This window comes from Oryctolagus cuniculus, chromosome 1, assembly GCF_051225735.1.
Source record: "Oryctolagus cuniculus isolate XC-2025 breed Fujian yellow rabbit chromosome 1, ASM5122573v1, whole genome shotgun sequence".
Lineage (NCBI taxonomy): Eukaryota > Metazoa > Chordata > Mammalia > Lagomorpha > Leporidae > Oryctolagus > Oryctolagus cuniculus.
In genome coordinates this window covers 58670160-58734409 of record NC_142867.1, presented here as the reverse complement: position 1 = coordinate 58734409, position 64250 = coordinate 58670160, and the positions used below count along the sequence as shown (strand labels likewise).

The 64250-nt window shown below is 40.9% G+C and overlaps 2 protein-coding genes and 1 non-coding gene across 3 annotated transcripts; 2 read left to right on the top strand and 1 right to left on the bottom strand.

Annotated features, from left to right (window-relative positions):
• Positions 1-3637: 3637 nt before the first annotated feature.
• Positions 3638-23106, bottom strand: OVCH2 (ovochymase 2). The gene is made up of 15 exons (XM_002708599.3): positions 23019-23106; positions 20903-21012; positions 18893-18984; positions 15201-15373; positions 14757-14852; positions 14120-14271; positions 13243-13450; positions 12110-12133; positions 10338-10428; positions 10097-10221; positions 9213-9353; positions 8713-8843; positions 5891-5984; positions 5165-5296; positions 3638-3741 (listed from the first exon to the last, which is right to left on the bottom strand). The coding sequence occupies exons 1-15, from the start codon at positions 23104-23106 to the stop codon at positions 3638-3640; spliced, it is 1761 nt and encodes a 586-aa protein (XP_002708645.2).
• Positions 23107-32673: 9567 nt separating this feature from the next.
• Positions 32674-32780, top strand: LOC127484963 (U6 spliceosomal RNA). Its single transcript, XR_007912168.1, has one exon. It is a non-coding gene; the product is annotated as a U6 spliceosomal RNA (small nuclear RNA).
• Positions 32781-45947: 13167 nt separating this feature from the next.
• On the top strand, positions 45948-46886 carry LOC100345139 (olfactory receptor 5P4-like). Its single transcript, XM_008265630.4, has one exon. It carries the CDS (start codon positions 45948-45950, stop codon positions 46884-46886), a length of 939 nt encoding a protein of 312 aa, XP_008263852.3.
• The last annotated feature ends 17364 nt before the right edge of the window (positions 46887-64250 follow it).

Genomic DNA, 64250 nt, shown 5'->3' with positions numbered 1-64250 from the left:
GTATAGCATATATCTAGGAAAGCTTTAGAGTAATAATTCTGTAGCCCAATGTATTGTCATAAAGTATACCCAGAACCTGGATCTAAAAAAAAAATAACAGAATAACACATGACCCATTATGAATACCTCCAATCACTGTCCACCCAAAGGATAACTGCTACCTGACTTTTAGTTTTAGCTTTTTTAGTTTTGAATGACTTTAATAATTTAATTATTTAATGAATGAAATATAATACTTTATCCATTTTAGTATATTTTTTTGTTCTAGTACCATTGGTTGAACTCTGTAATTAACACACAATTATTCTTAGGTGTTTAAATTTTAACTGAAAAGTGATCCCTGTTAGGAATTTGGAAAACATTATGCTGAGTGAAATAAGCCAATCCCGAAGGGACAAATACCACATGTTCTCCCTGATAGGTGACAACTAACTGAGCACCAAAAAGGAAACCTGTTAAAGTGAAATGAACACTATGAGAAATGGTGACTTGATCAGCCCTCGCCCTGACTGTTGATGAACAACTTAGTATGTTATCCCTCTTAGTATTTTTTTTGTTTTTTTCTATTTAATACTTTTGGTTGAATACTGTAATCAATACACAATTCTTCTTAAGTGCTGAAACTTAACTGAAAAGTGATCACTGTTAAATATAAGAGTGGGAATAAGAGAGGGAAGAAATGTGCAATTCGGGACATGCTCAAGCTGACTTACCTCAAATGGTAGAGTTAGAAACATACCAGGGGATTCTAATTCAATCCCATCAAGGTGGCATGTACCAATGCCATCTCACTAGTCCCAGTGATCAATTTCTGTTCACAATTGATCATAATGATAGGACTAAGAACCAAAGGGATCACATAAACAGGAATAGTGTCTGCAAATACTAGCTGATAGAATCAAAAAGGGAGAGAATGATCCAACATGGGAAGTGAGATACACAGCAGACCCATAGAATGGCAGATGTCCTAACAGCACTCTGGCCTCAGAAGCAGCCCTTAAGGCCTGCAGATCTGGCTGAAAAACTCATGAGAGTCTTTCAGGCATGGAAAGCCAAGACACTCTGGCCAAAAAAAAAAAAAAAAAAAAAAAAAAAAAACCACCTAAATGAAAGATCTCTGTGAGTGAGATCCCAGTGGAACGAATGGGTCATCAAAGAAGGAGGTACCTTTCTCTGAAGGGAGGAGAGAACTTTCACTTTGACCATGGCCTTGTCTAAATATGATCAGAGTCGGTGAACTCAGGGGGCTTCCATAGCCTTGGCAGCTCATGACAAGAGCCTAGGGTGATTACTGAGGCCATAAACAAGAGTGTCAATTTGTTAAGTCAACAACAGGAGTCACTGTGCACTTGCTCCTCATGTAGGATCTCTGTCCTTAGTGTGCTGTACATTGAGATTTAATGCTATAACTAGTACTCAAACAGTATTTTTCACTTTATGTTTCTGTGTGGGAGCAAACTGTTGAAATCTTTACTTAATGTATGCTAAACTGATCTTTTGTATATAAAGAGAATCAAAAATGAATCTTGATGTGAATGGAAGGGGAGAGGGAGTGGGAAAGGGGAGGGTTGCGAGTGGGAGGGACGTTATGGGGGGGAAGCCATTGTGATCCATAAGTTGTACTTTGGAAATTTATATTCATTAAATAATAGTTTAAAAAAATAATAGAATACTACTTATTTGTACAATTATGATTTCTGTTATAGAATAAAAGTTATTTGTTCATCTTTGTACCTCCTCCCCCATGCCCTAGGCTTTGATATAGAGATGCACACAGAAAAAATATCACCTATTTATTAAACCAATATGGCAGAATGTCAACAGTTCCATTTCAGGAGAGATATATAGGTGCTTGTGCACTATTCTTTGACCTTTTATAAGGAATTTCAAAATAAAAAGTGAGGGACAAAATTGCTTATTGAATGAGTTAAGTAATATGGCATATATAAACACTTTCCCTTGTCCTTAAGTTTTTAGGATATTTTTATAAGGGAAGAAGATCCCCAAATAGGTATGAAATCAGTGACAGAAGATCAGAAAAGACTCTCATTAAAACTTTTACCTTGGAAGTTATTTGTAGATTCTTTAGTTTTATCTGTCACATTGTTATTTGGCACTGACTTTGTTTTGAGCATTGCAGTAGGTACTGGGGATAAAAAGATGAATGTCTTGCTGGGTGTTACAATGAGACTTCTTGGAAAATATTGTTCCTGGTTTAGGCTGATAAAAATGTCTTTTCTGAACGTACCCCATGGTGGCCATGAGAAGGTACCACTGCAGTCAACTTCAGAAAAAATTTTCTATCTGGGGTTTCTTTGCATCTTGAAGTTGCTGTCAAAGCCAGAACAAAAAGACTCAGAACACTTCCACATATTCTCGTTAAATATTCTCGTTAAAAGGAATATTCACCTTCCATATTCTGTGTCCTACATGTCAGATAACTTGTAAAAATAAAAATAAAAAGGTTTTTGATTGATGACAAACTATCAAAATAGCACCTCTATCCTCTGCTTGCTGCCCTCACCGCTGTATTTTCCCTGTGGAAGAGGATTTTACCATAGATGTGTTATGTATGCCAATGGATATCTTGGAGAAGAATGAAAAGGGAGAGCCCAGCCTTCCTCATGTCGTTGGCATTAAAACCTGGTGGTATGCTTACTGATTTATGGTGAGGAGATCTTGTGAGCCAGACCACAATTAGGCATACAATTTAGATATTCCCACCAAATGAGTCACGTGATATGGGAATTTTGATTCTTGTGACTGGAAATATTTTAGTGTTCCTTTGAGCGAGATGGACAATGACCACATCCCATTCAGCTCTGTGCAGTGGCCTTTTGGCCATTTTGGCTAAAATACTGCATGCAGTTATTCAGCCAACCACTTTGCAGATATAATTAAAGCCCCTAACCAGTGGACTTTAGGTAAGGAAGACCATCCTGGGTAGTATGAGTGGCCTGGCATTATTAGTTGGAAGGCCTTGAAAGCTGGGCTGCCACTTCCCCAAAAGAGAGAAGAAATTCTGCCACTAGAGACAACTTCAGCCCATGCCTGTGGGATTCTGGTGCTTCTGTGATTCTCCTATTTGATTTTCTGCCCAGTGGGGTTACTTAGCTTAGTCAACCCCCTACAATTGTACAAGCCAATTCCAGTGTATTCATTGGCTTGTGCTACTGTCCCAAAGTACCACAAACTGAGGGTCTTAGACCAACAGGTATTTATTTCCTCGTAGTTCCAGAGCTGGAAGTCCAAGATCAAGATGTCAGCAGGGTTAGCTCTTTCTGAGGGCTGCAATGGAGAACTGTCCCATGCCTCTCCTCTGGCTGATGGATTACTTCTGTGCTTCTGTCTCTGCGCTGTTCATCTTAATGTGCTGTTCTTCCTGTGTCTTGCTGTCTCTCTGCATCCAGATTTGCCCTTTTTATAAAAAAAAAAAAATTGGTCATAATAGATTAGGCCCACCCTAATGACCTCATTTTAACTTGATTATTCAGTAAAGATTTGCATCCAAATAAGGTCATATTCTGGGGCACTAGAGATTAGGATTCCAACTTGTTTTGGGAGGAAGACATAGTTCAACCCATCATGCTTGTTTCTCTGGGCCAACCCTGGGATGTACCCTAGGAGTATCACTTCGTCACATTCCCCAGAACAGTTTACCAGGAGCATTGATTTCTCCAGGTGGCACTTTCTGTGTCTCCAGAGACTGTGACTCATCCTCTGATGTGGAGATGTTTAAACCTGGGTGTAAGAATAATAAAATTGTTCAGCTTGAGATTTTATCACAAATTGACTTGTGAAGATACTGGTAGAATTTGGAGGCATTTCCGCCGACTGGAATGTATGGCTTATTTAACTAGAACCCAGCTTTACCATCTGTAGCCACAAAATACCTAACAAGAATGAAGAGCTTGACAAGACGATAACTGGCCTTTTGGGACTGGGAAGAAGGGTCATAAGAGTGGAGACTTGGAAGGAAACTGGGTGGTTTCAGTGTTCAGACTTTGGGGACTGGTGAAGATATTTCATGTCCTGTGTGTCTATTACGTGTTGCATGTTTGCTTGTGGCCAAGTTCATTTTACCTGATTTAATCCTCACTGCATTCTTAGTAGGTATTCATTAGTCTTCCATTGTAAAGTCAATAAAAATGAGTTTTAGATGGGTCATTCTTAAGATCACCTACCTAATAGGGATAGGCAAAAATTCAGCATGCAATCAATCTTCATTCTTTATGTATTCAGTACATGCCTATATACTGATATTTATTTTTTAACTCCAGAATCAACACTGATGGTGCTTTTGTGGTAGTTCACATATGTTACAGAGTGATAAATCTAAGTTGCCAGACAAGCATGTTCCCAGCAGAGATGGAACAATAACATTCTGCCCTCTCATTCCACCCTATATAAACAAGAGCCCTTTTTATGGTCTATTTAGTACCACGTGTTTTGCATTTTTGTGCATTTTGTTGGTGAGTTATCTGTTTAAAATGACCCCCAAGCAAAGCAGTAAAGTACCATCCCGTGTTCTTGAGTACAGGAAGCCTGGGTTTACCTTACAGAGAAAATGCATTTATTATAGTAGCGTCATTATGGTTAGCAACAACAGGCTATATATTTCAAACTAGCTAATAGGGAGGATTTTGAATATTCCCAACACAAAGAATTGATATTTGTTTGAGATGTAGATATATCAGTCATCCCACTCTGAGCACAACACATTATATACATGCATTTCAACGTACCCCATAAATATGTATAATTATTGTCAATTAAAAATAAAAATATATTTTAAATGATTTTTAAATAAAGTAAAATATATATGTTAGATAAGCTTCATTCAGACATGAGTTACATTGTTATTTGCTATGATTTTATGTTATTGAATCAATTCTACATATTAAATAAGGTGTCTTTAAACAGAATCACATATAAAATTAGATTATGTTTTGACCCATTGATGAAACTGTCCCAGAGGTTTGGGAGAACCTAGGAGCAGTGGTTCAGTAGTCATTTATTCAGTGGTAACCTTGTAAGATAGAGTCAGTGCAAATAATGAGACTCAACTGTATCCATATTGGGTCCTAAGTGCCGTCCTTTATTACCTACCACGTTATGAGGGTTGGAATTGGGAACCGAAGAGTCAGTGCCTGTGTCTTCTTACCTGCTCCAGGAGTGAAGGAGACAGTAGCCTGAAAGCCTTTGGAGTTGCCGTTTTCATCTGATTGGAAGCTGATGAGCATGACCCCGGAGAAGCTCTGCACAGGGCTGGGCACAGCGTAGCCACACATCCGTGCTGGTCCAAGCCCAGCCCAGGTAAGATGTTGGCAAGGACCCAGTGGCATTGCATAGAGGAAGAAAAATGTGTCTTTTGAGTAATTGTTGAGAAATAAGCTTTTCTGATGGCTGTCACAATTCATTTTCAAAATAGAAAGCAGTTTGCTTCTTTTAAATATGTGTTCAACATTTCAGCTGTTTTGTTTCCCAAATGGAAAAGCCTGTAACAGAACTGATTCCAGCCACAGGGCTTATTTCAATGGAACTTTCCCCTTCAACTCCTAGTTCATTGTGAACTTTTCATTCAAATGGTTCTTGATATTTATTTATTCTCTCTCTCTCTCTCTCTCTGTGTATCTCTCTCTGTCTCTGTCTCTCTCAGCCTAAACCATGAGGGGGGCTTCAAACAATTCATAGAAAATGCACATTATCTTTTAATCAGTTATTCCACAAGCTTTTTGAAGCCCTCATTGAAGGAGTGGTGGCAAGACCACAGTGAGGGATGGAGCTGGTACACAGCTAGGTAGAAAAATTGAGCCATCTCCTTTTTATTCTCATCTCAAGATTGGGTTCAGGAAACCAGTGCAAGTGGAGGCTCCGAAAGAATACAAACCTATTTCCTTCTTCCCTTCTACATCTTTGTGTACTGTCACATAGTCAGAAGTGCAGTCTCCATTTTCTTCTATTTCAAAACTCTGAAATGAAAGCTGAGAAGACGCCAAGTTAACATTCAGAGCAAACAGTACGAATGTGTGACCTGGCTTTGAGTGGAGAGATCTGGCCTGGTAAACCTGCTCTGGAGTAACACCCTGACAGTGGCATATTCATTCAAGGGTTAACCTACTTAGGAAGAGACGCTATGTCACAGGCTCTCAAAGCTTCTAAAACATCTAAACTACCAAATAGGGGCTGAATGTATAAATATCTGAGTTCTCTTGCAGCCCTAACAGACCAGAGGAGTCACCCCCATGGAAACTTTTCTAATTAAAAGCAGCTAGGCTTTGGGTTATGCTAGCCTGGATATACTGCTAGTTGCATGGGCACACAACTGCTTCTCTGGACATCTTAGTGTTGTACACCTGGTTCCTGATATTTCATCTTGAACCCCAGTTCTCTTGAATCAAAACTGAAAGTGGTTTTGCCATTTGTACCTGGCAGGATATATCTGGCTCCTCCTTCCTGCTCTGTCCTGCTGCCAATAAATTTCCATGCCTCACCGATAAATTTTGATATGGCACAGATAAGAGCAAGTCCAAGTGCTGATGTAGAACAGTGTCATCTGAGCTGCTGAGAACACTTGCAAAAGTGTGCTCAGAGTCCAAGCAGTGAACTTCGAGAATTCATAGATGTGCATGAAAACGGAAATCCTGGAATGGTTTAGAGGAAGCTGCTTTGGGATACTTAGCTTAAATGTAAATCTCAGCTACATTCTCTAGTCGATTATTAGATATATGAGGAATAAAGCCTTAGAAAATAAAGGTAATAATTTTACATCAAACTGGGTTCAAAAAAGAATAAATCATGAAAAACCCATTTTCATAAGTTCTATCATCATGATGTTCAGTGACAGCATAATATCCTATATATCCTTGAGAGTTCCACTTTTTCCCCATCTTAAGAATGGGCTATAAATGTATTTATTTTTTCCTTCTGTTATATTATTTTCTGTATAGGGTACTTGTTTTGTGTCAGGCAAAGGGATGAGAAGTATATACAGGACGAGCAGTGTGAAGGAGAAGCAAACAAAGAGTGATATCCAAGCACACTGCAGCACTGGTCAAGTGAATTTGAAGTGAGGGGTGGTAGGAGACAGGACCAATGAAGTTGGAATTGGGACAAGATGGAGCCAGGACTCTCAGCAAGGGACAGACAACTGCGTGGATAGGATAACATGGGAGGCAAATGATCGTTAATGGTGCATGTAGCATTGGAAAGAGGAGGCAGGTGTCGGAGACAGCATTTGTTCAATTATCTATTAAGCCATTACTGAGCTACTTTCTGGAAATGGCTCCTTTTCTCCCCAAGTCAAATGGTATGCATATTGTTATGACTTTTAACACCAGCTTCCAAATTACTCTCTTGGGTAGATCCTGCAAGATGATGCTGTGCCATTTTCAGATTTCAACTAAATGTCTTTTTTTTTTTTCCTCCCCCTGGAAATATATTCTTACCTAAATTCTTATCCTCCAGCACTAATATTTGTTCTGTTGACATTTTTGCTTTGTCTCTAGGTTTTAGAAATCTTTAAAAGGAGATCTATACTTAACCTTCACTGTGTTGACTTCTCCCACTTATTCATAAAATCTGTGTAATACTGTTTCTGCGTCTAAATTCCAATCTAAGGTGGTATTTCAGATAGCAACAATCCCAACTACTTTGAGTTGTCCAATCCAAATTTTCTGCTTTTTTGGGAAGGCTGGAGTTGGGGACTGGACAGTTTATCCTTGGTGCTCATTCTCTTTAACTTTGTGTGACAAATCCAAACTATCAGCCATATGTTTTTATTTTGTTGTATATTTTAAATTAAAGGCGCCATTCTTTGGGCTGTTGTAAGAGCACACCAGTTTGCTTCTCCTTCTACACCCCAGATCTCTTTCTACTTCAAATGTAGGAGAGCTTTGAGGTTTTGTCTGCCCTGAATCCTCCCTCTCCCACCCCTGCTTTATTTTCTGTGCTCCTTTCTTTTCTTCCTAAACCCTCTTTCAATGATTAATTTAGGAGAAAGACTTGTAAATAAATGCCTAGTTCCAATCTCAGTTTGACTGCAGTCTTACCTTCATCTACCCAGTTGACGATACTCAAGTATTCTATGTTTGGTCCACTGATGTTTAATGGACAAATAAATGGCCACTAGCACTTCTTACCAAATGTGGAATAAACCCCATGTGCTGACTTCAAAGGCCTCCAAACTTTGACTTCAGCCTCACTTTCCACTACCCCCTCCCTCACATACGCCTTATGGCTCTCGTAATCTAGCAATTCCATGTACCTGCTCTACAATGCTTCCTCTTTACTTACTGGCTCTTTACTGCATGGCATGCTTAATGATTTTGGCCTGGTTGTCATTGACTTTTGCTAGCCATTGCTTACATCATGGTATATTGTTAGTAGTTTAAAAAGGAAGAAATGCTTGTTTATAGAAAGGACCAGAGCCTGGTCAAAGTCATCAGGTACAAAGATTAAGGCAACGCTGTTTTTTTTTTTTTTTTTTTTTTTTTTTTTTTTTTTTACAAAAAGTATAGAGTGCAAGTGCCATCTAGTGGTAATAATGGATAATTTCAAGGGAAATAATGATTGAGCACTTTTGTGTGTCAGGTACTGTGTACTAAAAATATAGCAGTGAATAAACTTGATAAAAAAAACTCTGCCTGTATGGTGCTTATGTTAGATGTTTTGTGGATATTCCATAACTAAGTAAGAATAACCAATCAATACCTTAATTAGGTGATGTTTGGGGGCTTGGAAAATCCAATTACAGTTAGCCATGTCACTGTAGTTCTCAGGATAGCGAAGACTCTGTATGACGCCTTCTTCAAAAAGGACTGTTAAAGAATGGCAACCTGAATCTGAAACATAAGAGTAAAGTCCAGACATCTGGCACCACCCCAGTGAAGAATTCTCACTTTTCTCCCCTCTCTCCTGCAAATAATTCATGAACTGAGTGTTTAGACACAACCAAGAAAAAGGCAGAAATTTGAACACTTGTTTTCCAGAACTCTTTAGGCCCTCTTAACCCTTTTGGGTGAGAGATAAATAAGAGTATCAGGACTGTGGAAGGAGAGAGAGCACCTGCTCCTAGCTGGAATTGTGGCTCCTATCCACTGTGGAGCCTGCCAGACTTGGGAGAAGGCTCCCTTGCTCCTCATCTGATTCCTGCAGGGCCTACACCTCTATCTAAGGCCTGGAAACTGTGTGATAAAAGTCAATGATATTACCAGGAAGGTAGTTTGGTTTAAGTGCTTTGTAGGTGAGATTAAACCCAGCAGCATAATCTGTGACATCAGACATGAACTCCAGCCTCATGGTATTAGAACCCACAAGAATGGCTGAGGTGAGGCTTTCTCCACAGAGCTTTCCTGCAACAGAGAAAGTCTTCATTCAGAATCTTGAAAGTAGCATCCAATAGCTGTAGTTTCTCAACCTTGGCCCTATGGACAGTTTGGACTGGAACATTCTTTGTGTTCATGCTGTCCTATGCCTTTTGTTCCGTGTCTGCTAGCATCCCTGACTCTACCAGTAACAATGCTTCTACTACTGACAGCTAACCTGGGTTCCAGCTGCAGTCCCTCCAGTCTTGAGGACCCAGGGTGCTTCTAAGACGCTGCCAAATGTCCCTTGGGGAGCAAAATGGCCTCCAGTGGAGACTCAGAGAAACACTACTCCCTTTCTGCTTCGTATTTAAGTAGTCCTTGTTGCCTCCTCATGAGTATCTACTGGCACTTCTCTTTTTAGCTTGATGAAGCAGGTAAAAGTCATTTCCATTTCTAGGAGCAGCATCCGGGATGTTGGGGCAGGGAGTGGTAAGGGGGTAGTGGCTCTGAAATGCATGCAGATTTTATTTCGTATGAGCTTGTGTGGCCAGTGGGTTTGGAAACCTGGTTCATTCATGGGAAGCTGATGCAGCTACTGAAGTGTTTTGTGGTCTTGCAGCCACCCACAGGCTCAGATTCAGTTCCTTCCCCCTTGCAATTCTGGGTCTCAAAGTTGGAGATGGCAAGTGTGCTGTTTACAGATGACTCAGTGCCAGACATAAGATAGCCAGGTCTCATTAAGCCCACATAGCACTGATTTCCACTGGAGGATGTGAAAACCCACTCACCAAAGAGTCTGCCTTCTAAAGAATACATTGACAGGTAATTGTGCTGACAGGACTCCACATCCAAGCGGGAAAAATTGAGCAGCACATGCATTTCCTGTGCTACCAGCAGGGTCCAGACACACAGTCTGCAGGAAGATACATTGGGAGGATGTTATTTCTAGGTAGAAAGTGATTCGACATCCCAGTAAATAAGTACAGCCAGACTGGAGGTGGGCGTGAGGGTGCTAGAGGGGCTACTCACTGCTTGCTTTCATAATACAGGTGGAGGCTTTCTGGGAAGTGCAGTTCCCCCTCAGACCCGCTGACTACGCCATCCTGCTCACTGCATGAGGCTGGAGGGAAAGCCAGGAGAATTAGGGATAACAGTGATGGCTCCCAACCATGGCCGCTCCTTCTAGAAACTGTGCAGACTCGTCCACCTTCTAGTTCTTTCTAAGTTCTGATCTTCTGCTCTCCATATTTTCCTGTCTTGGCTTCTATAATGCCTTATTCTTTTTTGTTCCTTTTAAAGCCTGCTTAAGCTTGAAATTCTATGACATTTTTTTCTTCTTAACTCTTTCTCTGACCCTGTGATTTCATTCTGTAAATACTGGCATTTCCTGCATTCTATGCTTAGTCCTCATCTTCCCTCTAACATGAGCCCTCAGATTAATCTCATTCATAACCCTCAGTTTCTCTACTGTTCTGATCTTCAGAAAGGTTTTACAATGGTTTCCTAGATATCTCCCCTGAAACTCAACATGTTTAAATTTGATTTCTCTGGGTCAGCAAAACTGTATCCATTTCTGATTTTGCTACTTCTAAGTTCTTTTATATTAGTGTCTCATGCTCAGAAGTTTTGTACTATCTTTGATTCCCCCACCTCCCTTACCATTCGTCTAACTGGCTACAAAGTCCTTAATTTCTCTTCTTTCTAGCTCTTCTTTTTTATTCTGGCCAGTGTGTTGGTTCAGGCCTTCATTTCTTATTTCTTGAATTAGTGTATATTATTTACACATATATACTTATATGTTTAATATATATTAGTGTATAATGTTATGTCATTATAGCTCTAATCTAATTAATCAGCTTCCTATTCCTCAATGTCTAAACTTTTTTGAGTGACTCTTGAAGTTCTCATAATTTTATCTCAAGTTATCTTTTGCTTCTTTTCCCACAATAAACTGCATCATACATCCTATGCTTCAACTGGTTTGGCCAATTTGCTGGTCTCTGGTACACCCTGCATTTGTCTATCTCCTTCCTCTAATATCCATTCTCTAATGAGGATGATTGTTTGAACAGAAATATTTTTCTTTAGCCACAAACCATTTCCATCTGACAAAATCTCACTCATCCTTCAAAGTTCAGCTTAAAAGCTGTTTACGCTCCACAATTGCCTTTGTTGACTGATTGATATGTTTATTTTTAGGTAGAAGCAGCTGCTCCCTCCTTGGAGCTCTCAGAGTACTATTTTTCTATATTGTTCTTTTTGGATGGTTCTGTAGGTTCAAAGAATAACTGAAGATTTGAACTAAAGATGTCCAAGAAGCCATCTAGTACGAACTTTTTTCTTTATGGATGAGGAAACTGAGGTTCAGAGATAAGATGCCACAGGGTAAATGTATTGTAGTGTTGCAGTCTAACACTGAGGGTGAGACCTTTGGATAAGGGACACTTCAGGGACACTTTCAGGATAAGGTGTAAAGCTTATCAACCATATCTGTACCTCCTTCCCGCTTCCTTCAAGTCCCTAATTTAAAGCTAGGGTTTAACAGATGTTTGCTGACTTGAGATGGGTCTGTGGATTGACAAGAAGTGAAATAAAAGGGGTTCCATGGCTCCTTCTGGGAGCTGAGCTGCCTAGATGGCCAGGGAATGGCTGTGGGTGCTTCAAGTGACAATTTTTGCACATAGTAAGCATGGAGAACACTTGCAGAGGAGAAAGACTTTTGATTATAAAGGGACCTGATATTCAGAAATGCTGCATGTTAATTCATGCTCCTGATGGGACAGGTTGCAAAGAATACCCACCTCTGGAGCTCTTTCTCCGATTCCCTGGGAAAGGAAAAAAGATGTGATTGAAAATCTGTGGTCCTCTGAGCAATATTTCAAGAATTTACCAACTTTTTGGTCAAAACTATAGAGATTTTAACTTAATGTGCAACAAATGAAAAATCTAAACTGTGCAAAAAAGAGAACAGATAAAGTGACAAAGTAAGAATAGGGCCCTGGTGTTTTAAGGAGATGATATTCTCTTTATTGAGTGACCTAATTAATAAACAGACAATGATTAACTTCGAAATTACACAGAGCAGGAAAAGGTCAGCTTATATGGAATAGAGTGTAGAGATGGAAATAAATTGCCCACGACCACAAGACAGTTTGGGGGATAGCTACTACTTGAACTGAGGGCTCAGATACCTGCCATGATACCATATCTTTGAAAACACAATCACGTTTTTATTGAATTAACTTGAATTAACTTTTTATTTGGGGAAGGATAGAAACCTTGTTGAATCTGAAAGCCACCAGTTATGAAAATTGAACAGGGTTTGGAGGTGGAAATGAAGTTGCAATTACTGGCTGGGCAGCCTAGTAGGAGGATGTATTTAGATCATGGCCCTCTCAGATTTCCTGTGCTCAGATCTATGCAAGGGCATTTCAACCATGGCACAATTAATATTGTGGGTGGACTCGTTCTTTGTTGTGCTGGATTGCCCTGTGCATTGTAAGATGTTCCGAAGCATCAGCGGCCCCTCCCCATTAGATGCCAGTGGACCCTCACCCCTGGATGTGAGAACCAAAAATCTCCTGACACTCTTCCCTGAGTGGCAGAACTGCATGGTTGATAATGACCTATCTATGCTATAGCTTGATTATTCTTGCCAAAATAGAGTATTAAGAGGTAAAAACATCATCAAGGGTATCTTCAGTTAAAGACAGATTTGACAAAATAAGATGGATAGATTAATTCTTTCTATTGCATAGTCACTGCATGCTGTAGCACATACCACATTTCCCTCTTGTTTTCACAGTCCCTGTGTGCTACGCTGAGGACAGAACTGTAGAGCTTGTGTGCTCTCTGCCTGACTTGCCTAGACGGCCAGTGCTCTCTCTGGCCCTAGCAGAATGGCAGCTTCTTTGCTTTGTGCAGTGTTCATTACCAGTTTGGATATGTTCGTGGATCCAGGGAAGCACTTTACTAAGATCTGTGAAGATCCCAGGGGATCCTTGCTCATTTTCCTGCTCATTGTTTCTCCAGCCTCCATTGTTTCTCCAGCCTCGACCACAACCAAAACCCCAGGAAGTCACACCAGCCAGAATCCAGGCACCTTTCTTATTCTGGCACATGAGCGAACCTCCTGAATCTCCCTGCAGGGGAGGAAATCTCTGTTACCACCCTTGTCGGTGTCTGTGCCCCACAGTGCACACTCCTTCCCCACAAGGATGCTGGTGAGGATGCCATTGTCTCACTCGTAGCAATTTAGACTCAGGTCACTGGGAGGACAGCCAAGCACAGTTTACACATGGTCCTCAAACATCAATGGAGCCCATCAGTTCCACCCCATTCTTTCCCATCTTAGCCTCTGATCCAGGCTGTAGACTTTCTTCCTTCTGCTGTCTGTCTCATGCTATAGCCATAGACTCAGAGAAATTGTGCCTGGCAGTAAAATTGACCCCAGGTCTTTGTCAGCAGGAAAAATGGAGGGAAAATAAAGTTCCCAACACCTGCAACATGGAAACCTCTAAATAGGAAATAACCATCTACCTGTCAGGAATGGGAGAACCCTGAGCTCATTCTTGGCATTATCTTTATTTGTTCTGTTGGAAAAGGCAGAGCCCCACTTTGTATTTGTACTCATTGCTAAACATAGATGATTTCAAACTGTCCTTTCATTTTGACTTGACCTCCCGTTATTCTTGACCCTTCTTTCTAGATTCTAGTCATATCTGGAAACCACCTTCTTTGAACCCCACAGGTGATGACAAAGTCAAGGGACGCTCTACCTGGGGCCTGTCAGCTCAGCTGTCCCCACCTACCTGGCATGCATCTCTCCCCCCATCAGGGAAGCCTGTGCAGAGAAAGGTCTTTCCACTGATGGGCCTCTTTAAGGTTAGCAAAGCTGCCACACACTCCTCCTGGCTCAGAATAGGCAGGTTCACTTCCTGCAAGACTTGCGAGAAGACACCATCTGGAACACAGACAGGAGCCTAGCAAGGTGGACCTTTCTGAGTCAAAGCTATGCCATTCAAGGAACTGTATTTCTTTATAATATTTACTTGCTTATTTGAGAGACAGAGAAAGAGGGCTCTCATCCATTAGTTCACTCTCCAAATGCCCAGGGCCCAGGGCTGGGCCAGGCTGAAACTGGGAGCTGGAAACTCAATCCAGGTCTCCAAGGCGAGTAGTAAGGACTTGAGCCATCACTTGCTGCCTCCCAGGGTCTACATTAGCAAGGTGTTAAAGTCAGGAGCCAGAACCAGGCATTGAACCCTGGCACTTCCATGTGGGAAGTAAGCATCCTAACCAGCATCTTAACTGCTAGCCTAAACACCTGCCCCAAGACTGAATTTCTAAGTGGAACATGGCATTCTCCATCTTTAGAAATGCTTTGCACAATTTTTTAAAAATAGATTAAAAATTTTCTTTTCTGATTACCCACCAGAAAGTTCTTACCTTCAGTCAAGCGGCCCCAGCCTGCAGTTGTACAAATAAATCCAGCTGCAAATTGCTCCCCTGGCTTTGGAAGACACAGGGGCCCCACAAACCGGCCTGAAGAAAAGATCAAGGCAGGACGTGTCTCCTTTTGGAGAAGAGGATACCATAAGCCACTCACCAGTTGGAATTCCACTAAGACCTTGTGAGAATTGTCATATCTCTTCATGGCGTCTCCAGTGGTCACTTATCAAACAAGGAAAGACCCTTTTCCAACTCTGCGTAATACCCAAACCAGAACTACAAGTGAAGAAAGCTTCAGGTAGTAGGCCTTCCAACTAAATCCATCTCTCAAAGCACATGACCCAGCAGTTGAACCTATGTGATACACATAACACTGCAAGAAGAATGTCATGAGATGGAGAATATGGGGCAGACAATTCAGGGTGAGCCTCAATTGTTTACCAAACTGGAAGGTTCCAGCCATCTTCAAAAGAGCAATATCGTAGTCCATTGGTTTCTTGGCGGAGAAATGTGGGTGTATAATGACAGTCTTGATGGCGAACGTTTGCTCTTCTGGCTCTGTCTGGCTCAAGTCATGTTCTCCAGCAGTAACATTCAAGTTTGACACACTGTTTCTGTGAAGAAAAAGCAGTAAAATGAATGGGTTTCATTAAACCCTTGAGCACCATAGTCATGAGCGACAAATTGCCCTCTACAAATGCTGTTTGAATAATGCGGGATGTAAAGCTGCTGAGCAGAGAAAGTGAGGAAGATTCCAAAACTATTAGAAAAGATGCAGAGATTCCAAGTTCCCGTGGAGGACTAGTATGGAGGGGCCTTATACGGAGCCAATGATATGACAAATTTAACACTTGGCAGCATTATTTATAAATATGTAGAGATGCACGTTCATTGTGATTCAGGAATATAAAGCTATAGGGAACTTTATTCAGCTACCCTAGGAACTTTACTTGGCCTCAATACCAGATATCTTATATGTAGTGTAGACTATGAAGGATAGTACCATAACTATGATGTCCCAGAGAGCACATGCACTCAGGGCATTAGGATGATTACAACAGTGGAAAGTTAGGGTCTTTTCCTTTCCATCTTTATGTTTGTCATTTAGAGATCTGACATGACATGAGAAAGACCTCATCTTCCTGGGCCAACGTTATCTGAATGGATCTTGGTAGAATATATTGAGAGAGACTAAGAACTTTCAGTTTATCATTGTTTGGGACCTTTCCTTCCCAGAAGTAATGATTTTATACAGAACTGGAAAGAGCATCATTTTCTCCTGGTATACTTTCATGACTTTTGGCTCTATTAGGTACCTCGCCCAGTACATACTGTCTCTCTAGTCTATCATCTGCCACACTGTGGTGAAATTATCATTTGATTATTTTTAGACTGTCAACTCTCTGGGGATAGGAATTGTGTCTTAGTCATTTTTATATCTTTGCTGTCCACTAGTGCCTAGCACTAAGTAAGCATCTGGGGAATGTTTACAGACTTGAAATCAAAGAGGATAAACATAGGGACATAATCTTGATTACAGCCTAGTGTATATCAAGAGCACTGACAATAATGGAATGTTTGGATCACCCAAAAGTAGATAAAGAATAGAAGTTGTTAGGTTGAAGTCAGAGAGGAAGGACCAATAGAAAGGAAGCCATGGGAACCTAATTTATACTTTACTGGCTTCCCTTTATTTTCTTTTACTTATTTATTTAAAAAAAATTTATTTGACAGGTAGAGTTACAGACAGTGAGAGAGAGAAAGACAGAGAAAGGTTTTCCTTCCATTGATTCACTCCCCAAATGGCTGTTACAGCTGGTGCTGTGCTGATCCAAAGCCAGGAGCCAGGTACCTCCTCCTGGTCTCCCATGCGGGTGCAGGGCCCAAGCACTTGGGCCATCCTCCACTGCCCTCTCGGACACAGCAGAGAGCTGGACTGGAAGAGGAGCAGCCGGGACTAGAACCCAGTGCCCCAACTGGGACTAGAACCTGGGGTGCTGGTGCCGCAGGTGGAGGAATACACAAGTGAACCACAGCGCCAGCCCCTTATCTATTTCTTAAGATATATGATTTGCTGGCGCTGTGGCTCACTAGGCTAATCCTTCACCTTGCGGCACTGGTACACCGGGTTCTAGTCCCGGTCAGGGCGCCGGATTCTGTCCCGGTTGCCCCTCTTCCAGGCCAGCTCTCTGCTATGGGCCGGGAGTGCAGTGGAGGATGGCCCAAGTGCTTGGGCCCTGCACCCACATGGGAGACCAGGAGAAGCACCTGCCTCCTGGCTTTGGATCAGCGCAATGCGCCGGCCACAGTGCGCCGGCCGCAGCAGCCATTGGAGGGTGAACCAACGGCAAAAGGAAGACCTTTCTCTCTGTCTCTCTCTCTCACTGTCCACTCTGCCTGTCAAAAAAAAAAAAAAGATATATGAATAACTGGATTTTTTTTAACTTTTATTTAATGAATATAAATTTCCAAAGTACGGCTTATGGATTACAATGGCTTCCCCCCCATAACGTCCCTCCCACCCGCAACCCTCCCCTCTCCCACTCCCTCTCCCCTTCCATTCACATCAGGATTCATTTTCGATTCTCTTTATATACAGAAGATCAGTTTAGCATACATTAAGTAAAGATTTCAACAGTTTGCTCCCACACAGAAACATAAAGTGAAAAATAATAGATGATTTTTTAAATGACGATGAAATCAGATCAGACCTATTGTCATTTTTAATCCCAGTGAGAGTCAAGTTGGGAATTGATAATTTTTTTTTTTTACAGAAGATCAGTTTAGTATACATTAAGTAAAGCTTTCAACAGTTTGCACCCCCATAGAAACACAAAGTGAGATATACTGTTTGAGTACTCGTTATAGCATTAAGTCTCAATGTACAGCACATTAAGGACAGAGATCCTACATGAGGAGTAAGTGCACAGTGACTCCTGTTGTTCACTTTACAAATTGACACTCTTGTTTATGGCCTCAGTAATCTCCCCATGCTCCAGTCATGAGTTTCCAAGGCTATGGAAGCCCCTTGAGTTCTCTGACTCTTATCTTGTTTAGACAAGGTCATAGTCAAAGTGGAGGTTCTCTCCTCCCTTCAGAGAAAGGTACCTCCTTCTTTGATGACCTGTTCTTTCCACTGGGATCTCACTCACAGAGATCTTTCATTTAGGTGTTTGTTTGTTTGTTTGTTTGTTTTCCAGAGTGTCTTGGCTTTCCATGCCTGAAATACTCTCATGGGCTTTTCAGCCAGATCGGAATGCCTTTAGGGATGATTCTGAGGCCAGAGTGCTGTTTAGGACATCTGCCATTCTATGAGTCTGCTGAGTATCTCGCTTCCCATGTTGGATCACTCTCCCCTTTATTTATTCTATCGGTTAGTATTAGCAGGTACTAGACTTGTTTATGTGCTCCCTTTGACTCTTAGTCCTTTCATTATGATCAATTTTGAACTGAAATTGATCACTTGGACTAGTGAGATGGCATTGGTACATGCCACCTTGATGGGATTGAATTAGAGTCCCCTGGTATGTTTCTAACTCTACCATTTGGGGCAAGTCAGCCTGAGCATGTCCCAAATTGTACATCTCTTCCCTCTCTTATTCCCACTTTTATGTTTAACAGGGATCACCCACATGGGAGACCAGGAGAAGCACCTGGCTCCTGGCTTTGGATCAGCGCAATGCGCCGGCCGCAGCGGCCATTGGAGGGTGAACCAACGGCAAAAGGAAGACCTTTCTCTCTGTCTCTCTATCTCACTGTCCACTCTGCCTGTCAAAAAAAAAAAAAAAAAAGATATATGATTAACTGGATAATTTTTTTTTACCAAATTAAGAAAAAAGAAACCAGGAGAAAACTCACAAATCCATCTTTGTAATTCTTTTTCCTCCTCACCTGAATTTTTTTTTTAACTTCCAGTCATCTTAAATGTTTTATTTCTGCATCGAAGGCATGTTTTCTGCCATGTTGAGTACCTTCTCACAGTGTCACTGAATTCCATTTGTATTGCATGAACAGGGTACCACCAGCTCTAGCAATACTCCTTACAGGTCTTGTCTTCATAGCGTTATTACTGCTGGTTCCAAGGGAAAACAGAGGGTGCTCAGATCTTTATCCCGGGGCTAGGCCTTCCCTACCTCTTTGTGACACAGTGAGCTGCCGTGATCACCCACTGAGGGGAGATGATGGTTCCTCCACAGATATGCTTCTGCCTTCGTTTCAGAGACACCTGAATCACAAAGACGTTAAGTGGGAGCAAGTTAATACCGTGGGAGTCCCCAAAACCTGATGCCTGGGCATGCTGGAAAAACAGATATCTTATTCATAGATATCAGGAATCATGGACTATGCAGGGGTAAAACCCATGTAGTGCAACACATATGGAAGAGAAGGGCTAGAACCAGATCATTCCCAACCCTGGTCTGCATGAGAGGTAGTTAATTGGAGATAATTTGATGTAAGTGTTGGTATGCATTTTTATTTAATTATTTTATAACACTGTTGATCTGCATTCTAACAATATGAAAAATATCTGTGAATAAAGATAGAGGAGTATAAGATACAGTATAATCCATTGGAAGAAGTTTGAAAGAAGGCAAGGTGAGGGGTAGGGAGTCTTTCAACATATGCTCCACTTCCTTCAAGCTACTTAGGGAAGTGTCTTGTACCTTCCAACCTCATATTCTTAATTATTTGACCCCTGCAACTTTAGGCCTGTTTATTCTGCCTTTCTACCATACTCTCCATATTTGGTTTATGCTGTTCATGATATTTAATTGTAGAATGATTTATAGTGTAAAAGTAAATACTTTTAATGAATAAATTCACATTTTTAGAATTAAAAAAATCAGTTCACTTGAATTACTTAACTAGCAATCAGAAAAAAGTAGTACAGAGAAAAAGCTAAGAATAGAACAAAGAGCAAGTAAGTGAAAGTCGAAGAGTCACCTTTACTGTGATTGGAATATTGACTTCTGAATTGACCAGACAACCAACCTTTCAAGTAACCAACTGATCAACCAACTATCCAGTCAAGTAATCAGTTGGTCAAATGACAGTGACTCAGCTACTTGGTCAATTCATGAATACAAACTCAGTCTTCCAACTATTACCAAATATTCATTTTCCTAGAAGTTAATGTGACTGACTCAAGAGAAGTAAAAATTAAGAGGGATTGCACTATTGGCAAAATTAAGAGGCAAGAATACAACACGCTTTGAGGGTAAAGAAAATTGGGAGAATTTCATATGTTAAAAGCAAACACTATAGGCTAGGGACAGAGACACAAAGGCATGTTGATGGCATGGGAGGACCAGGAGATTAAGTTGAGGCAGAATTCTTAAGACATTAGTGCCTAAGGAAGCAGTGTGTTCCTAACTGTACCCTGAAGGATCCTATACCCTAAACCCAAAAGCGATCTGTGAATTCAAATTGTTTAGTAATCTTATTATTTTTTTTAAGGTTGGTTTATCTGTCTTTTGAAAAGCAGAGAAGGGGAGAGAGAGAGAGAGAGAGAGAGAGAGAGAGAAAGAGAGAGAGAGAGAGAGAGATCTTCTGTATGCTGGTTCACTCCCCAGACAGCCTCAACAGCCAAATCTAGGACGGGTCAAAGCCTAAGCCAGGAATTCCAGTCAGTATCCCACACAAGTGGCAGGGCTACAAGTACTTGGGCTATCTTCTTCTGCCTTTTGAAGTGTGTTAACAGGAAGCTGAATTGGAAGGAGAGCGGCCAATTAGGTGTAGTTGTCACAAGAGTTGATAATCCCCTGTGCTACAATGCCAGTCCTCTGTAGTCTTCTTCAGCTATAGCAATATATCTCTTTAATAAACTTATTGAATAAAAAATTATATTTAAAATTGTAAATTCACAGTTTTTTTTAGGTTCCTGAAGTGCCATGCATGTGTTAGGGGCTCAGAGTTTGGGATGGCATTTCCAGTTTGTGAAGTAAGCCAGTAGTCATGTAACTATTAGGAACACACATTTTCTGAACTCAGCTGATGCACATGGAACAGGGCTTGGATATTTGCACACGCTCCTGAGATCTCTTCTCTGGTGAAGAGGTTGGCAGAAGGGAGCACTGACCAGTAGCATGTGATTCTATAGATCTGATCCTGAGACATCTCACAACCACCCACCAGAGACTCACCTGCCAGGGATAGGAGCCCTTTTCCACATGGCTTCCCCCAACTATGCGACTGAAAATGTTAAAGTTACTCCAAGGTCGTGTCTTAATTAGACGCTGCCCACAGTTGGGAGCTGGGTAAAAAAATAAGATAAAAATTGTGTGATTAGATGGCTTCTAAGACAGAGGGATGCAGGAAACTCTTCTGAACAAGAAAAAAAAAACTGTAGGGCATAGAGCATGTTGAAGATCAGGAAATAGATTTAAGTTAATTGTCAGGATTTGCTATGATCTGTAGTGCAAGGAATTGCTCAGTTCTTGTTATGAGGAAGAAATATAGATAGATACTTTTCTGATGTGAAGACTAATGGCTTCAGGAGTAGATTTCCACTGAATTGTGGGGAATGCAGCTGTCTTTTGATTCTGAGCTCTGTGGCACCTGAGAAGCTCCTCACAGTACTTTAGTCACCCATGACATTGATCACTTGCCATTATGGCTGTTTCTATGTCTTTCAACCCAGCTAGACTGTGAACTTCTCAAAGATAGGAACTTAATCTTAGAAATATGTAAAATCACAATATATAGCACAGTTGCCTGATTTGTAGAAGTTATTTGTTGTTGATGCTATAGTCTGTGTTTTATTGCAATTTGCTGAATATCTTCTCTGTTCTATCTGTGAAAACAAGTCTTAACATAGTCTGTGGTGCCCAAAACACAGATAGCAATAAATCTCTTAGGATTTAATTATCTATGCAAGTGTATCAGTCAGATTGTTCAAGAAGAATGCAGTAGACAGAAAGCTGCATCTTGATTCATACACCAGTGTTAGGTTAGGGGTTACCAGATAATGGAAGAAAGAACTTCTTCATGGAAAATACTTTATCCCTGAAAAAGCTTGCATTTACTCACTTTCCCTCAATTTTCCTGACTCTCCACCTAAGAGAAAGGCTAGGATAAAGATATTGACTAAGATAGGTAGTTCAAGGATGGCAATTGGCCCCTCCTGCAAGTCATTCTTTTCCGCATGTTTTTTAGGAAGATCTAGAAAAGCCCTGCCCCATAATCGCACCATTTTTTGCCTAGCTGAATCCTCTAGTCCTTATTCCTCAACTAGGAGATGACCCTAAGAAGTCTTCCTTGATTTACTGAAACTGGGTTAAGTGTCTTTCTCCTGTGTTGTATAGCAGTGCTATGATAGTGAGTTGTTGGCCTCCATCATTGGATTATGACATACTTGAAAAAGAAACCTATGTTGTATACATGGCTGTGTTTATAAGGCTTAGCACAAATTCCTAGGAATACAGAAGGCAAATAGAAAAGTTAGGCTGATGAACTAATGGTTTCTTTTGAGAATATATCCTTAAGAGTAGAACTATTTAGAGTAGTATATTAAAATATGCAAGAATCTTTAAAATGACATATTATTTAATCCCTATTCTATACCTGTGAATCAAATACATTATCCTCCACTTTACAGCTGAAAAAACTAAGAGATGCACAGCTAATTACTGGCAGTGAATGAATGTAACACTAAGTTTTGTTTTTTGTTTTAATTCTGAGCCCAATGCAGGAATGACATTGGATTCAGTTTATTTTCTGTTTCACTTGAATAAGTCATAAATCCTTCAGACACAAAATTTACTATTTCCTGAACTCAATGAAGCAGACAGAAAACATGTTGATGCTTAGGTCTGGCACAAGTCTGACTGTGGAAAAGCCTGCCAAGAACTGTTTCCAGCTTATGATAATCAAGGGGGAAGAGACCATTTATAATATACTACAGTGACCATGCTTTCTATTTCCCAGCATGATAATTTTACAAAGGACTCCAAGTGCTTCCAAATCCAAGCTGATTTCCAGAATTAGATCCATGAAAGAAGATGGGATTTTTATGTAAATAATTTCAATTCACTTTGTGAAATAAAAAACTTAATTCCATTCCATTAATGTTTTACCCTACTTCAAATATTGAGTATAGGAGAGAAATCCCAAATAATTACTTGACAAACAACTAGATTTCCAAAGTATATTTTCCCCTCCAATTTTCCCAAAGGACTATGGAGTGGAATTCTGATGCCCATTTCCAGCAAAGGTGGTTCTTTCAGACAAAGAAATTAATGGAATTCATTTGGAACTTACCTTGGGGGAGAGAAGGAGTTACAAATTCACTTTGTTCCCAACATAACATTCCCAGTACTAAAATCAGCTTGTTCATACTTACAGGCATTTTAAGACTCAGTTATTAGACTAAAGAGAACAAAGATAGAAAGCCTTGGGAGACCAGTAACAAGCCAATTTAAAATAAGTTTATCCATTAACCAAGACTTGAGGTATTCAACCATGTCGTTATGATGTTTTTTTGTGGTCTCTTGCAAAGATCTTTTGCAAGATGTGGAGAGTTAACCACAGAAGCAGCATTGGTCAAGCAGTATTACATGTCCCATTGCACCTCCATGAGTTAGTTACTTCCCTTCGAATATAAATGGATACCCAAGACGGTAATGTTTAAGGTTTGCATTTGCAAATGTGCTTCTTTGTACAGATTACCACTTTTACAAAAGGATTGAATATCAAAGCTGCCCTTGTTTTTATGGGTAGACTTTCTTACATATTTACAAATAACCCATCGGAATAGTATAAAATATTTTTCTTTCTTTTATTTTTTCAAATGTAACTAGATAGTGATCTTCCCCATTTGTTAAAGAAGGAGAAGAAAGGAAAGATAATTCTGTAGCACACTCAGAAAGTACTGCTACTAGTGTCCACTAGTAGTCCACTACTCAGTGTCCACTGAGTCATTCTGTGAATCTGCATTGTCCCACCATTTTTTTTTGTATTTATAAACAGCAGATGCTGAATCTCCTGTACTCCTACACCTGGTGGATGTTTAGGTGAAGGAAAGTGGGTATGATTATATGCAAGCCTTCTTTCCTGGATGAGTTCTTGGCACATTGTCAGTGTCTGAGAAACACCTGTGGTTTGGCCATTGTCATCCATGACCACATAGAAATATAAGATTTTTTTGTCAGCATGAAGACATAATCAACATGTAAGCCACAATCAAAATTTCAATGTATCATTGACAAAAATGTTCTTGAAGAATCTATTATATTTTATCTATCACTTTTCAGAGGAACTTAACTAGGGAAATGGCCCTCCTGACCCCAGATTCACTATTTCCTGAATAAATGTGTGCTGCTAATGTAGAATATTTAGGAAGACTTAGTATAAGCCTGGGATGCAGCAGGGGTAACAAATCTATAGTTGGCATAGAGGCTCATTTTTTGTTCAAAAGTTTTTGAGCTTTTGACCTACTCTTGGTTTATAGTGTCATATAAAAATGCAATTTGACTTTAAACAGAAAAATAATGTATTTTCCCTTGTTATGTGAGAGTGGGGGGCATATGTCTGTTTTCACACAGAAAAATGATGGGATCTTGCTTATTCCTTCAATTCAAGAAAAGATCCTTGCTTCAAGTTCTCGTATCAACCCACTCAACATATATCTGAACATAGCTATCAATATATATCAACATAGCTGTTCACAACATGAAACTGGTCATTAAGAGTTGGTACTCTATTCCCTCAAGGTGGCAAACTATCATCCTGTTGCTAAAATTTTTTTAAGAAGATTAGTTATTTGTGAGGCAGAGAGGGAGAGAGAGAGAGAGAAAGGTCTTCCATCTGCTGGTTCACTCCTGAAGTGACCGCAATGGCTGGAGCTGGGTCAATCCAAAGTCAGGAGCCAGGAGCTTCCTCCGGATCTCCTACTGCTGCTCATCATGGGGCAGCAGGGCCAATAGAGCTCCTGAGGGCCAGCCTGGGGAGCTCAGGGGCCAAGCGGGATGATGAGTGTGGGCGGCAAAGGAACCACACCAGAGACGGGAGATCAGTCAATGCCCAGGGTGCAGCCGAGTTCTTGACTTTATTGGGAGGGGAAGAGCTTTTATAGACACAGAAAAGGGGCTGTCCAGTGCACAAGGGAACTGAGCCAACCAGCAGAAAGGTAAGGCAGGACACGAGCTGGGCACACCCTCAAGGGCCAATCACAGCCGAGGACTCATACTATTCACGAATACGGAAGTCTCCTATCAGGCTATGTACCTACCCGGCGGGCCATCTTGGATTGTTGGAAACGCTGAGTCACCGGGATGTGGAAGTGCAGCAAACTCGAGCAAAGGCTTAGCAGCCTTGTCAAGTGAAGGCTTAGCAACTTTGTTTCCTTTTTGATTGGAGCCCCCTGCATCCCACCTGGGTGCAGGGGCTCAAGGACTTAGGCCATCTTCCACTGCATTCCCAGGCCATTAGCAGAGCTGGATTGGAAGTAGAACAGCTGGGACCAAAACTGGCGCCCATATGGGATGCCAGTGCCACAGGTGGAGGTTTAACCTACTACACCACCATGCAAGCCCCTAACATTTTCATCTTTGGGGAGAGTGTATCAGGTTTAGAGATACTAAGTTTCTATAAGGTCAGCTATCCAAGCCAGAATTCTAGGAGCTATATAATACTTATATGTTGTAGTTACTTGTAAAAACAATATATTAAAGTGTTATTTGGCATGCTAATGTAAAATTGATTGCTTTATTCACGAGACTGTTAAACATTTGGAGGGGAAAAAAACTCTTGAGAATTTTGGATCAAAGTCTGAACCCTATTGGTTTAGGGATTAAATTATCCTATCTGAAAAATCTTCAAGTAGAGAAATTAACATCTAAATTTATCCTGAACCAATGATATAGCAAAAAATCAAGAACAACCTATTTTGCTTTTCTGAGTAAATACTGTTTTATTTATTTATTTGTCTTGAGATAACATTTTAAGTTTACATTTAATCAAAGGCTTAATGGCTCTACTAAATAAAGAGTTCAACAAATAAAAAGTAAAAGACCATAGTCCAGTGGGAAAATTGGCAAGGACTATAAACAGTAATCAAATGAAAAAATGTTCAACTTCATCCATATAAATTTTAAGATAGACACAAAATCATTAGAGTTACAGTAGTATACAATTCGTATCAGTTTAAGAACAGAGCCTATTTGGAAGAACATGCTCTCAATTCAGGAAGAACAGAGTAATACAGATAATACCCCACTAAAGAAAGATGTGTTCATAATTTAAAATCACAAAATAGCAAAAGGCACAACTCAACCAAGCATATGTTAGCAGATATATCTGGCAGCAGACCAGGATCATTAAGAACTCTAGACAATAAAATGATTTAATGGACATTATAAAATATTTATAAATACTATTTAAGAAATAAAAGAGGGGCCGGTGCTGTGGCTCACTTGGTTAATCCTCCGCCTGCAGCTCCAGCATCCCATGTGGGTGCCAGGTTCTAGTCCCGGTTGCTTCTCTTCCTGTCTCTGCTGTGGCCCGGGAAGGCAGTGGAGGATGGCCCAAGTGCTTGGGCCCTACACCCGTGTGGGAGACCAGGAAGAGGTACCTGGCTCCTGGCCTCGGATTGGGTAGCTCCAGCCGTTGTGGCCATTTGGGGGGTGAACCAACGGAAGGAAGACCTTTCTCTCTGTCTCTCTCTCTCACTGTCTAACTCTATCTGTCAAATAAAAATAAATAAATAAAAAGAAATAAAAGAATAAAAAATCCAAAAAGGAGCTTTAAAAAATGACTACACAAATGCAGACATTGTAGAAATTAAAAATATACTCTAAAAGTAGATGAAACATATTAAACTGATGATGAAAGACAATGAATTAGCTGGAAGATGGACCCGGATGTTAGGAATTTCCAGAATGTCAGGGAGAGAGAAATGGGGTTTGGGGGCTACACAATGGAAAAAGTATTGTGAAATGTGTATAACAGAATGAGATAATCCAATATATAACTAATAGGAATGACAAAGGAAGACTGTAGAAGGAATGGAGAACTGGCAATATTATAAAACATAATGGTCAGGGCTGGTGCTGTAGTGCAGCGGGTTAATGCCCTAGCCTGAAACGCTGGCATCCCATATGGTTGCTGCTTCGAGACCCAGCTGCTCCACTGCTGGTCTGGCTCTCTGCTATGGCCTGGGAAAGCAGTAGAAGATGGCCCAAGTCCTTGGGCCCCTGCACTCATGTGGAAGACCTGGAGGAATCTCCTGGCTCCTGTCTTCCAATCGGCACAGCTCTGGCCCTTGCAGCCAGTTGGGGAGTGAACCATCAGATGGAAGACCTTTCTCTCTCTCTGCCTCTCTGCTCTCTGTGTAACTCTTTCAAATAAATAAATAAATCTTTTTAAAAAACATAATGGCCAACTTAAAACCCATATAAAGTATTAAAGTATAGAGAATAGTATAACAGACCTTCATTTTTCTAACACTGTGCTTCAACAATTATTCACACTTGACCCAATTTATTTCTTTCACAATGATCTCCACCACAATCTTTATTTGCAACAAATCTTAGGTATTATATTACTTCTTCTATAAATAATTTAATATATATATATATCTTGAGGATAAAGATTCATAAAAATAATAACGTTGTTCAGTAAAAAGTAGTAATTCTTTTTTTTGTTTGTTTTAAATATTTATTCATTTATTTGAAGGCAGAGTTACAGAGAAAGAGAGAGAGCTCTTCTATCCGCTGATTCACTCCCCAATTGGCCACATCAGCTGGAGCTGCGCGGATCCAAAGCCAGGAGCTAGGAGCTTCTTCCAGGTCTCCCAGGCAGGTGCAGGGCCCCAAGCACTTGGACCATCTTCCACTGCTTTCCCAGGCCATTAGCAGAGAGCGGGATCGGAAGTGGAGCAGCCAAGACTCAAACCAGCGCCCATATGGGATACCGACACTGTAGGAGGCAGCTTTACCAGCTTTACCAGCCACAGCACTGGCCCCAAGTAATTCTTTAATATTAAATATGCAGTGTTTGAATTCTTCAGTTGGTTTACAAAATTTTTTTTAACAATTGATTTAAAATGTAAACATGGTCTCCTGTTTCACTTAGTTGTTAAATATCACAAGTCCTTTTTAAGCCATGGCTTCCTTCTCTTTGTGTTTGCTCAGTTGTGTTTGTTGAAGGAATTGTTTATGTAGTCTTTTTGACTTTTGTATCTTCTGTATTTTGTTAATTGCAGGGTTTCAGCTTTTAACGTGTGCCTACAACTCTATACAAGAGTATACAACCTGTAGGCTGATGAATAGACTTAGAATCTTGATCATATTCACGTTAGATTTTTGGCAAGCCATGTTATAGTAGAGTGGTATACTTCCTATTGCACCACATCACGAGGCACAGAATGTCTAATCGTTCTTTCTGTGATTTGAAAATTAGTAATTTTACATGTTCCAAGTCTGATTCATTCATTCTAAAGGCCCTCAGATTTTATCTCTTGGCTGTTATTGCCTAGATCCTTTACTGCATGAGTGTTTGCATTTTATATTCCAATTTTATCATTCCTTCTGCATTTATCAATAGGAATTATGGTTGTTTAGAGACTTACATATTTATTTGAAAGAGTTACAGAGAAGGGGAGAAACAGAAAGATCTTCCACCCACTGGTTCACTCCCCCTGATGTTTACTCCCCTGGCAAGAGCCAGTGCTGGGCCGGGCCAGAGCTGCTAGTGGAGATGAGTGGTACAGGTTCTTGTCTTCATGCAGGAAAGAATTCAGACATGAGACAGAGAACAGTGGTAAGCAAGGTAGCAAGGTTTATGGGGTTGGGGAACCTTTCAGAATGGATGGGGCAGGATCTGAGAGAGAGAGTGCCCAGTCACACAGACTGGGGAAAGCAAGGTTACGTGGTTAAACAGAGAGAATCTACCTGGCAGGCCAGGTGGGTGGCTTAGGAGAGAGCTGAGAGCTGAGCATGAAGTCCATATTCAGACTGGGGCTTATAAAGGAAAGGAGTCCAGTTCTGCCCCCAGTTTCTCCTTCCCTTCCTCCTCCAGGACAGAAGGTTTGCTGAATGTGAATTAGGTGAAATTCCTCCCACGGGTCACTAGTTAGTGCTATCTGACCGGGCTGGGCAAAGGAGCCTCCCCTAGGGGGCCTGCCTTGGAGGAAGGATGTAAACGTTTTATTGCTCAATAGTATCAGGCCAGCTAACCCATTTGGTGCTGAGAGAGGATTCTCCTGGGGAGCTTTCCTTGGTGGGGAGGCTGGGACCACCTGTAAAGTTATCCAGGTATGGGTGGGAGTTTGAAGTGTAAAATACTGGGTTGCTTCCAAGTGAGCTTCTGCAGAGGCTTTGTTTTCCTCGGGCCCCTCTCACACACAAAGGCTAATTTCTTATTTCCTACCCAACAGAGCCAGGAGCCTGGAACTTCAGCCAGGTCTTCCACATGGGTGGCAGGGGCCCAAACACTTGGGCCATTTCACACTGCTTTTTTTCAGGCCATCAGCAGGGAGCTGGATTGGAATTGGAGCAGCCGAATATAAAGTAGCATCCATATGGGATGCCTGAATTGCAGATAGTATTTTACATATATGGAATAAAATAATCAAATACTTTCAGGGATTTGCCCAATGTTATATAATAATTCATGTTAGAGTCCTTATTCCAACTCATGTTTTTTGATTGCTGATCCCATATCCTTTCTAGCACACTACTATGTTAACTAAGTCCTTATCAGTTTCCTTGTGTGCGTTTTGTTTTTCTTTGGTAGACCTGTAAGACTTGGTCCACTTTCTTTTTTCGGATGCCACCAGTCACTAGCTTCCAAATTAGCAGTAAAGAAAAAAAGATATATTTCCATGATTTCTCTCCTCATCCAGCCTTCTATGGGATGAATGCCACCTATTCCTCTGTTTTATGCTTGTAAAGGTATTTTCTTAATATTTGCTACTTTTTTTTTTTTTTGGCTGTCTCATTAACTGCATCTCCAGCTGACCTCCTTCCTCCATTGCACCATGGAGGTTTGGTCTTCATGACAGCCTCTTGGTGAGAGGCTGCAGAGGCTGGATGAAGTATTACACATGATGTATCCACCTGGAATTTGGGCACCAGTTGTGTCTCTTCCAGACACACCCTGTCCAACAGCCTTTCTCCTATCTTCATTTCTGTGTTTAAAAGTTGTTGGGGTCGGCGCCATGGCTCAATAGGCTAATCCTCCGCCTTGTGGCACTGGCACACCGGGTTCTAGTCCCAGTCGGAGCGCCAGATTCTGTCCCGGTTGCCCCTCTTCCAGGCCAGCTCTCTGCTGTGGCCAGGGAGTGCAGTGGAGGATGGCCCAAGTGCTTGGGCCCTTCACCCCATGGGAGACCAGGAGAAGCACCTGGCTCCTGCCATCCGATCAGCGCGGTGCGCCGGCTGCAGCGCGCCTGTCGCAGTGGCCATTGGAGGGTGAACCAATGGCAAAGGAAGACCTTTCTCTCTGTCTCTCTCTCTCACTGTCTACTCTGCCTGTCAAAAAAAAAAAAAAAAAAAAAAAAAAAAGTTGTTGGCTTTCCAGAGTTTTAACTTAGGCAAATCCTGACACCATTTTCCTATTCTTTGTCTGATTTATGACCAGCCCCATTGAAATTTCTGGATCTAACTAAACCTCTCCTCTTTCTGAAATCCTCCCATTCCTAGTCCAGGATGCAGAAGGTTGGGGTGGGTGCAATTGCTTCTTCTTTTTCAGTTCTCCCTCTGTTGCATCTCTCTTCCCTTTTAAGATCTTTTTGTCTTTAGCAATCTTCATTGCTTCTGATTTCCTTGAGGTATCCCCTGATTGTCCTTAATTATTTTACAACTCAGTTGCCAGTCTCCACCTTTCATTTGCCTTTAGTTTGAACTATGTCATCTCTTGTTGCAACAGGAATAAACAAGGTGTTTATGAAGGAGGATTCAGTGACTTCCACCTAGGGATTGAATTAAATTGGTATCCTGAGAATCTTGTCTCCTGCTCTTGCCTCAAATTCATGTTAAGAAAGATATATTAAATAAACTAATCATAGCAGTTTTGGAAAACAGTAAAGGGAAAGGTTATTTTTATGCCCCCAAAGTATGATTATCCTTAGAAGACAGAAATTTGATGGAATCCCATTAGAGAAAAGAAGCATAGCCTAACTTCTCTAATAGGAGAATATAGCTGAGTAAGTTCTAAAGTTATAGAACTCTGGAGACAGGAACATAAGTGAGGGAAGGAGATCTCCAGGATAATTAATAGTGTTCATGTTTGGGGTATCCCAGTAACAAGTTAGGCATTTTGATCCTTCCATTCTACTTTATTCCAAAGAAGAATCAGTTGTAGTGCTTTCCCATGGGGCCAAGAGGTCAGGCAGTGTTCCTGGTGGTTGGAAACATCCAGAAACAATGAGAAGCAGACTGGTCTGGAAGCGTCCAGCTCCTGGGGCACTCTGCCTGCCATTACATCCTGTCCCTCTCTCAGGGACACTGGAGGTGGCTGTGGTAAATGTTTATGGCTTCACAAAAGGCTAATGATCATCAGAAGTACAAAGTTGAGCAAACACAAAATGGCTGATCCTTGAAAGCAAACAGCACAATGGAGGAGAGATACCAAATATAATCACTAGAAGATCCAATTCCCAAAGAAATAGAGGCAAACAGTAATTAGAATACTGTAAAGTAATTAGTGGACTCAGAGCAGTGTGAGAAAGTGTTGCATGAATAAAAATCAACAACAGACACAAGAAAGTAAAAGTTTTTTGTTGAAATACAAATAAAGAAACAAACCCTTAACAGACGGGTTATGCATAAGAATGGACACAGGGAGAACACTTGGTGATCTAATGAGCAAAGCTGAGGAATCTGTCCTAGAAACAGCCCACAGGTCAGAGAGCTGGAAAGAATGAAAAAGGAGTTAAGGGATGCAGATAGATCAAGCAGTTCCCACATGTGTCCATTAGGAGTTCCCAAAATGAGAATGGCAGAGTGGAGTGGAGAAGCAACACTCTATGACATAATTAAAGAAAAAATTGTGGCACTGAACTGAGACAAAGAACTTAAAAGGGAAAATCTTCTTCAGTACCAAATAGGAATGACAAGAAAGTACTACTCAAAGAATTATATACCAAAATTTCAAAAACAAGGATCCTAGAGAAAATTCTGAAACTTTCCATAAATAGCAAATATCTATATAGGAACAAAATACTTGCTCCAGATATTTCAGCGGTACAGGATGCAGGGAGATAAGGGAGCAGCTCTGCTAAGTTGTGAGGTGGGGAATAATTATGTGTATATGATTTTATACCCAAATAATACAAGATTCACCTGGGGGAGAAAATAAAGTCATTTTCATATTACAGAAGGATTCAGAAATTTTATGTATTTACTTATTTTTAGATATTTATTTATTTATTTGAAAGGCAGAGTTAGAGAGAGAGAGAGAGAGAGAGAGAAAGAGATCTTCCATCTGCTAGTTCACTCTCCAAATGGCCACAATGGTTGGGGTTGGGACAGGCCAAAGCCGGGAGTCAGGAGCTTCATCTAGATCTCCAACTTAGGTGAAGTACTTGGGCCATCTTCTGCTGCTTTCCCAGGCACATTAACAGGAAGCCAGATCAGAAGTGGAACTCAAACTAGCACTCATAAGGAATACAAGCATTGCCAGTGGCAGCTTAATCCACTGTGCCATACACTGGTGCCAGATTCAGAAATTTTAATGCCCATAAGACTTATCTTTTCTGGCTGAAGGGAGACAGATTTATTAGTAATTTATTAGTCTAAATAATTGTTTCTTTAAATGATAATTTGGGGAGGAAGTGTTTAGCCTAGCAGTTAAGATGCCAGCATCCCAAATTGGAGTGTGTGAGTTCAATACCTGGCTTTGGCTCCTGATTCCAGATTTCTGCTGATTCAGATACTGGGAGGCAGTGGTGATGGCTTAAGTAATCGGCTTCCTTGTGCTCACTTCGGCAGCACATATACTAAAATTGGAACGATACAGAGAAGATTAGCATGGCCCCTGCGCAAGGATGACACGCAAATTCGTGAAGCGTTCCATATTAAAAAAAAAAAAAAAAAGTAATCAGGTTCCTGCCACCCATGTGGGAGACTTGTATTGGGCTCTTGGCTTCTGGCTCCAGTCCCCAAACCAGCCCTGCCATTGTTGGCAATTGAGGAGTGTCTGTCCGTCTCTCAAATAAGTAAATAAATAAAAGTAATATAAAAATAATAATAACAATTTTTAGCTAAATTTCCTGGAGATTTAACAGATGAAATGAAGAGTGGTTAAGAGTAGGAGGGGTGGGATGTAAAAACCATACCCACCCGCCTGTCTAATTTGAAGGTAGGATTTATTTATTTATTTTATTTCTTTATTTTTTAAATTTTATTTAAATTATACAGCTTCATGTATTTCATATATACAGATTTAGGAACATAGTGATACTTCCCCACCCTTTCTTCCCTCCCACCCAAGCTCCAACCTTTCTTCATCCTCCCTCTCCCATTCTGAAGGCAGGATTTAGAAATAGATTAATTTGAGACATCGATAGAAAAGATTTTAAAAAATGTATAATTGTAAGTATTGTAGAAATAGAAATAAGATGAATAAATTCTGTATTATTAGATTAAAAGTAGTACAAAGGAAACTGGCCTGATGTAACTTATGCAAATAGTGATAGAATAACAATGAAATACTAAGAAGATAATAAAAAGAAAACTCAAAATTAGATCACAATAGAGCATGTTGTTCATTACAAAAATGAAAAATTTGGTCATCTCAACTGTTAACTAAGTAAGGAAATAACTGTTAAATAAGTAAAGAAATAAGGATGTTTGCAGTGGGAGGGCAATTGACAAAAGTAGTTATAACAATTTTGTAAAAATAAAAGGTATAGTTCACAAGGAAGTTAGTCAGTCTTAAACAGTGAGATACCTAATAACACAGTGCTGAAACTTTTACAGCAAAATATAATAGAATAAATTGAAAAAATCCACTATCATGAAGAAAGACATTCAAAAATTGGTAGGTCAAATAATAACAAAAATGATCTAATAGATTGTTAACGTAAGATAAAATCACTTAAAGTATGTTAGTTTTCTCCAAGGGCTATTTGGCAGTGTCTGTTAGAATTTAAATTGTTGAAATCTTTTAACCCACTTCTTTGTGTACATTGAAGAGAAATTCTGGTATAATGAAGCATTGGTAACACTATTGTTAAAAATATATGGTAATTAAATATTTTGAAATCATGGGATTCCAAACTAGATTACAAAGTAGATTTATATATACTTTTCATAAAATTATCTAAAAGTATTTTTGATTAAAAAAGCAATTTCAAAAAAATACAAACAATAACATCACTGTAAAGAAACCATGGAGGGGCCGGCGTGTGGTATAGCAGATTAGAGCTGCGGCCTGCAGTGCCAGCATCCCATGTGGGCACCGGTTCGAGATCTGGCTGCTCCACTTCCAATCCAGCTCTCTGCTATGGCCTGGGAAAGCAGTAGAAGATGGCCCAAGTCCTTGGGTACCTGCATCCGTGTGGGAGACCCAGGAGAAGCTCCTGGCTCCTGGCTCCTGGCTTTGGATCAGCTCAGCTCTGGCTGTTGCAGTCATTTGGAGAATGAACCAGCGGATGGAAGACCTCTCTCTCTTTCTCTCTCTCTGGCTCTACCTCTCTCTAACTCTGTCTTTCAAACAAATAAATAAAAAAAAGAGAAACATGGAAATTAGAAATAAGGAAGATATTCTTTGTTTATCAAAAAGGGAACATTGGGATAAAGTTAACTATAAGTGAGAAAGGAAGAAGTATTTTTAAAAAATTGGATCTCTGTCTCTGAAGAGTTCAGGATTTTGGAAAAAGAGTATCTACAGGATAAGTGGGAAATGCCAAAACTGAATTAAAATGTGGATCATTTTCACACAGAGAAAAACAGGGATTTTCCTACAGCTCCCTAAGATGTGACTGTGACTAACTATAAACAGCATTACAGTGCTCAAAAAATAATTCCAGACACATGATCATTGCTGCTCCTTAGAAATGGCACAGATGATCACAGCATAGCCCCATGTTAGTTACATTGATCCAAAAAAGCTTAAAAATAATTAGATCTATGCAATTGTGTACACAAGTAATGAAGAAAACAAAGCCCCTGGGATCTTAATGATTGTCTCAGTCAGTGAAAAGTTACGTGCATACATAAACACATCTAATTTTCTCAGTCTCACTGGGTTTTCTCCCATTGGAGAATAGTATGTTAACAAACCTGTGCATATCTGATGCCATGGTACTTATGGTGCAAATGGTCTTAGATCCTTAATACCTAAGCCCTGCTGCACAGGGAGGATTCCCTAGTCTGTCCTTACCCTAGTATCTGACCAGCAGGTAGCATTTACTCTTTGTTGTGTGTGTCTGTATATATTTGCATTTAGAGTAGAAGCAGGTAGTTATTTATTTGAAGTAGATTCTCATTTATGAATTACTCATTTATTGCCATTCATTGCTAAGTGTTTTCACATACTTAATCTCATTTAACGTAGCCACCAATTTTTAAATTAAAGAAGGTAAAGCTCAAAATGATCGTGTAACTCTTCTAGGATCACCTAGGCAGGGGCAGACCTGGATTTATCCTCAGAGGTCTTATTTGATTTTCATTGCATCACTGAACATCATACCTCTCATACTGTCACTCATATTTTTCATGTATATATTTTCTTATACAAATATAAGATGTACCCCATATTTGTGGTTTTTTAAACCTGTGATGCAATCCTGCTACTAAATAATGAAGACAGAAATGCATTATTCTTACATTCATAGGAAAAATTGTATCAGTTAATTCATAGGAAAAACTGATTAAATAACAATGGTTTCATTTCATCACCGTATGGAATTTAAAAATTTTTCATAGTAAGGCTGATGAAGAATAGAGTACCAAACCTTTCTCTGAAGGGAGGAGAGAACTTTTACTTTGATTTTGGCCTTGTCTAAATAAGGTTGGAGTTTGTGAACTCAAGAGGCTTCCACAGCCTTGGCAGCTCATGACAAGAGCCTCGGGTGATTACTGATGTCATAAACAAGAGTGTCAATTGCTAAATCAACAACGGGAGTCACTGTGCTCTTGATCCCCATATAGGACCTCTGTCCTTCATGTGTTGTACTATGAGAATTAATGGTAAAACTAGTCTTCAAAGAGTACTTTATACTTTGTGTGTCTGTGTGGGTGCAGACTGTTGAAATCTTTACTTAGTATATACTAAATTGATTTCTGTACATAAAGATAATTCAAAATAAATGTTAATGAAGAATGGGATAGGAGAGGGAGTAGGAGATGGGATGGTTTGTGGGTGGGAGGGAGGTTATGGGGGAAGAACTGCTATAATCCAAAAGTTGTACTTTTGAAATTTATATTTATTAAATAAAAGTTTTCTATTAAAAAAAGGAAAGAAACGTCTCCCTCCTCAGATGTTCCAGGACAACGTGATCCTCCTTCTCTCAGGAGAGCTCGCTTACATTCCAGAGCAAAGACAAGGGCGCCCTCTCTCTGGAGAGGAGGCTGAGCAGGTCACCTGCAGCTGCACATGAATCAGTTTTGCCTAATTTGGGGATTTCTCTCCTGTGACGCACTTAGGTAACATCCAGTCCTCATTTTGTCAAGCAGTTGGAACTGGGGCTTTGAGATGTGGCTACTGATTTTGTTGTGATTAATAGCAGCCTTTGTCTGTGATCCAAAGCTTGTATGTTTTGTCAGTGCATGTGCATAAAACTGTAGGGATCTCTTTTGTTAGCTTGCAAATAAGGCAACATTCCCAATCCTTAAAAAAAAAAAAAAAAGAATAGAGTACCAATAGTTATTCACCTACAGTATTTTTGCTAAAAGATATTTTAAATGTTAAGATATTTCAAAAAGTTGCAAATATTCCATTTGGCCATTCAGGTATCAACACATTATTGACTATGTTCCTCTCGAAAGAGTCACATTGTGGGCCGGCGCTGTGGCTCACTTGGTTAATCTTCTGCCTGCGGTGCCGGCATCCCATATTGGTGCTGGGTTCTAGTCCCTGTTACTCCTCTTCCAGTCCAGCTCTCTGCTGTGGCCCAGGAGGGCAGTGGAGGATGGCCCAAGTGCTTGGGTGTCTGCACCCACATGGGAGACCGGAAGGAAGTACCCGGCTCCTGGCTTGGGATCAGTGTAGCGCCGGCCCTAACGGCCATTTTGGGGGTGAACCAACGGAAGGAAGACCTTTCTCTCTGTCTCTCACTGTCTGTAACTCTCTCTCTCTCTCTCACTGTCTAACACTGCCTGGCCAAAAAAAAAAAAAAAAAAAAAAGGAGTCACGTTGTTTCTGGCAGTCTTCTGTTATTTGATAGTGTGATAGTGTTCCTGAATTATTATTTAGTAGTGTATTTGCTTTGACAGTACTTACTTTTCATGTGTGAAACTTGATTTTTTTCAGTGAGTCTAGCTTGTTACAGATAAGCTAGGATGCCGAGGTTATCTCAAAACTATGGGATGTTGTGCATGAGCTCCTTTTCTTTTTCTTTTTTTTTTTTTTAACTTTTATTTAATGAATATAAATTTCCAAAGTATGATTTATGGGTTACAATGGCTTCCCCCCCATACCGTCCCTCCCACCCACAGCCCTCCCCTTTCCCACTCCCTCTCCCCTTCCATTCACATCAAGATTCATTTTCGATTATCTTAATATACAGAAGATCAGCTTAGTATACCTTAAGTAAGGATTTCAACAGTTTGCTCCCACACAGAAACATAAAGTGAGGAATAATAGATGATTTTTTTTTTAAATGATGATGAAATCAGATCCGACCTATTGTCATGTTTAATCCCAGTGAGAGTCAAGTTGGGAGTTGATAATTTTTTTTTTTTTTTACAGAGGATCAGTTTAGTATGCATTAAGTAAAGATTTCAACAGTTTGCACCCACCTAGAAACACAAAGTGAAATATATTGTTTGAGTACTCATTATAGCATTAAATCTCAATGCACAGCACATTAAGGACAGAGATCCTACATGAGGAGTAAGTGCACAGTGACTCCTGTTGTTGACTTCACCAATTGACACTCCTGTTTATGGCATCAGTAATCTCCCCATGCTCCAGTCATGAGTTCCCAAGGCTATGGAAGCCCTCTGAGTTCTCCGATTCTTATCTTGTTTAGACAAGGTCATAGTCAAAGTGGAGGTTCTCTCCTCCCTTCAGAGAAAGGTACCTCCTTCTTTGAAGACCTGTTCTTTCCACTGGGATCTCACTCGCAGAGATCTTTTGCCAGAGTGTCTTGGCTTTCCATGCCTGAAATAGTCTCATGGGCTTTTCAGCCAGATCCGAATGCCTTTAGGGTTGATTCTGAGGCCAGAGTGCTGTTTAGGACATCTGCCATTCTATGAGTCTGCTGGGTATCTCACTTCCCATGGTGGATCACTCTCCCCTTTATTTATTCTATCGGTTAGTGTTAGCAGGTATTATACTTGTTTATGTGCTCCCTTTGACTCTTAGTCCTTTCATTATGATCAATTGTGAACTGAAATTGATCACTTGGAATTGTGAGATGGCATTGGTACATGCCACCTTGATGGGATTAAATTGGAGTCCCCTGGTATGTTTCTAACTCTACCATTTGGGGCAAGTCAGCTTGAGCATGTCCCAAATTATATATCTCTTCCCTCTTTTATTCCTACTCTTATGTTTAACAGGGATCACATTTCAGTTAAATTTCTACACTTAAGAATAACTGTGTATTAATTACAGAATTAAACCAGTCATATTAAGTAGAACAGACAAAACAACTACTAAGAGGGATAGTGCCTTTTCTTTTGAAAACTCCTATGGTGCAATATTCTTCATATTTCTCTTGACAGCTACACATTCTCCTCTGAAACATCAGATATTTCCCTAACCTTTCTATGGTTTTCCATCTCTACTACCACCCTAGGCAGCACTCTATCACACCTGGATTCTCTTGCTTTTTTTACAGTTTAGCCCCTTTAGAGCAGTCAGAGTGATTTTACCATTAGGTTAAATTAAACTCATGATATTTTGTTTAGAGATTTTTTGTTATCTTTCATTACAGTTAGAATAATGCTTAAATTCCTTATTGTGATTTCCAAAGCCATAAACCATCTGGCTACTTTTTTTTTTTTTTTTTTTTTTTTGACAGGCAGAGTTAGACAGTGAGAGAGAGAGAGACAGAGAGAAAGGTCTTCCTTTGGTTAGTTCACTCCTCAAAAGGCCGCTACGGCTGGCACGCTGTACCGATCTGAAGCCAGGAGCCAGGTGCTTCCTCCTGGTCTCCCATGGGGGTGCAGGGCGCAAGGACCTGGGCCATCCTCCACTGCCTTCCTGGGCCACAGCAGAGAGTTGGACTGGAAGAGGAGCAACCGGGACAGAATCCGGGACCCCAACCGGGACTAGAACCCGGGGTGTTGGCACCACAGGTGGAGGATTAGCCTAGTGAGCCGTGGCGCCGGCCTGGCTGCTTCTTGAATTAATCTTATATTACTCTCTGTCCTTTGCTGTTCTTCAAGTACTCCAAATTATCACTCACTTCAAGAACCCCTGAATCTATGTTGTGGTTACCCATTGAAGCATTTTTATGGTAACTACTTTAAAATCCTTGGCAGGTAATTACAACATCTCTGTCATCTGGATATTGGTAATTATTCATTTTTTTCTCATTCAAGTTGATATTTTCCTAGTTCTTGGTGTGTTTAGTAACTTCCAAACAAATCTGACTTTTGTGTGTTGTGTTGTGAGACTCTGGATCTTCCTTAAATCTTTTGTTTCATATTAATTTTATGTACGTATGTATGTATGTATGTATTTTGACAGATAGAGTTAGTGAGAGAGAGAGAGACAGAAAGGTCTTCTTTCCGTTGGTTCACTGCCCCCCCCCCCCCAAATGGCCGCTATGGCCAGAGCTATGCCGATCCCAAGCCAGGAGCCAGGTGCTTCCTCCTGGTCTCCAATGCGGGTGCAGACACCCAAGCACTTGGGCCATCCTCCACTGTCCTCCGGGGCCACAGCAAAGAGCTGGACTGGGAGAGGAGTAACCGGGACTAGAATCCGGTGCCCATATGGAATGCTGGCGAAGCAGGTGGAGGATTAGCCAAGTGAGCCACAGCGCTGGCCCCCATATTATTTTTAAACTTTTTGAAAGGTGGGTGACTTTTGTAAATATTCCATGAGTTCTATATTTGCTAATTGTTGTATGCATATTCATATATCATTTTTAGCACATACTTGTTAATTTTGTGTTCAGCTAATCCATATATTAATGAATACTCTATCAGATATTGAAATTATTTTGTTAAAATTTGTCACTTTTTGTTAAGTTGAGCTTTATAAAGGTACTTCAAAAATTAATGGAGAAAATGAAATAAAAGATAATTTTAGTTTTTGCAAAAAGTTTTGAAATCTTTGCACAGTTTTTTTTGTTGTTAATTTTTTAAAGAGTTACTTGAAGAATTTCAGAGAGAAGAAGAGAGATCGTCCATCTTCTAGTTTACTCCTCAAATAGCCACAGTAACCAAATTGGGCTGATCTGAAGCCAGGAGCTTCTTCCAGGTCTCACATGTGGGTGCAGGGGCCTAAAGACTGCAGGCACATTAGTAGGGAGCTGGTTTAGAAGTGGAGCAGCCAGGACTCAAACCAGTGCCCAGGTGGGATGCCAGCATCCCAGGTGGCAGCTTTAACTGCTATGCCACAGCACTAGTCCCCAGAGGGTTTTTTTTTTTTTTATATAATATGTGGAAAGCCTCTTTTTTTAAAAAATATTTTTTATTTATTTGAAAGAGTTACACAAAGAGAGAAGGAGAGGCAGAGAGAGAGAGAGAGAGAGATAAAGAGAGAGAATCTTCCATCTGCTGGTACACTCCCCAATTGGCCACTACAACCAGAGCTGCACCGATCTGAACCCGGGAGCCAGGAGCTTCCTCCGGGTTTTCCCATGTGGGTGCAGGGGCCCAAGGACTTGGGCCATCTTCTACTGCTTTCCCAGGCCATAGCAGAGAGCTGGATCAGAAGTGGAGCAGTCAGGAATCAAACCGGCACCTATATGGGATGCCGGCACTGGAGGTGGCGGCTTTACCTGCTAGGCCACAGCACTGGCTCCCAGAGTTTTTTCATAATACATGTTTTCCAAATGCTTTTTGTAGTACCCTCATATATGAATACACAATTTTGTACTTTTACTTCCAACATTTCATAGTACTGTAATTGTACTGTGTTCCCTCATGTAAACAGTATTATGAAAATTTATTTTATCAATCTCATAGGATCACTGTTTATCTTTTGATTGACCACTTGTATTTGTTTATTTATTTTAATATTTACTTACTTATTTGAAAGGCAGAATTACAGAGAAAGGGAGAGATTGAGAGAGAGGGATCTTCCATTTGCTGGTTTACTCCACAAATATTCACAAAGGTTGGGTCTGGGCCAGGCAAAAGCCAGGAGCATGGAACTCCATCCGGGTCTCCCATGTGGGTGGCAGGGGTCCAAGTACTTGGGCCATCTTCTCCTTTCCCAGGCATGTTAGTAGGGAGCTGAATTGGAAGCAGAGCAGCTGAAACTAACTGGTGCTCATGGGAGGCCTGCATGACAGGTAGAGACTTAATTCATTGTGCTACTTGCTGACTCCGATTATTTGTATTTATTAACAATTGCTGAATTATTTAGATCTACCATTGTACTTTTATTTAGCTTTTTTCCCCTAGTTTCCTTGATTGCTATTTTCTTGCTTCTTTTGTATTAATTTTTAAAATCTTTTGGCCTTAATGTGGTTTGAAAATACATAATTTTTTTTTTGACAGGCAGAGTTAGACAGTGAGAGAGAGACAGAGAGAAAGGTCTTCCTTCTTCCGTTGGTTCACCCCCCAAGTGGGCCGCTACAGCCTGTGCGCTGTGCTGATCCAAAGCCAGGAGCCAGGTGCTTCCTCCTGGTCTCCCATGCAGGTGCAAGGCCCAAGGACCTGGCCATCCTCCACTGCACTCCCGGGCCACAGCATAAATTTTTAACATACTGTCGAGATTTTTGGAAATAATATCTTTACCTTCTCAAAACAGTAAAGAATATTAGAATTCTTTAACTCTGTGGCAGACACAAATCTAAAAATGATTCCCTAGCACTTTAGAATGCTAAAAATTCTGGTGTCTGATTTTTTAATGAAACATTAACCTAGGCACTAGAGTGAAGACATTTTGCACATGTCATTAAAACTCAAAGTGAAGTGAATTTAACATGGGGAGCATCTGTATAGGTCAGAACCAATCAAGTAAACTCTTCAAAAGCAGAGTTTTCTCAGGCAGCAGATATTGAAAGTATGAGAAGGATTCGATGTGCTGTTGCTGGCTTAAAAATGAAAGGGAGCAGTGTGACTAGGAACACAGATGGCCTCTACCAGCTGACAGCCAGCAAGGAAATTGGAACGTCAGTCCTGCAACTGACAGTATTCTGCTGACAACCTGAATGAGCTTAGAAATTAATTATTCTGCATTTTCCAGATAAGAGCTCAGACTGTCTGATGCTTTAATTTCAGCTTTGTGAGATCCTGAACAGAGAAGCCATCCAAGCCAACTCAGAATTTTGACCTAAATAATTATAAAATTATAAATCAGCTTTGTTTTCAGCTGCTAGGTTTGCTGTAATTTGTTATTTAGCAATAGAATAACTAATCCATACTCCTTTCATAACCACTTCCCAGTTTGCACTCTATTGTTTAGGTCCAATGTGATAACTCAATGCATGTATATATAGTTTGATGATCAAATCAGGATTATTAATATTACATAGCCTTGTACATTACGTTAATTGATTTTTAAAAATTTATTTATTTATTTTAAAGACACAGAGAGAAAGCTCCCATCCATTGGACCAAGCCAGGCCAAAGCTAGGATTTGGGAACACATGTCTCTCATGTGGGTGGCAGGAACCCAACTCCTGGAGCCATCACCATTGTCTCTTAATGTAATTGTGATAAATTCATCTATTATTAGATATATTATGTAATTATTAATAATAGGTAATTACTGTCTAATTTGTTTTTTTCTTTGCCTTTGATACCTTTTAGTTTTACTATATGACGATTTCTTTTCATTTACTCTACTTATTATTATTTGTGCTTGTCAAATATAAGGATTTTTTTTTTTTTTGACAGGCAAAGTGGAAAGTGAGAGAGAGAGAGACAGAGAGAAAGGTCTTCCTTTGCTGTTGGTTCACCCTCCAATGGCCGCCGCGGCCGGCGCGCTGTGGCTGGCGCATTGCACTGATCCGAAGCCAGGAGCTAGGTGCTTCTCCTGGTCTCCCATGCGAGTGCAGGGCCCAAGCACTTGGGCCATCCTCCACTGCACTCCCCGGGCCATAGCAGAGAGCTGGCCTGGAAGAGGGGCAACCAGGACAGAATCCGGCGCTCCGACCGGGACTAGAACCCGGTGTACCGGCGCCTCAGGCGGAGGATTAGCCTATTGAGCCGCAGCGCCAGCCAAGGATTTATTTTTAAAAATTACTCTCATAAATGTTCAACCATTATCTGTTTTTGTAACTGCCCTCCCCCATTCCTTCTGTTTTTTTATTTTCCTCTGGAACTCACGTTGAATGTGAAAATGAGTCCTCTCTTTAAATCTTCTTTTGTAATATATTTTTTATGTTTGTTTATTTTTCCTCTCTGTATTTCTCAATACCTTCACATCTGTTTCCAAATGTGAGATACTTTCTTTATACTGTGTCTAATCCTGTACTTAAGCTATTCCTTAAGTTTTTTTTTTTTAAGATTTATTTTGCTTAGTTGAAAGTCAAAGTTACAGAGAGTCAGAGCCAGAGAGTGAGAGAGAGAGAGAGGTCTTCCATCTGCTTGTTCACTCCCCAGATGGCTGCGACAGCCGGAACTGCATCGATCTGAAGCCAGGAGCCGCGAGCTTCCTCTGGGTCTCCTAGGCGGATGCAGGGGCCCAAGAACTTGGGCCACCTTCTACTGCTTTCCCAGGCCATAGCAGACAGCTGGATCAGAAGTAGAGCAGGTGGGACTCGAACCAGCGACCATATGGGATGCCAGCACTACAGGCAGTGGCTTTACCCGCTACGCCACAGTACTAGCCCCTCTTTGAGTTTTAAATGAAAAAAAAATTATTTCTGATAGTTCTCTCTCTCTCTCTCTTTCTTTAACAAAATTTGCTTTCTAAAATGTAGGATCTTGAGTCTTTCTCTTCCTTTAATCCTATATTTTATTTCTCAAAACGTAAGTATTTTATATTTTTAGATAGTTCTGCCATATGAAATCTTAGAGTTTAATTATTCATTTTTTCTTTGTGCTCTTACTCCTGGTGGCTCATTTCTTCTTGTTCATGTAGTGTTGACTGTGTATTCGTCTTTGATTTGACTTTATCAGTGTGAGAGTCTTTCGGACTTAATGGCAAATAAATGTTTTCCCACAGAGCATTGGCGTTCACTCTTTAAGGCAATCTTTGTTTATCTATTGCTGGTAAACTGTACCAAAACATATTTTAAAAGATACATTTTTCCTCATAATTTTATACATTGGGAAGTTGGGAGGGGCTCCTTTAGATGGTTAGGCCACGATCCACATGGCCTCACTTAGGGAAGCTGCAGCTGCAAGATCCACTTCCCAGATGGGGTCTTTGTGCATGTGCCTGCACTGGACTGCCTACTATTTGATGTTAGCTATCTACTGAGTGCTCAGCTATAGCTATCCATTGGAACGACACATTGCCTCTCCAAGTGGCTTAGACTTCTCACAGCATGGCAGCTGGGTTCTCAGAGGGATGATTCCAAGGATGAGCATTCCAGGAGTCCCAAAAGGAAGCTGCAAGGCTTCTTATGACCTAGTCTTGAGGTCCCAGGACATCACTTCTGCTTTTGAAACGAGTCACTAGTGCTGCTTAGACTCCTCCCTCATTGGGAGTGATAGGGCAGGCTTTACTAATTTACATTGGCATCACCTATCCCAGGTGATGATATATATATGGTTGCTAACATGATCTTTCATTTTTTGGATACTAGCCATTCTAACAGATGTGAGATGGTAACTCATTACAGTTTTAATTTGCATTTCCTTAGTAATCAGAGATGTTGAGCATTTTTTCACAGTTTTAAAATACCTATGTTAGCAATTTATCCAAGTATTTTGTTTAAAATATTTTAGAATATTTCATGTTCACAATATTGTTAAACATTGCAGTCTCCATTTTATTTATTTATTTCATTCACAAAATTAAACCTACTCATTAATTTTTTACTTTCAAGAATGAATTCTTAATATTCCCTCTACTTATAAAAAACTGCTTTCTCCAACATGATAGATATAATATGAACATTTAGCATTTTGTCAACATATTTCAATGTATATCTTATTTATGTGTGTTTATGAAATGTATTTTGTTAGGTCTATACAGCTTCTAAAATATGATTAGTGGCCATAATGGATTTATTTCTCATGTTCTTCTCAGGATAAAACTGTACATGCAACTCCCATTTGTTACTAACCTGTAATTAACCAAGTTAGGTGATAATCCTCTGCGCTGACAAATTAGCCCTGGAAATTCAGTGTGCTGTAACACATCATAGATTTATTTCTCACTCCAGTGTATCTTTCAGTATATTATTTCTTCTCCACATTCATTCAAAACCCAGGCTGTATTATATTTGTAGCATGTGAAATACATCACTGTGGAAGTGGAGGAGAGATTTGCTCACTGCTAATTTAATCTGATCCTGAAGAAACACGTATTTCCTCTATCATCCCACCGGCATGGGCTGTTCACAGTGTCACCTAACTGTGCGGGGGCTGGTATGGCCTCCAATGTGACCAAGAAATAAAGGCAACTTGGATAATGGCAAACACTAGCATCAGATTATTCACTTTGACCTTCTGGTTTCATCAGGTTCACAAGACATCATTACTGCAAATGTTCATTCAACAACCTGAGTTGATCAAATGTTGTAAAAATGAGTGCAAACATGTTCTCAACTGAGTCAGTTTGAGTATCTGTGACCTTAAGGTAACGGACTTCAGTATTCTCAACTCATGTATTATATAGCATGTTTGGAAACATTTGGTAAAGTGCAAGCGTTAGATAAAAAGGAGATCTACATTTGTTTTTTAGTATGCTGAATGTTGAAGTAAGTATATTAATGATTAGACCATTTAATTGATCTAATATCCACATATTTTTATTTTAATAGGCGCCATTCAAAGAAAGATGGAGACTGGAAACCACACAATAGTGACAGAATTCATTATTTTGGGGTTAACAGAGGATCCTATACTTTGTTCCATCTTCTTTGTAGTTTTTCTAGCAATCTATGTTGTTACTATATTGGGCAATATCAGCATAATCATGTTAATCCGAAGAAGTCCCCAGCTTCACACCCCAATGTACCTCTTCCTCAGCCATTTGGCCTTTGTGGACATCGGGTACTCCACATCAGTCACACCTGTCATGATTCTGAGTTTCCTGAGAGAGAGAACAGTCATTCCTGTTGCTGGATGCATAGTCCAGCTTGGCTCTGATGTTATCTTCGGAACAGCTGAGTGCTTCCTGCTGGCTTCCATGGCTTATGATCGCTATGTGGCCATCTGCTTCCCACTTCTCTACTCCACACACATGTCCCCCAGGGTCTGCACCACATTATTGGTTGCTTCCTACCTCGGTGGGTGCCTGAATGCTTCATCGTTCACTGGCTGTTTATTGAGCCTGACATTCTGTGGCCCAAATAAAATCAACCATTTCTTCTGTGACCTCCCACCACTAGTGAAGCTTTCTTGTACCCATATTTATATTGCTGAAATATCCCCTGCCATCTCAGCTGGCTCAATCATTGTAATCACACTGTTTATCATCATTGTTTCATATTTATACATCCTCCACTCGATCCTGAAGATGCGCTCTACTGCGGGAAGGCACAAGGCCTTCTCCACCTGCACCTCCCACCTCACTGCAGTCACTTTGTTTTATGGGACTGTCACATTTGTTTATGTGATACCAAAGTCAAGCCACTCACCTGATCATGTTAAAGTGGTGTCTGTCTTCTACACAGTGGTGATCCCTTTGTTGAACCCCCTCATCTACAGTCTGAGGAACAAGGAGGTAAAAGAGGCCATGAAAAAACTGATGACAGGAACACATTCATCATTTTGAAAGAAATCTAATGTGAATTCAGAAACTGCAGACCTATAGTTTCAGGAACATATGTGATGGATGTTTATGTTGTCCATTAGTCTTATTTTATGTGAAGAACTATCTTAAATGCAATGATAGTTATGTTACTGTCTCTCTCTCAAGAGATGCTAATGTTTGCCAGGCAGTCTGTAGCATACTTCTGCAATTGAAAATCCAATTTTCCCAACACAGTTTGTGAAAGAGACTGTCCTTTTTCCAGGCATTGATTTTAGCTTGTTTGTTGAAGATTAGTTGGTTGTACAAGTGTGGATTAATTTCTTAGATTTCTATTCTGTTCCATTGGTCTGTATGTATATTTTTATGCCAGTACATGATGTTTTGGTTATAATAGCCCTATAATAAGTCTTGAAGTCTGATATTATGCTGTCTGTGTCTTCTTTATAGGTTAAGATTGCTTTAGCTCTTTGGGGCTCTCTTGAGTTTCCATATGAATTTTGGATTTTTTTTTCTAGGTCTGAGAGGAATGTCCTTGATATTTTGACTAGGATTACATTGAATCTGTAAATTGCTTTGAATAGTATGGACATTGTGATGATATTACTTCTTCAAATCCCCAAACATGGAAGATTTTTCAATATTTATTTCTTCTTCTGTAGTTTCCTTAATGTTTTATAGTTTTCATTGTCCTGATCTTTCACATCCTTGATAAATTTATTCAAAGGTATTTAAAAGTTTTTATAGCTATTGTGAGCAGGGCTGGTCTTACAAATTTTTCTCAGCCATGGCATTGTTTGTGTATACAAATACTATTGAGTTTTTGTGCTAATTTTATATCCTGCAACTTTGCCAAACTCTCTTATGAATTTCAGTAGTCTCTGAATAGAGTCTTTTGATTGCCCTATGTTAGGATCATGTCATCTGCAAACAGGGGTAATTTGACTTATTCCTTTCCAATTTATACCCTTTTGGTTTCTTTTTCATAAGTAATGGTTCTGGCTAAAGCTTACAAAACTATATTTAATGGTAATGGTAAGAGTGGACAGCCTTCTCTGGTTCCAGATCTTAGTGTAAATGCTCCCAGCTTTTCCTCATTCAATATGGTGATAGCTGTGTGTTTGTCATATATTGCCTTGATTATGTTGAGGTATATTCCTTCTATATCTAATTTGCTTAAGGTTTTTATCATCAAAGGATGTTATATTTTATGAAATGCTTTCTCTGTATCAATTGAGATAATCATATGGTTTTATTTTTCAAAATGTTAAAGTGGTATATCACATTTATTGATTTGCATATGTTCAACCATCCCTGCATCCCTGGGGTAAATTCCACTTGGTCCATTGTGTTAAGATACATCCAATCTATTTTGTGTAGTTGTAGCTTGCTCTTTTTCATTGCTGTCCATTGTGTGAACACACCAAAATTTATTTTTTATTTGTGCATTTTACTGTTGACATGGATTTACACAGTTCTCAATTGGAGGCTATGATAAATAGTGATTCTGTCAGTATATAGAATATGCTTTGTGAGCCTCTGTGTTGTTGTATTTATTGGTTATATACATTGGGTGGCCGACGCCGTGGCTCAGTAGGCTAATCCTCCGCCTTGCGGCGCCGGCACACCGGGTTCTAGTCCTGGTCAGGGCACCGGATTCTGTCCCGGTTGCCCCTCTTCCAGGCCAGCTCTCTGCTGTGGCCAGGGAGTGCAGTGGAGGATGGCCCAAGTGCTTGGGCCCTGCACCCCATGGGAGACCAGGAGAAGCACCTGGCTCCTGCCTTCAGATCAGTGCAGTGCGCCGGCCGCAGCGCACCAGCCGTGGTGGCCATTGGAGGGTGAACCAACGGCAAAAGGCAGACCTTTCTCTCTGTCTCTCTCTCTCACTGTCCACTCTGCCTGTCAAAAAAAAAAAAAAAAAGTAGTGACTTGGTTCTGTCATCTCTGTTAATATTCCTACTTTTTGTTTTGGATCTCCTTTGTACTTTTATTAGGAAGTTTTCTGCTTTCACATTCATGACATTAATTTTCTTTCTCTGTTTCTGTGTGTGGCAGGTCTTTAAGTACCATTTGTAAGGCTGGCCTGGTGGTGACAAATTCTTTCAATTTTTGTTTGTTTTGGAAGGTCTTTGTTTTACTTTCATTTATAAATGAGAACCTCTCTGGTTATGGTACAGTATTCTGGTTTTGAAAGTTTTTGTCTTTAGAACTTGGGCTATATCCATTCTATTTTAGCCTATAAGGGTTTCTGATGAGAAATCAGCTGTTAATCTAATTGGAAATCCTTTAGAAGTAATCTCGCAATTCTCTATTGCACTTTTTGGGATTCTTTATGCTTTATTTTTAAAAATTTTTATTTATTTGAAAGGTAGAGTCACAGAGAGATGTAGGCAGACACAGAGACACAGAGAGAGAGATGTTCCATCATTCCCCAAATAGCTGCAACTACCGGAGCTAAGCCTGGCTGAAGCCAGGAGCCAGGAGCTTCTTGTCTCCCATGTAGGTGCAGAAGTCCAGGGCATTAGACCATCTTCTGCTGCTTTTCCAGGTTTATAAGCAGGGAACTGGATTAGAAATGGAGCAGCCAGAACTCGAACCAACGCCCATATGGGATGCTGGTGCTGAAATCCATGGCTTAACCTGCTGTACCACAGTGCCAACCCCGTGCCTTACTTTTGAAAGTTTGAGTATAATGTGTCATGGTGGAGAACTTTTATTATCATGTCTATTTGGGGTTCTATGTGATTCCTTAACTAGGATGTCCATATCTTTTTCCAAATTGGGAAAATTTCTGGTATTATTTCACTGAATATGTTTTCTAAGCCATTCGATTTTTCCATTCCTTTAGCAACTCCTAAGGCACATAGTTTTGGTCATTTGCTAGTACCCCATAGAAACTAAAAACTGTTTTTGAGTTTTATAATTCACCCTCCCCCTTTTTTTGAGATATTTCCAAAAATTTGTCTTCTAGCTCAGAAAGACCCAGATTGAGTTACTGGCTCCTGACTTTTACCTGACCTGACCCAGTCCTAACCATTGCAAGCATTTGAGGAGTACACCAGAAGATGGGAGATCTCTCTATATAGGTCTCTCTGCTTTTCAAATAAGTAGATGGATAATTTTAAAAATGGTCACATTAAATATAAATGGTTTCAATTTTTCAATAACACATAGAGTGACTGAATGTATTAAGAAAGTAAGGCCGGCCAGCACTGTGGCTCAATAGGCTAATCCTCCACCTTGCAGCGCCAGCACACCGGGTTCTAGTCCCGGTCGGGGCGCCGGATTCTGTCCCGGTTGCCCCTCTTCCAGGCCAGCTCTCTGCTGTGGCCAGGGAGTGCAGTGGAGGATGGCCCAAGTGCTTGGGCCCTGCACCCCATGGGAGACCAGGAGAAGCACCTGGCTCCTGCCATCGGATCAGCACGGTGCGCCGGCCGCGGTGCGCCGGCCGCAGTGCGCCGGCCGCAGGGGCCATTGGAGGGTGAACCAACGGCAAAGGAAGACCTTTCTCTCTGTCTCTCTCTCTCACTGTCCACTCTGCCTGTCAAAAAAAAAAAAAAAAAGTAAGGCCACTATTTGCTGCATACAATCCATTATTTTATTTTATTTATTTATTTGAAAGACAGAGTTACAGAGAGAGGTAGAGACAGAGAGAGAGAGAGGTCTTCCGTCTGCTGGTTCGCTCCCCAGATGGCCGCAATGGACGGAACTGAGCCAATCCGAAGTCAGGAGCCAGGAGCTTCATCTGGGTTTCCCATGCGGGTGCAGGGGCCCAAGAACTTGGGCCATCTTCTACTGCTTTCCCAGGCCATAGCAGAGAGCTGAATCAGAAGAGGAGCAGCTGGGACTCGAACCAGCGCCCATATGGGATACCTGTGCTTCAGGCCAGGGCTTTAACGCACTGTGCCACAACTCTGGCCCCATACAATCCATTTCAACAAACAAAAATAGAGACTGCAAGTTAAGGTATGGGAAAATATATCCCTTGTGGGTGAAAATCAGAGAACAGGTCTACCAGAACTTACATTTTTAAAATCAGCCATTATATCAAAACTGTCTCAAGTGGCAAAGCAAATTATTATATAATGACAAAGTGGACAGTTCTCATGAGAATAATAAGAGTTATTAGAATATATCTAGTAACAGAAACTCATGATGACCGTCAACTCCAGAGTATCCATGACTACAGGTGAGTGCTTGAAGAAGAGAAGCAGAGGCTGTAGGCAAGAAGTAGGAACACAGTGAGACACCCGTAACACCCATGGCAGCTTGGGGAGAGCAGAAACAGGAACAAAGCCAATCCAGTGTCTGAGGCCCAGTCCTCATGGTCAGCCAGGGGTTTCCCTGTTGCAGGGGAGAGGGTGAGCAGGAGACTGTAGGCAAAACCCATCTGAGTGGACCTCTCAGCCATTCAGTCCTCCCTAGAGAGGAATCCTCCTGCCGAGGCCCAGAAGTGAGGCATGTTCCCTGGAAAACTCAGGGATCCCAGACTTCAGAAAAGGAACCCACATGGTTCCATCCCCTACTCCTCAGCAAGGATTGAGGTGGGGAGGTGCCATCTTAAGAGGGGAGTTTTGCAAGAAGTTCTTGCTTGTCTTTTCCAGAGGCCAGAAACATGTCTGCATTCTCGCAGGGCAGAATGAGCCCCAAAAGCCCAGTTAGCCCAGCGGGGCAGTAGCAGCCCCAGATTCCAGGCCCTCGCAGCACTCTGTGCTGCGGTAGACATGGGGGCAAGGCAGCTGGGATGGATGGCCCTTAGGCCTCTGGAAGTAAAGAGACCAAGCTCTCAAATTTGAGAGCTCCCGAGGTCGTCCCACTTGAAACATTGAAGGTTGTGGCTGGGTTCCTGGGCACCCACCCTGACTCACCACAGAGGCTGAAAGCTCTCTGCATACGAGGGACATAGCTCACAGTGGGGTTGAAGGGCACATTATGGAGTGCATTTGTGCTCTGGATGGTGCACACATTTGGGTGGGGGAAGTGGACTGGTACTGGGAGCTCACTCTGAGCCATGAATCAGCTAGTTCACCTTGGAACAGTAAAAAGCTCGGTCGCCAAACATACCAGTCAGCTCCAAAATTGCCTCCCCCAGCTAACTGTAGCTGGAGGTGTCCTACCACACCATCCTGGCTATCACTCTGGAGGTGTCCTACCACACCGTCTTGGGTACCACTCTGGACTCTTGCCCCACCCATGAATGGTGGCCTAACCTACTTGACTCCACCAGCACATACCTGTGGAGCTCAGGTATAAGCCGTAAGTACCCCTTTCCTCCACTCCCCAAGCCCAGCTCTTAACACTTCACTTACCAGGCCTAGAGACAGGGCTCTTTGCACTGAGCCTAACACAGTATAGTATTATGGTTTGCTGGGATTTCTGGTCCAGAGAATCTGTGCTTGGCCCAGGCCCAACATGGGGCTCCAGGCTCTGGGCTCCAGCCCATACCACAGAACCTGCTAGACTTTGGGTACTGTTCCTCACTTGATGCTTGGGTCTGGTTAGCTGCACCCAACCCAAACCAGTAAGTAGCACAAGCGACAGTTTGTCCTGCTGGTATAGAGCCAAAGTCACTCCTACATATCTAGTCACTGCCTCAGATAGCAGCATCTGTAGGTCCTGCCTCCTCCACTCAGCATTACTGAAGTTCTTGGAGCTCTGAATATGGGCAGTGGCTAGGAGTCTCTAAATCCACTGGTACCCTGAGCTCCTAGAGCCAGCACTGACCTCATAATTCCAGTGTCTGACTTGGATACTGGCTGGAAATCTGTGTGCCAGGCATACCGTCAACAACAGCAAAGTCTGCTCCCACAAGGATGCTCATCACACCACTCCCTCTCTTGAGAGATGACTGGAGATTTGTGTAACAGAAACTGACTACACCAAACCAGGGGACAGCCAGGTCCTTATTATGGCTACCATAAACCATAACAAAAGCATAGGTAGACTGTACTATAAAAATCTAACTGGAGTTAATGATAAAACACTTTATGAGACAAATACACAGAAGCACATCTCCATAAATGAAGCTTTTCTTTAAGATTTATTTATTTACTTGAAAGAATTACACAGAGAGAGGAGAGGCAGAGAGAGAGAGAGGTCCTCCATCCGCCAGTTTATTCTCCAGATGGCCGCATTGGTTGGAACTTTGCCAAACCGAAGCCAGGAGCTAGGAGCTTCCTCCAAGTCTTCCATGTGGGAGCAGGGGCCCAAGGACTTGGGCCATCCTCCACTGCTTTCCCAGACCATAGCAGAGAGCTGGACCAAAAGTGGAGCAGCCGTGACTCAAACTGGTACCCACATGGGATGCCAGCAATGCAGGTGGTGGCTTTACCTGCTAGGCCACAGCACCAGCCCCATAAATAAAGCTTTAAATGAACAAAAACCATCCTCTAGAAGTAACAGAAACAAGAAAACTCCCACATTTGTGAAAATCAATGTAGAAACACAAGAAACATGAACAACAAAGGCAATATGACTGTATGACTCCCAAAGGAACACAGTAATTCATTAGTATTGATGAAACTGTGATAAATGAAATGCCTGAAAAGAACTTTTAAAATTGATTGTATGGTTACTCAACAATACAGAGAAATAGTTAAAGATAATCACAAAATCAGTACATGACATGGATGAGAAATTCAGAAGAGATAGAGATACAAAAAGCAACCAAAGAGAAATTTTAGAAATGGAGTACTCAGGGCCAGTGTTGTGGCTTAGCAGGCAAAGCTGCTGCCTGCGATTCCAGCTTCTCATATGGGCATCAGTTCATGTCTCAACTGCTCTACTTCCAACCCAACTTCCCACGAATAGCCTGGGAAAAGGAATTGTACCCCCTGCACACACCTGGGAGGACTGGATGAAGCTCTGGGCTCCTGGCTTTGGCCTAGCCCAGACCTGGCCATTGTGGCTATCTAGGGAGTGAGCTAACAGATGGAAGATATCCCTCTCTGTGTCTCTCCCTCTCTTTCTGTAACTCTGACTTTTAAATAAATAAATAAAATCTTAAAAAATAAATTGCATACTCAATAAGTCAAATTTAAAAAGTGGAAAGCCTTAAAAACAGACTAGAAGAGGCAGAAGAATATCATATCTAAAACACAGGTCTTTTGAAATATGTCAGGTAAAAAAAGAAAAATTGGGAAGAGTGAAAGCAGTGTTTAGGATCTATGGAATATCATTAAATGATTAAACTTAGGAGTCTTAGGGTTTGCTGAAGGACTGGAAAAACAGAGGGGTTTGGAAAATCTATTAAATAAAATAATAGTAGAAAATTCCCCCAATTTGGAGAATGATATGGATATCCAAATGCAAAAAGTGCATGGAATTCCAAATTAGCATGACAAGAAAAGATCCCCACTACATTATAGTATTATAGTCGAAGCTTCTAAAATAAAACATTAAGAGAGAATATCCTAAAAATTTCAAGAGAGAAACACTAAGTCACTTTTAAAGGAACTCCCATCAGATTGACAGCAGATTTCTCAACAGAAAACCTACAGTCCAGGAGAGAATGGAGAGATATATTCTTAGGGCATAGCAGGTAAGGCCTCCACCTGAAAGGCTGGCATTCCATGTGGTCTCCAGTTCATGTCCTAGCTGCTCACTTCTTACCCAGTTCCTTTCTAATGGCCTTGGAAAAGCAGAGAGCATGGCCCAAATACTTGGGTCCCTGACACCCATGTGGGAGATGCGAATGAAGCTCTTGACTTCAGCCTGGCTCAACCCTGGATGTTGCGGCACTTGGAGAGTGAACCAGCAGATGGAAAACGCGTCTTTCTGTCCTTGTCACTTTTCCTCTTCCTCTCGCTCTCCCTCTGTAACTCTTGCAAAAAAAAAAAATTTTTTTTGACAGGCAGAGTGGACAGTGAGAGAGAGAGACAGAGAGAAAGGTCTTCCTTTTTCCGTTGGTTCACCCCCCAGTGGCCGCTACAGCTGGCACACCATGCTGATCTGAAGCCAGGAGCCAGGTGCTTCTCCTGGTCTCCCATGGGGGTGCGGGGCCCAAACACTTGGGCCATCCTCCACTGCCTTCCCGGGCCACAGCAGAGAGCTGGACTGGAAGAGGAGCAACTGGGACAGAATCTGGCACCCTGACCAGGACTAGAACCCGGTGTGCCGGCACCACAGGCAGAGGATTAGCCTAATTGAGCCGTGGTGCTGGCTGCAAATAAATTTTTTAAAATAAACTGCCATCTGAGAATACTTTATCCAGCAAAGCTCTTATTTATATAGGAGGGTGAAAACAAATGCCTTATAAGACAAGCAACAGTTGAAAGAATTTGTTAACACTTGGTCTTCCCAATCATACTTAATGATGTACTAAATACAGACATAGAGAAAAGCAATCAGAATCATGAAAGAATTTGAAAGCAGAAAACCTATTAAAAGAAAAAAAGGATATTAAAAACAATAAAAATATTTATAGAAAAATGGCAGGACAAATGATTACTTATCAATAATAACCTTGAATATAAATGGACCAAATTGTCTAATTAAAGCAATCAGACTGGCTGAATGGATTTAAAAAAAAAATGAGACCCAATATAGTCGGGCAAGATGGCGGAATAGGAAGGACGCACACTGATAGTCCAGGGAGAGACAGTTTAATAAAAGTGGAGATACTGCAGGTTCAAGGAAGAGTAGGGGAGGAAACAGCAGAAGAAACTCTTCCGGAACACGTGATTCACAGTGGACCTGCGTGGAGAGTGTGGGAGCCCACAGTTCGGGACACCAGCGGCAGACTCAACACACCAGCGCTGGAACGCGAGGTGAGCCGAACCTCAATAGCCCGAGACACCGGCAGGCAAGCAGAGAGAGGAGACTAGAGGGAACGACCCCCGGGCAGGGGGAAAGTTCACCAGGCTAACTAGAAGAGAGAGAGAGAGAGAGAAAAAAAAGGTGACTGGTACGGACACGGGTTTCTCTCTCTCCGTTCACCTCTCAAGGGCGAGCAAGACAAAGAGCAGGCGCCATCTTGGACATACGTCATAAGCAGAGCGACCTCAGGTCTGCACCGACCCTGAGCCTAGCAGAAAAACCTGACTCTGGGCGGGGCGAATTAACAGGAGATTAGGACCTAGTAAATTTGTGGTGCTACTGAACTGAGACTGTGAAAAAAGAGACAGTGGGGGAGAGAACTCACGGAATTCACATGAGTACTCTGCAGAGACGCTACAATTCTGTAACTTTGGCAACCCAGTGGGAGACTGAAGGAGAATTGGAGCCCACTCTGAGGGCAGAACAGATTCCCTGTGTGGTCCTTGGGAAAGAGCTTCCGATCTCTGGCTCCTGTGGGTATATCATTTGCCTGCTAACTACCTCCAACTTCGTTCAGCTGTGTGGAATTACTTCCCTTTTGAATCAAAAAAAGAAAGAGAGAGAGAGAGAGATCTATCACGCCTAACCTGGGAGTGTCACCTTTGGCACACCAAACAGAGCTCTCAGGCCACACCCATCTCAAGCCCTAAGGCTCCATCAAAAACAGATAGTCCACTTAATCTAGAGTCATAGTATAACAAGAAAAAGCACCACAGTGAAGAAACCAAATATCTCCAATATGCCAAATAACAAACGCAAAAACCGAGGCAATACAAACAAGGAAGTCACCATGACGCCCCCAAATGAAAAAGACACCCCAATTCAAGATTATGAAGATGATGAGTTAGAAGAAATGCAAGAAGCAGATCTCAAAAAATGGATAAGAACATTAAGAAGTTCTCAAAAACAAATTCTTGAACTACAGAAATCCTTAATGGACAAGATAGAAAATCTCTCTCATGAAAATGAAATATTAAGGAGGAATCAAAATGAAACAAAACAACTAGTACAACAGGAAACTGTGATAGTGACGAAAAATCATAATGAAGTGAAGAATTCAATAGATCAAATGAAAAACACAATAGAGAGCCTTACAAACAGAATGGGTGAAGCAGAAGAGAGAATATCGGACTTAGAAGACAGAGAACAGGAAAGGATACAGTCAGACCAAAGAAAAGAAGAGGAAATTAGAAATCTAAAACATATTGTCAGGAATCTTCAGGATACTATTAAAAAACCCAACATTCGGGTTCTAGGAGTACCTGAAGGCATGGAGAGGGAGAAAGGATTAGAAGGCCTTTTTAGTGAGATAATCGCAGAAAATTTCCCAGGTTTGGAGAAGGACAGAGACATCGTAGTACAGGAAGCTCACAGAACCCCGAATAAACACGACCAAAAGAGATCCTCACCACGACACGTTGTAATCAAACTCACCACAGTGAAACATAAAGAAAAGATCCTAAAATGTGCAAGAGAGAAACGTCAAATTACTCTCAGAGGATCTCCAATCATACTCACAGCTGACTTCTCATCAGAAACCCTACAAGCTAGGAGGGAATGGCGAGATATAGCCCAGGTACTAAGAGAGAACAACTGCCAGCCCAGAATATTATATCCTGCAAAGCTATCATTTGTGAATGAAGGTGAAATAAAGACTTTTCATAGCAAACAGAAATTGAAAGAATTTGTTGCCACTCGTCCAGCCCTGCAAAAGATGCTTAAAGATGTGCTACACACAGAAACACAGAAACACGGTCATCAATAGGAAAGAAGGTAAATGAAGGAAACCTCACAGCAAAAGATCACAGGGAATTCAAAGCATATATTAGAACTTATCTTTGGCAAATGGCAGGGCAAAGTTACCACTTATCATTAGTCACATTGAACGTTAATGGCCTGAACTGTCCAGTTAAAAGACACCGATTGGCTGATTGGGTTAAGGAACAAAACCCATCTATTTGCTGCTTTCAAGAAACACATCTTTCCAACAAAGATGCATGCAGACTGAAAGTGAAAGGCTGGAAAAAGATATACCATGCCAACAGAAATGAAAAAAGAGTGGGCGCAGCCATCTTAATATCGGACAACATAAACTTTACCACAAAAACTGTTAAGAGTGACAAAGAGGGTCACTATATAATGATTAAGGGATCAATATAACAAGAAGATATAACAATTATCAATGTATATGCACCTAACTACAGGGCACCAGTTTATCTAAAAGATTTGTTAACGGACTTAAAGGGAGACTTAGACCCCAATACAATAGTACTGGGGGACTTCAATACTCCACTCTCAGAAATAGACAGATCAACAGGACAGAAGATCAACAGGATACAGTAGATTTAAACGACACTATACCCCAAATGGATCTAACAGATATATACAGAACTTTCAATCCTACAGCTAAAGATTTTACATTCTTCTCAGCAGTACATGGAACCTTCTCTAGGACTGACCACATACTAGGCCATAAAGCAAGTCTCAGCAAATTCAAAAGAATTAGAATCATACCATGCAGCTTCTCAGACCATAAAGGAATGAAGTTGGAAATTAGCAACTCAGGAATCCCTAGAGCATATGCAAACACATGGAGATTGAACAACATGCTCCTGAATGAACAATGGGTCATAGAAGAAATTAAAAGAGAAATCAAAAATTTTCTGGAAGTAAATGAGGATAACAGCACAACATACCAAAACTTATGGGGCGCAGCAAAAGCAGTGTTAAGGGGAAAGTTTATAGCAATAGGTGCCTACATCAAGAAATTGGAAAGACACCAATTAGATGAGCTTTCAATTCACCTCAAGGATCTAGAAAACCTACAGCAAACTAGACCCAAATCTAGTAGGAGAAGAGAAATAATTAAAATCAGAGAAGAAATCAACAGGATTGAATCCAAAAAAAATTACAAAAAATCAGCCAAACGAGGAGCTGGTTTTTTGAAAAAATAAACAAAATTGACACCCCATTGGCCCAACTAACTAAAAAAAGAAGAGAAAAGACCCAAAATCAATAAAATCAGAGATGAAAAAGGAAACCTAACAACAGACACCACAGAAATAAAAAGAATCATCAGAAATTACTACAAGGACTTGTATGCCAGCAAACAGGGAAACCTATCAGAAATGGATAGATTCCTGGACACATGCAACCTACCTAAATTGAACCAGGAAGACATCGAAAACCTAAACAGACCCATAACTGATTCAGAAATTGAAACAGTAATAAAGGCCCTCCCAACAAAGAAAAGCCCAGGACCAGATGGATTCACTGCTGAATTCTACCAGACATTTAAAGAAGAACTGACTCCAATTCTTCTCAAACTATTCAGAACAATCAAAAAATATGGAATCCTCCCAGATTCTTTCTATGAAGCCAGCATCACCTTAATTCCTAAGCTGGAAAAAGATGCAGCACTGAAAGAGAATTACAGACCAATTTCCCTGATGAACATAGATGCAAAAATCCTCAATAAAGTTCTCGCCAATAGAATGCAACAACACATCAGAGAGATCATCCACCCATACCAAGTGGGATTTATCCCTGGTATGCAGGGATTGTTTAATGTGCGCAAGACAATCAATGTGATACACCACATTAACAGACTGCAGAAGAAAAACCATATGATTATCTCAATAGAAGCCGAGAAAGCATTTGATAAAATACAACACCCGTTCATGATGAAAGCTCTAAGCAAACTGGGTTTGGAAGGAACATTCCTCAATACAATCAAAGCAATCTATGAAAAACCCACAGCCAACATCCTATTGAATGGGGAAAAGTTGGAAGCATTTCCACTGAGATCTAGTACCAGACAGGGATGCCCACTCTCACCACTGCTATTCAATATAGTTCTGGAAGTTCTAGCCAGAGCTATTAGGCAAGAAAAAGAAATTAAAGGGATACAAATTGGGAAGGAAGAACTCAAACTATCCCTCTTTGCAGATGACATGATTCTTTAATTAGGGGACCCAAAGAACTCTACTAAGAGACTATTGGAACTCATAGAAGAGTTTGGCAAAGTAGCAGGGTATAAAATCAATGCACAAAAATCAACAGCCTTTGTATACACAGACAATGCCATGGCTGAGGAAGAACTTCTAAGATCAATCCCATTCACAATAGCTACAACAACAATCAAATACCTTGGAATAAACTTAACCAAGGACATTCAAGATCTCTACAATGAGAATTACAAAATCTTAAAGAAAGAAATAGAAGAGGATACCAAGAAATGGAAAAATCTTCCATGCTCATGGATTGGAAGAATCAATATCATCAAAATGTCCATTCTCCCTAAAGCAATTTATAGATTCAATGCAATACCAATCAAGATACCAAAGACATTCTTCTCAGATCTGGAAAAAATGGTGCTGAAATTTATATGGAGGCACAAGAGACCTCGAATAGCTAAAGCAATCTTGTACAACAAAAACGAAGCTGGAGGCATCACAATACCAGATTTCAGGACATACTACAGGGCAGTTGTAATCAAAACAGCATGGTACTGGTACAGAAACAGATGGATAGACCAATGGAACAGAATTGAAACACCAGAAATCAACCCAAACATCTACAGCCAACTTATATTTGATCAAGGATCTAAAACCAAATCCTGGAGCAAGGAAAGTCTATTCAATAAATGGTGCTGGGAAAACTGGATTTCCACGTGCAGAATCATGAAGCAAGACCCCTACCTTACACCTTACACAAAAATCCACTCAACATGGATTAAAGACCTAAATCTACGACCTGACACCATCAAGTTATTAGAGAACATTGGAGAAACCCTTCAAGATATTGGCACAGGCAAAGAATTTCTGGAAAAGACCCGGGAGGCACAGGCAGTCAAAGCCAAAATCAACTATTGGGATTGCATCAAATTGAGAAGTTTCTGTACTGCAAAAGAAACAGGAGAGTGAAGAGACAACCGACAGAATGGGAAAAAATATTTGCAAACTATGCAGCAGATAAAGGGTTAATAACCAGAATCTCCAAAGAGATCAAGAAACTCCACAAAAACAAAACCAACAACCCACTTAAGAGATGGGCAAAGGACCTCAATAGACATTTTTCAAAAGAAGAAATCCAGATGGCCAACAGGTACATGAAAAAATGTTCAAGGTCACTAGCAATCAGGGAAATGCAAATCAAAACCACAATGAGGTTTCACCTCACCCGGTTAGAATGTCTCACATACAGAAATCTACCAACAACAGATGCAGGCGAGGATGTGGGGAAAAAGGGACACTAACCCACTGTTGGTGGGAATGCAAACTGGTCAAGCCACTATGGAAGTCAGTCTGGAGATTCCTCAGAAACCTGAAGATAACCCTGCCGTTCGACCCAGCCATCCCACTCCTTGGAATTTACCCAAAGGAATTTAAATGGGCAAACAAAAAAGCGGTCTGCACCCTAATGTTTATTGCAGCTCAATTCACAATAGCTAAGACCTGGAACCGACCTAAATGCCCATCAACGGTAGACTGGATAAAGAAATTATGGTATATGTACTCTTTAGAATACTATACCGCAGTAAGAAACAACGAAATCCAGTCATTTGCAACAAAATGGAGGAATCTGGAACACATCATGCTGAGTGAAATAAGCCAGTCCCAAAGGGACAAATACCATATGTTCGCCCTGATCGGTGACAACTGACTGAACACCAAAAAGGAAATCTGTTGAAGTGAAATGGACACTATGAGAAATGGTGACTTGATCAGCATAGCCCTTACTGTTAATGAACAACTTAATACATTATCCCTCTTAGTAGTTTTTTTTTGTCTGTTTCACTTAATATGACTGGTTTAATTCTGTAATTAATACACAGTTATTTTTAAGTGTTAAAATTTAACTGAAATGTGATCCCTGTTAAACATAAGAGTGGGAATAAGAGAGGGAAGAGATGTACAATTTGGGACATGCTCAGGCTGACTTGCCCCAAATGGTAGAGTTAGAAACATACCAGGGGATTCCAATTCAATCCCATCAAGGTGGCATGTACCAATGCCATCTCACTATTCCAAGTGATCAATTTCTGTTCACAGTTGATCATAATGAAAGGACTAAGAGTCAAAGGGAGCACATAAACAAGTATAGTACCTGCTAATACTAACCGATAGAATAAATAAAGGGGAGAGTGATCCAACATGGGAAGTGAGATACTCAGCAGACTCATAGAATTCTGGATGTCCTAGGCAGCACTCTGGCCTAAGAATCAGCCCTAAAGGCATTCGGATCTGGCTGAAAAGCCCATGAGAGTATTTCAGGCATGGAAAGCCAAGACACTCTGGCAAAAAAAAAAAAAAAAAAAAAAAAACCTAAATGAAAGATCTCTGAGTGAGATCCCAGTGGAAAGAACAGGTCTTCAAAGAAGGAGGTACCTTTCTCTGAAGGGAGGAGAGAACCTCCACTTTGACTATGACCTTGTCTAAACAAGATAAGAGTCGGAGAACTCAAGGGGCTTCCATAGCCTTGGAAACTCATGACTGGTGCATAGGGAGATTACTGATGCCATAAACAAGAGTGTCAATTTGTAAAGTCAACAACAGGAGTCACTGTGCACTTACTCCTCATGTAGGATCTCTGTCCTTAATGTGCTGTATATTGGGGCTTAATGCTATAACGAGTACTCAAACAGCATATTTCACTTTGTGTTTCTATGGGGGTGCAAAGTGTTGAAATCTTTATTTAATGTATGCTAAACTGATCTCTGTTAAAAAAAAAAAGAGAAGAAATTATCAACTCCCAACTTGACTCTCACTGGGATTAAACATGACAATAGGTCTGATCTGATTTCATCATCATTTAAAAAATCATCTATTATTTTTCACTTTATGTTTCTGTGTGGGAGCAAACTGTTGAAATCTTTACTTAATGTATGCTAAACTGATCTTCTGTATATAAAGAGAATTGAAAATGAATCCTCATGTGAATGGAAGGGGAGAGGGAATGGGAAAGGGGAGGGTTGCTGGTGGGAGGGACGTTGTGGGGGGGAAGCCATTGTAATCCATAAGCCGTACTTTGGAAATTTATATTCATTAAATAAAAGTTAAAAAAAGAAGAAATCCAAATGGTTAAGACACATTAAAAAATACTCAGGATCAAAAAAACAAACAAACAAACAAACAAAAAAATGAGACCCAACTATATGCTTCAACAATTAAGATACACACAAAGTAAAAAGGAGGGAAAAAGATACTCCATACAAATCAAAATCAAAAGTGAGCAGGAGTAGCTATACTCATATTAGACAAAAATAGACAAAAACTGTTAGGGGAGGCAGAGGAGATTATTATGTAACAATTTTCAATTCAAGATGTGCCAACAGTCAATGAATATGCATCCAGTGCTGGGGCACCCAGTTTTTTTTTTAAAGAATTATTTTATGTATTTGAAAGACAGAGTTACAGAGAGAAGTAGAGCCAGAGAGAAAGGTCTTCCATTCCATTGGTTCACTCCCCAAATGACTGCAAAGGCCAGAGCTGAGCTGATCCAAAGCCAGAAGCCAGGAGCTTCTTCCAGGTCTCCCATGTGGGTGGAGGGGCCCAAGCACTTGGGCCATCTTCTACTGCTTTCCCAGGCCATAGAAGAGAGCTGGATCAGAAGTGGAGCAGCCGGGACTTGAACTGGCACCCATGTGGGATGCCGGCGTTGCAGGCTGGGGCTTTAACCTGCTGCGCCACAGTGGCAGCCCCAGCACCCAGGTGTTTTTTGTTTGTTTGCTTTATTTGTAAGTCAGAGTTACACAGAGAGAGGAGAGGGAGGGAGAGAGAGAGAGAGAGAAGAGAGAGAGAGAAGAGAGGTCTTCCACCTGATAGTTCACTCCCCAGTTGGCCACATTGGCCAGAGCTGTGCTGATCTGAAGCCAGGAGCCAGGAGCTTCTTCCAGGTCTCCCACATGGATGCAGGGGCCCAAGCACTTGGATCATCTTGTACTGCTTTTTCTCTGACATAGCAGAGAGCTGGATTAGATGGATTGGAAGTGGAGTAGCCAAGTCTCGAACCAGTGCCCATATGGGATGCCAGCGCTTCAGGCCAGGGTGTTAAGTTGCTGCACCACCACGCCACCCCCTGGCACCAAGTTTTATAAAATAAATTTTAATGGGTCTAAAGGGAAACATAAACTCCATTACAATAATAGTGGTGGACCTCAAGACCCAACTTTCATCAATGGATAGATCAACCAGACCAAAAATCTGCTAAGAAACATCAGAGCTAATCTGTACTTTAGACCAAATGGACATAATAGACTTTGTTGTTGAATTTCTTGAGCTCCTTATATGCAGTTTGCAAGTATTTTCTCTGATTCTGTTGGTTTCCTCTTCACTGTGTTGATCATTTCCTTTGATGTACAAAAGTTTCTATGCTTGATGTCCTCCCATTTGTCCATTTTTGCTTTTGTTGCCTATGTTTCTGGAGTCTTATCCAAGAAGCCTTTGCCTGGGTCAATAACTTTAAGCATTTCCTCTATGTTTTCTCCTAGTAGTTAAATGGTTTCAGGTCTTAGGTTTATATCCTTGATCCACTGCAAGTTGATTTTTTTTTGTATAAGGCATAAGGTAG

What these genes read in the sequence shown, in the direction of transcription:
- OVCH2 (XM_002708599.3), bottom strand. Translation starts at nt 23,106, where the DNA reads ATGCCTGTAAGTATGAACAAGCTGATTTTAGTACTGGGAATGTTATGT. An exon ending in TAAACCAAACTACCTTCCTG is followed by an intron (nt 8,844 to 9,212) that starts GTAATATCATTG and finishes CTTATGTTTCAG; the next exon opens with ATTCAGGTTGCCATTCTTTA. An exon ending in CTCCTTCACTCCTGGAGCAG is followed by an intron (nt 3,742 to 5,164) that starts GTAAGAAGACAC and finishes TCTTACACCCAG; the next exon opens with GTTTAAACATCTCCACATCA.
- LOC100345139 (XM_008265630.4), top strand. Translation starts at nt 45,948, where the DNA reads ATGGAGACTGGAAACCACACAATAGTGACAGAATTCATTATTTTGGGG.